The sequence below is a fragment of the Emydura macquarii genome, unplaced genomic scaffold (assembly GCF_026122565.2).
Source record: "Emydura macquarii macquarii isolate MOO-44397 ecotype Brisbane River unplaced genomic scaffold, CSIRO-AGI_Emac_v2 contig_3485, whole genome shotgun sequence".
Classification (NCBI taxonomy): Eukaryota; Metazoa; Chordata; order Testudines; family Chelidae; genus Emydura; species Emydura macquarii.
The window spans coordinates 627,846-698,184 of NW_027133622.1; the positions used below are offsets into that span (position 1 = coordinate 627,846).

General features: G+C 48.4%; 4 protein-coding genes and 1 pseudogene across 4 annotated transcripts; 3 read left to right on the forward strand and 2 right to left on the reverse strand.

Annotated features, from left to right (window-relative positions):
• Positions 1 to 694: 694 nt before the first annotated feature.
• Positions 695 to 31,082, reverse strand: LOC137144803 (transmembrane protease serine 9-like). Its single transcript, XM_067535290.1, is given in 12 exon segments — positions 695 to 1,196; positions 1,493 to 1,608; positions 1,611 to 1,661; positions 3,898 to 4,169; positions 4,250 to 4,412; positions 4,685 to 4,717; positions 26,586 to 26,799; positions 26,994 to 27,151; positions 27,464 to 27,735; positions 27,900 to 28,062; positions 29,826 to 29,852; positions 31,028 to 31,082. Coding segments are annotated over 12 exon segments (1,788 nt in total). The 3' UTR covers positions 695 to 932.
• On the forward strand, positions 22,469 to 25,334 carry LOC137144793 (serine protease 27-like). The gene is made up of 5 exons (XM_067535282.1): positions 22,469 to 22,601; positions 23,873 to 24,035; positions 24,125 to 24,396; positions 24,734 to 24,891; positions 25,023 to 25,334. The coding sequence occupies exons 1-5, from the start codon at positions 22,469 to 22,471 to the stop codon at positions 25,332 to 25,334; spliced, it is 1,038 nt and encodes a 345-aa protein (XP_067391383.1).
• Positions 31,083 to 32,431: 1,349 nt separating the features above from the next.
• LOC137144804 (serine protease 33-like) lies at positions 32,432 to 37,323 on the reverse strand. Its single transcript, XM_067535291.1, has 5 exons — positions 37,266 to 37,323; positions 35,988 to 36,150; positions 34,587 to 34,858; positions 33,972 to 34,141; positions 32,432 to 32,734 (listed from the first exon to the last, which is right to left on the reverse strand). The coding sequence occupies exons 1-5, from the start codon at positions 37,321 to 37,323 to the stop codon at positions 32,432 to 32,434; spliced, it is 966 nt and encodes a 321-aa protein (XP_067391392.1).
• Positions 37,324 to 37,976: 653 nt separating this feature from the next.
• Positions 37,977 to 45,568, forward strand: LOC137144805 (serine protease 33-like). The gene is made up of 6 exons (XM_067535292.1): positions 37,977 to 37,983; positions 38,158 to 38,274; positions 38,664 to 38,826; positions 39,183 to 39,448; positions 44,884 to 45,059; positions 45,323 to 45,568. Exons 1-6 carry the CDS (start codon positions 37,977 to 37,979, stop codon positions 45,566 to 45,568), a joined length of 975 nt encoding a protein of 324 aa, XP_067391393.1.
• A 12,503-nt stretch (positions 45,569 to 58,071) lies between these two features.
• LOC137144792 (serine protease 27-like) lies at positions 58,072 to 63,464 on the forward strand (annotated as a pseudogene).
• Positions 63,465 to 70,339: the final 6,875 nt, after the last annotated feature.

A 70,339-nucleotide genomic window follows, 5' to 3' on the forward strand; every position in this document is an offset into this window, starting at 1 on the left:
ATAAAAAATTGAAATGCTTTGCCTTTTTATTTTGAAATGAAATTTCCTTGAAATTGACCTGTCCTGACAGAATATTTTGATTTCAATGTATCAACATTTCCCAACAGAATAACATCCCATCAGAAAATTTTCCCTGTAGTTGCAGTGGATCTCAGTTCTCATCCAATGCAACTGTCCCATGGACTGACAAGTGTTTCCAATTCTACTTTACTCCACCGAGTCTCAGCAGACTGATTGGCTCTTACTGTGGTGTAGTGTGAATCAGCCACTGATTTCAAATTCTCCAAGGCAGTTATTTTCATTTACCACAATGAGTCGTTATGAAGGGGAAATAAAAAATTACCCACCCATTCCACAAATAAAAAATATGGAATCTCATCTACACTGGGTTTATATTTTCAGATCTCTGGCTTGGCAGGGGAGATAGATAGATAGACAGATAGATAGATAGATGCGGTGTGTGGGATGGATGGATCAATAGATGGATGGATAGATAGATAGGTAGATAGAGGGGGTCTATGGAGATTAGGGGTGTCTGGGTGGCTGACTGGACAGGTGTGCATGGGGATAGGCAGACAGATAGACCAGGGGTAGAGATGCCAACAGACAGAACATCAGTGGCACTGGTGCCCAGGCCTGGAGACAGACCGATCAATAAATAGGGTTTGGATCAGCTAGATGAGAAACTCGGGCTATCGATGGATGCAGATGGCCAGGAAGACAGACGCTGAGTTTGCTCACACTGCCCCGTCCCCCTGGGGGTGTGAGCGAGCGAGATGGGGGTGCCTGTCCACCCCTGGGGGAGTACGCATGCGGTGGTGTCCCCTATAGGGCTGCACAGACAGGGTCGGTGGCACTGATAGATCCCACCCCCTTTCAGCCAGGGGACAGGAGGGAAGATGGCACAGCCCTCCCTCCCCCACTAGCCCTTTCTAGACCTCCATGAGGATTAGCCCCATGAGTAGCAGCATAGTGGTCGTGCCGGTCCTCATAGCCCCGTCAGCCCCAGCATTCCTGGTCTCGGCTGGCACAAACTCTATGTTGGGAATGTGGCTGCGGATCCAGTCCTTGTAGGAGGTGAGGCGGCTGTAGACCCCGGGGCGGTTCCTGATGGCGCAGCCTTCACCCCAGCTGACGATCCCGGCCAGGAGCCATTCCTGCGACACCTTGCAGACCAATGGGCCACCAGAGTCCCCCTGCAGGGTAGAGGCAGAGACGGGGGTGTTGGAAGGGGCATGAGAGCGGCGCTGGGGATCGGGGCCGTGTATGCCTGTGTATAGGCAGCACTGCCTCCTGCTGGAGGGACTCGGGCTACATGGACCAATGGGCTAGATGGGCTGGTCCAGGGTAGCAGAGAAGGGGTGAGATACCAGGCTAGATGGGCCTGTGGATCTGATTTGGGGTGAGAAGCAAGATACCGGGCTAGATGAGCCCATGGGTCTAATCCAGGGAGGGCAACAGGACTGTCTGTCTGTGGCTGCGGGGCTCTCACCTTGCACGTATCTTTCATGCCCTCGGCATACCCGGCACAAATCATGTCATCCCGGATGGGCTTGTATGAGAACTTTCCCTCCATCACTGTGTTGTAGAGATTCCTGCAGGCCTCTGGTCTATAATGGGCACCTGAAGCTTCTGGAGGATCTGTGGAGCTGGCAGGTCCTCTGGGAAGGAGAGCCAGAGACAGTGGTGAGGGGCACAGACGGCTTTGAAGCAGAGCCATCGATTCCAGATTGTGTGTGTGTGTGTGTGTGTGGAATCAGAGAATTCTTCCCCCTTATCCAGAGCAATTGTCCGTGTGGGGTGACATCAGTCCCTGTGAGCACATCTGTGTACCTGTGACAGGCCTCGTTCAGTCACAGGGGATCTCTCTGAACTCAACAATGGGCTTTCATCAATTGGGCTGGCTTGAGTTGTTGTTCAACAGGTTTAAGTTTTCATCGATCGCGGTTTGTTTAACCATTTTTTATGTGTGTGTGGAGGGGTCAGTTTCAATGATCAGGCTCTGTTTTTACGGGTTTGGTTTTCGTCGACTGATTTTTGGTTGTTGGGTTTCGTTTATGGGCTATCGTTTCTTTTGTTGGGTTTTGTTTACCGGCTTTGCGGTTTGCCTGCATTGATTTTCCTTTCTCAGGTGGTGGGTTGCCTTTACTGCATTTCTGGTTTCATTGATCGGTTTTTGTGTTTTGCTTATCAAGTTAGCTTTGTTGGGGGTTTGAGTTTCATTTCTCACATTTCATTTAAGGGATTTTATCTCTCGGGTTTTGAGGTTCATTTATTAGGTGTTGTCAGGTTGCATGTTGCGTTTATCGGGTATTGTTTATAAGGTTTCGCATTTCCATTATTGGGTATTGTTTATAGATTTCCGTTATCAATATTATTTATCAGGTGTCACACTGCATTTATCAGGTATTCCTTATCAGCTTTTGTGTTGCCCTTATTGGATATTGTTCATTGAGTCTCACGTTTCCATTATTGGTATTGTTTGTTAGGTTTCATGTTACCATTATCAGTAGCCTTGGAAAGATTAGATTTTTATCAGTAAATGTTGGTAAACAACAGTTTCGTTACACACTCACACACAAATCAAGGAAAAAAATATTTCCATTGATCATAACAGAAATTTACAGATGGCCAATGTAAGAAAAATGCTGCTTTGGAACTTACAATAGTTTGATTTAAGAATATTTACTTTGTATATTTTGAGATGTGATTTTGGCAATTTGTGTTTTAGCTGTTATAAAGTTTTGACTTTTTGATATCTATATCCACAGTCATTAAATAATTATTGTCCAACTCACCTGTTGTCTGACAGGCTCCCATAATTTCCAACAATTTGAAAATTTAAACTGATAAAAATAAAAAAATGCTTACATCCCATAATTTTGTGAAACTGAGAAAATTTACATGGATAAAAATAGGAAAAAATGGTTAAAAACAAATATGGATATCTGTTGAAATAATAAGAAAATAAAAATCAAATTCTACCGATGATAGTTCTTAGGTATTGTTTATCGAATTTTGTTTTTCATTTATCAGTTTTCATGTTTCATATATTGGGCATTGTTTCTTGGTTTTGATGTTTTGTTTATCAGGTTTCATTTATTGGCTTTGCATTTTCATTTCTTTGTTCATTGTGTTTCATGTATTGTTGAGCATGTTCCATGTATTGTATTTCATTTGTGATTTATCTTGTTTCATTTGTAGTTTGCCATGTTTCGTTTATCTTGTTTCATTTATTGTTTATTGTATTTCACTTATTGTTGTTTGTTTCTCATTTATCACATTTCATTTATCATTAACTGGGTTTTGCTTATCGCGTTTCCTTTTATCACCTTCCATTTTTTTATCTTGTTTCATTTGTTGTTGATCAGGTATTATTTGATGAGTTTCTTTTATCATGTTTTATTTATCACTGATCAGGTTGTTTATTGTATTCCTTTTTTCATTTATCAGGTTTGTTTATCAGTTTCATTTATAGTGTTCTTTTTATTGTTTATCGCATTTTGTTTATCTGTTTTTTTTTTCATGCTCCTTTTATCATTTATCGGGATTTGTTTCTAGGTTTCATTGCTCATTTATTGGGTTTCGTGTTTCGTTGTTAGGATTTAAGTTTTGCACCTTGGGTTTTGTTTATCAATTTCATTTACCGTTCTATGCATTTTGTTTCTCGGGATCCCATTTTGTTTACTAATTTCCCGCTTTCCCCCTTTCAAATCCCCCACAAAGTTCTTCTTTGTAGACCATTTCCCATCATGAAGCATCTTGGGAAAATAAATTCTGAATTCCAATCCAGCTATATAACTAACCCTTCCTCTGCATCCCACCCACCCCTCGGGCCCACTGCTTTCCTAGTCTCTCTGCCTCAATGCTGTGTTCCCGGCTCGCAGAGAAACCTACCACCTTCCCGGATGTGGCCCCAGCCAGTCACCCAGCATCTCATGCCTGCTGGGAACTTGACAGAGGCAGCTGGGAGGCAGATGGGGAGGATATAATTGGTAAACTGAATAGACTTCTCCAGCTCCACCAAAGCTATGTCCCCACTGGAGGCTTCCCCTGAGTATTTCGGGTGGCTAATGATGCGTTTCACGCCCAAGGACAGCTTGTGAGGTTGACTGTTGGCCAACTTGTTGACTCCCAACAGCACCATGTAGTCGGAGGCATCCATACTCCTGAAGGCAGAGAGAGGAGTCAGAAAAGGGGGCTGGGATGGGGGGCTGCAGGTCGGGAGTGAGGGTGTTGTGATACTCACCGTTGGAAGCAATGAGCCGCTGTCACCACCCACTGGTTGGAGATGAGGGATCCCCCACACAGGTGTTTGTTGTAGCGGAGCAGACTCACCTGCCAGGGCCACTCACCCTCCATCGAATCCTCGCCCCCCACGTTCCGGTTCAGAGCTCTGGGGCGGCCACATACTGGGGAGATGGAGGAGGGGACCCTCAGCTGGGCTGGGGGGGATGCTAAAACCAGCAAGGCCCCGGAGAAAACAGCTGGCTATATCCAGGGCTCATCCCCACTCCACCCGCACTGGCCAGGTCTTGAACCAAGCACACGCTGGGTCCTAGATGGATTGATCCCCCCACAGTGGAATCAGACACAGCCCCACTCCGATTGGCTGCCGAGAGCCAGTTGCCCGGGTAAGCCCAGGTGTGTATTACCAGTGGGGAGGGAAGGAGCAGAAACTCACCTCTATTGGACCGGCTCATGTAGGAGCTGGGAACTGAAAGAGATCAGAGAGAAGCAAAGAGAGATCAGATCCATGGGCCCATCTAGTCCAGCATCCCTCCTTCTCCCTGCCAGTTGGGATCAGACCCTGGGCGTAATTTCTCCCCAGACTTGACACTGGTATCTCCTCTGCGTCATGAAGGTTGCAGTTCAATCTCTACGTTGGTCCTAGACCCTCTAATTGTGGAGGACATTTTTCTCCTTCCTCCAACTATTCTGCACTTCAGCTAGAACTGAGGGGAAAACTTTTGACCCCTGTCGTGTCCTGCGGCAGGGTGATACACAGGCCAATTCTGTTCTACATTACGCTCTACATTGCTGTCGGTCAGTCCCACCCATGCTCACACTGCCTCACTCTCTGATTTTAGCTGCCGTGCGGCATGTGAAATCGGTGCGCCTCTCTAGTGGAGGTTTGTACAATAAATTAGCCTCATGGTAGCCATGAGATCAGGGCCCCATCATGCCAGGCACTGCATGGACACACAGTAAGAGACCGTCCCCACCCCAAAGAACTTCCGGTCTGAATAAACCAGAGAGACAAAGGGTGGGAGGGGAAACTGAGGCACGGAGCAGCCTGAATTGTACGAGATCCCTAACCAGAAACCATTAAGAACAGAAAGAACATCTGCCTTCTTAAGGTCGGGCATGACACAACCATTGGCTAATGAGGGTGTGAAGCAAACTCCCCTATGCAGTGGGGTGACCCACAACTACCTCTGGCTGAGACATAAGCACCTTCCAGCAGGGATGACATGATCTTCAGACAGAAGACTGGAATAGAAGGGCCTGTGGGGCTGATTCGGGGTGGCAAGATACTGGACTAGATGTGCCCATGGGTCTGATCTACCATAGACCATCCCGTGGTGGCAGGACCAGCATTTCTCAATCAGGACCTAAGTTGAAGCAGAGGTTTCCTGCCCTGGATCCCTAGGGTCTGAATTTCCAAAGGAGCTAATTCTTCAGGTGGGGCGGCTCATGGGGGTGGCATGACAGCTGGAAAAGGCCGAGTCCCTGCATACCCAATTACCTCCTCCCCCCGGTCCTAAATGGGGATGAGTGGGGTGGCAGACCCCTTTGGGGGCCCCTTGGCTTTCCCAGCCCCACACACGTTCCCCTTGGATGGAGCTGACGCCCAGGCCCTGGGTTGGAGAGGCGACAGGCACACATCCACACGGTGATGAGTCACTGTCAGGGCCAGGAATACAGCACTGGAGTGCTGCTCCGATCACAAGACCCCACTCTGCTGCCAGAGCCTGGGAGAGAACCCGGGAGTCCTGGCACCCAGCCCCACCACAGCCCATTAGACACCCCCTTCCCCTCCTCCCGCATCCAGGAGTGCTGGCTCTCACCTCTGGAGAGTGATTCCGTGTGGTTGCAGCCACTCAAGAAGAAATCCTGCCTGCTGGCAGTCAGGCCTGTCAGTGCAGCCAGGAAGAGGAGCTGCAGCCCCTCCCAGCCCATCATCCATCCCCTCTGGGCGGCTCCTTGCCCTGCCCCCATACCACTCCTTAAGATACAAACAGACCCTCTCCCGTGAGGGAGCAGACGAGCAGCTGCAGGGTTCCCTGAGACTCGGGGTTCCTTTATAGCCAGCCCAGCAGGGCGGGGACCAAAGTGGCCTAACTAGTTCAGCTGTGGATCCCAAGCGTTGTTGTAACCTGTATGTGGTGGAATCCAGGAGTCCTGGCTGCTAGCACCACCTCACCCTGCTCTAACCCACGGATCCAGAGCCAGGGATAGAACCCAGCCCCCGCTGCTCTAAGCCACCAGACCCCACTCCCCTCCCAGAGCTGGACAGTGAAGGTTTGTTCTTGTTTAAACAATCATGCCACCTTCCCCTAAAGCAGCTGGGATACCAGACTAGATGGGCTCAAGGGTCTGATGTAGGGGGAAAAAATTCTCTGCATATTTGTTATTTTTAACCTGATTGTTTAAATCTCTCCTTGGTGGTTTTGAAGCTAAGGTCTTTGGTTCATTGATTGTAACATGTTTTGTAAAACACTGAACTCCACAGATGATCCATGCTACAGATGGTCCCGGTATTATTAATGATTTGTTATTGACCTATCATTATTGTAAATACTCTTAGTTAACTCAAACAACCAAAATACACGTAGGAGGGACACATTTTGGGTTAAATTTCAGCAGCTCTGTCTTTCCTTTATTACTCTCTGTATTGTGTCTCATCTTCAATGCCTAGTGATGGACTGTTACTCCCTGGAGCAAGACCCTGGACAACATCCTTTCATTCTGAAAAATCTTCTCTCTTGCTCTTCCAAGGAGACCTCCAGCTGCTATGAGAGAAGCATAGACTATGTTTAGTCTGCAGAAGAGAAGAGTGAGGGGGGATTTGATAGCAGCCTTTAACTACCTGAAGGGGGTTTCAGGGAGGATGGAGCTAGGCTGTTCTCAATAGTAGTAGATGACAGAACAAGGAGCAATGGTCTCAAGTTGCAGTGGGGGAGGTCTAGGTTGGGTATTAAGAAAAAGTTTTTCCCTAGGCGGGTGGTGAAGCACTGGAATGGGTTCCCAAGGGAGGTGGTGGGATCTCCATCCTTAGAGGTTTTTAAGGTGCGGCTTGACAAAGCCCTGGGTGGGATGATTTAGCTGGGGTTGGTCCTGCTTTGAGCAGGGGGTGGGACTAGACACCTCCTGAGGTCCCTTCCAACCCTCATCTTCTATGATTCTAAGAGGAGGGAGGGCTGGAAATAGTATGGTCCCATTTGATCTTTGAGTCTCAGTTTCCCCATGGCTCTGGCAGTGCCTGGATCGGGCCCAGCTCCTGTTGTCTCTCCACCCATTTGCCCACCCATGCTCGGCACTCCACCCTGACAATTAGCCGAGTTCCTCCTCCCGCCCACGCTGGTTTGTGGGCCTGCTCTGAGATGCCCTGGCTGTCTGAGGATGGCAACTCAAGCCTCCCCAGGGGAGTTCTGTGTCAGAGACAATGGTTTCTGGTGACCCACCACCACCACTCTGCCTGCAAATTTAATCTGTGTGTCCCAATCTATGTGCCCTTCACTCTGCCAGTCTAATCTGTCTCTCCTAATTCTGATATTTTTCTATCTTTGTCCCTCCTAATCCGAATGTTCTAATCCAAAACTCTCTCTTAATCTAATTTAATTTACTGTATAGTTTAATCTAATTTACTCTAATAAAATATATATTCTATTTTGAGCCTCTCCTAATCTAATGTAATGTAATCTAATCTAATCTATGAAAATCTAATCTATGAAAATCTAATCTAATCTAATCTATGAAAATCTAATCAATTATGATACTTACTTACTTATAATCTAATCTGACTCTTTCCTAACATAATCTGACCATTTGATAATCTAATCTACATTCTCCAAATCTAATCTCATCTGATTATCTCCTGGTATAATCTCTATCTATCCAACTATCACGCTGCTTTATTCACCTAGCCCCTGTCCTATTAGAATCTCTATCCAAATTGTCCATCTATTTCTCTTCTGATTTTATTTAATCTAATTTCTAACTAAAATAATCTTCCACTTGACACTTCTGTCTTAAACTCTGTCTCCTCTTTGGTCTCTCCTGATCTAATCTGTATCCTACCATTTCTACCGCCATGATCTAATTTTATCTATTCTAAACTACCCCAATTTAACCTCATCTCCTCTAATCTAGAATATTTATGTTCTAATCCAATCCAATTTAATCTATTAATCCATAATTTTACATAATCTAATGATATCTGTTGATACTAGTGTGACCCGTCCTTGCCTAGGGCAGCCACCTGAAAATGCCAAAGGCAGGGCAGGCTGTAAAAGGAGAGTAGATTCTCTCTGCATTGGTGGGTGGCACTGAAGTCAGGCTTCCCAACCAGCCACAAACTGTGCTTCTGATTCCCCACACTGGTTATGAAGAAGCCAAAATAAAAATACACACAGCCCCCTTTACTGCATTTAAGTTTCTGACTCCCAGTCAGCCACTAGGTCCAGTAAAGAGACCAGTTATTTAAAACGCTGTGCTCTTTACCAAAAAGGTTTCTCCTGACCCCAAAGGGTCAGCCACAGTACCAGATCAATATAAATTCGGATCTTACCTAAAATACCACGCTGCCAGCTAATCCTTTAGTAACTAAAACTAAAGGTTTATTATAAAAGAAAGAAACAAACCATAAGAGAAATGTTAAAGGATTAAAGCAATCAGACACATACAATTGATTTGAAAGTCCATCTGTATCAGGTTTCTAATAGAATTGTGGAGTTTGCAGGCTGGTATACATCCAATACCTGGATGGGTCTCAATCCTTTGTTTCACAGCTTAAGTTCAGTTCAGTTGTAGATGAGTTGATCCAAAGGTAGGTGAAGACTGACTGAAGACCGAAGACCTGAAGACAAAATGGATGTCGTGCAGCTGCCTTTTATGTCTTTTGGCCTTTGCCATTCTGCTTGTGGAAATTTACAGGAATAAGATGGAGTCCAAGGTCACATGAGTGACTAGTGACTCATCAGGTATATCCTTGGCTTCTCACCCTGGGCCATTGTACCTGCGAATTTCCTTAATGGCCCATTAAGCAGGCTAGTGCTGCAGCCATCCTGTCTGGGGTGTTGCCCAGACACAGCACAATTTAAAATATAGATATATCAACCATATCCATAACTTCCATTACACACATAACACATGAACATAAACATTATCATCTTACTCAGCACATTACAGCCTTTCTAACAGTACCTGACATGGCATATCGCACATGAATTATTATGATTTTGACATATTGATGTTAAATAATATAACAAATGCCCCCTCCCCCCCAATCCAGCCAGCATGACAACTAGCATCTCTGTACCTCATAAAATAATCTAAGATCTCTATTGATCTAGGGCCTGTTTTTAAAGTTAATTATTGTAATCTCCTGGGTCTGTAATCCACTGACTGCAATGATTTATTCCCAGCTGGGGGAGGGGAGTAGGGTAGGGTTTAGTGGGTTAGAGTGAGGTGTCTGGGAGACAGGACTCCGGGGTTCTATCCCCAGCTCTAGCAATGGAGCGGGGTCTGGTGGGTTGGAGCAGGGGGCTGGGAATCAGGACACCTGGGTTCTTTCACAGCCAGAGAGTGTCTCTTGCAATCCCAACCAGGTGCCTGTATTCCAGGCCACACCCTACCACTCACTCCCCATCTGACCCTGGCAAGGCAGCCTTCTCCCAGTGCCTTAGTTTCCCCATGAGGCTCCATTCGTGGGGTGTAGTGAGTCTGGCTGGGTTCCTGTCTCTCCCACACCTTTTGGGTGTCAAGCGACATGCTTCAATCCATAAAAGTCTCACTTCCAGGTCAGCTCTGTTCAAACGTTGTAGAAACTGTTGGAAAAGCAACTCAGTTCCACCACTTTGAATTTCATGATGTCAACAGATTTTAAAATACACAGGCAGTCCCGAGAGGGCTTCTACTGAGGACCCTGAGGGGTTCAGGAATAATCCTGGCTCTGGGAGGGGCCTGGGATCCTCTGGGTCCCGCAGGACCTGCTGCCACAATAGCCACTGCCAACCATCCGTATATTTATGGACAGTCAGTAAAAAAATGTACAATTTTAACACTGCCCATAAGCCCATAAATAAATGAAAAAGTCAGTGAAATTGGGTAGAAATAAAATATTGTATTGATTGTCGTCTTTCAGAATCACTTCTTGTATCATAAAATGACACTGACCATGACTTTGTTAATTTCCTGTTTTCTATTATTGTGGATGCCCAAAGAACCTGATTGATTAATTAACTGCAGCTAAAACAATTGCGTAATTGCGAATTCCTGTGTACAGAATATCATGAGTGAGTACCCACTATTGTGACATTATTGTATGGTTTATGGTATTTTTAGTGACATCAGTAAAAAGTTTACCGTGTCAGTAAAGAAAATCAAATTCAGATTTTCATGTCAGCAAAAACTAAAATGCAAGGTTGGCAACCCTGCAATAGCAGAAGTGGGTAAAATGTACTTTGCTGCAGGCCAGATTGGGTAGGCAAAAAAAACAGACTGTGGGGATTTGCGGGGAAAGTCTCTTGTCAGTTTGTCATGAATAGAATTTCAGTAGTGTAAAGCAAGTTTTTCTTTGCTTTGCTTTTTAAAAATAAGTTTTCTTTTTTAAAATAAAGGTTTTAATACTTAGCGATGGAAAGAGATTTGAAATCTATTATAACAGGAGTTAAAGTATTTTTTACATGATTTAAGAAAGATTTGTTTTAGTTTTTTAGTAGTAAAATTGTGTCTGAATGCTGTTTATAAGCATAATATATTAATCAACTTTTTTTTTTTTTTTAGCAGCATGGGGGAATCTGTCTCTGTCGTGGGACTTGCAGGATCGAAGGTTTTTGCGAGTGGAAGTAGGACAAAAATGCAAGGAACAATGTGGGAACGGGTGGAGTGCGTATTGTGGGGCAGGACCCAAGCGGGATTAAAAAAATAATCTTGTGCAGGACTCTAGGTTCTGGTGGGAGGTTTAGGAGCCAGGACTCCTGGGTTCTATACACAGTTTAGGAAGGAGAGTGTGATCCAGTGGGTTGGAGGGGGGTGCGGTGGGAATGGGAGACAGGAATACAAACTTTGCTGATTTAACAGTGAAATTTGGCAGCTGACTAGAACCCAAGAGTCCTGACTCCCAGCACTTACCACCCCCACCGTAACCTTATTAAAGCCTCAGATGAAGGGAAACACACAATTTGTCTCTAAGGTGCTTCCACTTAGTTTCTGTTGCTGATTTTTTTATTACTGATGTTTTATGTCTGTGCCTTTGGGCAGGCATGCAGGTTTAGACACACATGTGTATAACTCCATAAATGCATTTTGATAGCCTTAATTGTGTGGGACAAAAGCCATTTAAGGTTAGGGAGTGAACCCAGAAGTCCTAGCCAGAATCCAGATTGGAATGTAGAGGCGGCCGCTTGTCAGTGCCAGGCAAGCCATCCCTATGCAATGTTTCTGTGAAGCTCTGATCCAGCTGTCCCACACTAGAGGCAACTGCATCTTATCTCCAGTGACCACCCCTGTGTGGTGTTATGTGAGGCTGTTCCCCAGCTGCTCTGTCCCAGAAGCAGCTGCACCTCAGTGCCAGGGGAGCCATACCTATGCAGCATTATATGTGGCTGTTCCTCAGCTGCTCCACCCCAGAGACAGATGCATCTCAGCACCAGGGGAGCCCTGCCTGTGCGGGCTCATAAAGGGACAGATTCAGCCTCAGCCCCTACCCTACCAGTGTTGGGGACTGGTCCCCAGCCCAGCTCACAAGGGGAGGGGTTCGTGGAGGACACTAAGGTTCAAGGGAGTGCATCCAGCTCTGCGCACGATGGTGGCCACTTGCTCCCATTGCTGTGCCTTGGCTGCCCCCGTGAGGCTCAGGAGCTGCAGTGCAATGGCTGGGGATAGCTCTGGCTCTGGGGGACAGAGAAAATCAACCTTAATGCCAGTCCCCACTGCCAGGAGCGCTAACTGTCCAGATCTCTCTCCCTCCCTCCCAGAGCCAGAATAGAATCTAGGAGTCCTGGCTCCCAGTCCCCCCTGCTCTAACCACTAGACTCCACTTCCCTCCCAGAGCTGGGGGTAGTTCTGTCTCCCTTTCACACCCTGCAGCTGGTACCTCAGGAGTCCCGTCAGTCAGAGCGTCTGTGTGGCACCCATTGGTGTGGTCGCTAAGCAGTCCTCTAATGAATGTGAATATGGTTTATTATATTAATCCCCAGGAGAATTTTAAGGCTGTGTTGGATGAGTCAGCCAGGGCGGCCGGGATTGGAGGGGTTGAGTCACTGGGGTAGAAACAGGGTTGGACATTTTTAATATACCTTATTTTTCATTGTTGCTATTCATTATTTATTATTACTTTTCTTTCTGGTTGAAACGCATCACCTGTGACCCTGATCTCGACACTGAGTCTGCTGGGGTGAGGGTATGAATGGACTGGCTGAGGTCAAGCAGTCACAGCAAGTGGTTAGAGATGGGAGCCAGGACTCCTGGGTTCTCTTCCCAGCTCTGGGAGGGGAGTGGGGTCTAGTGGATAGAGCAGGGGCAGCTGGGAGCCAGAACTCCTGGGTTTGCTGTAGGCCAGCAGGGGGCAGTGCTGCTCACACTGCTTTAAACCCATCAACAGTCAGAGAAGGAAAAAGCGCATCTGTTCATAACTCCCAGAGTCCAATTGTACAACCATCGTCGCCCTTTGTGCCTCAGCTCGCTCCCCGCTCGGTGTCTGGCTGGTGCCAGTCTGCCCCCGTTACACCACCCTCCCAGTGGTGTTATCTGGGCACAGAGTCCTGTCAGCACTCAACTTCCCTCTAATTATTCCTCTGACGGTGCCGTGAGCTGGCCAGACCAGTCAGCCCTCTGGCAGGAAGCTGTCACAAAGCTGACATGCCTGGGAGGTGAAATCAGGAAGGGCCTTGCCACAGGCCGGCTGGATGGATTCCCCACCCCTCCAGCCATCTGGAACCAGGACTCAGGCCCTACTCGGGTACCCGGCCTCTATGAACTCCCCTGCAGCAGCTTATGTGAATCATCCATCCAAAGCTCACCTCAGCGGGTGATTCCTGGTGGATAACAAGGGGACCTGACCCTTTCTCTCCAGTAGGGGTGCTGTGAGGACTGGGGATTGGGATACCCCTTTGGAGGGCACCAGCTCCAATCTGGCCCCAAGGCAGGGGACTGCCTCACTCGGGGGGTAGGGAATGGGACCTGGAGCCAATCGAGAGCCAGCGCGAGGGGATTGGCTGTCTCAGGAGGGTGGAGAATGGGACACGAGTCCACGTACACCCACATCCAGCAATACAATTACTATTTAACTTTGTATTCATGTTTTTGCTGCTGCTAGTTGGTTTGTGTTTCCATTGCAATGTCATTGATTTTTTTTAACATCGAATGATCCTTATTTGTTCACTTATTTCTGTTTTATTTATCCTTTTCCCATGTGGCGGGCTACCTTTTTTATCTTGTTTATAATTTCTTATTATACTTTATACACTTTATAATAAATAGTTTATTTATTATAAAGTTTTATAATATTATTATAAAAGTTTCTAACTTTATATAGTTTATAATAATAATAGTTTATACTATAAACTATAGTACAGTCCAGCTCATTGTTATGTGTTACATATGTAGATTGTATTCCTTTTCATTCATTATTAATTGGTATAATGTAGTATTATAACTTTAACACAGATACACTTGATGATAAATTATAACCCCCATCCCCGTTCTTTGTTGTGTTTTACTTATTTGTTGTGTTTCCCTTTGTGCATTATTTATTTTTTAATAATTTATTATTATATCTTAAACCTATATCTGCACTATTCAAATAACTTATACCTTGATGAAAGCTTTACATTTTTCATGTGTTTCTTACCATGTACCATTTCTTTGTTACAATTAATGTGTGATCTCTTCTTTGCTTCTGTCTCTTCGTAACAATGAAGCGAAAATAGAGCATATGTTCATTGTAACGAATAACTAATGAATGGTAAGAAACGCATGAAAAATAATTGATTTATTATTAGTGGTTCATTACCTGTTCTGTTAATTGCCTTTGATTTGGTCATTGCTGGTGACTTTGTTTGAATTGTTGGTAGCCTGGTTGGATATATATGGTTTATTCATTTGTATCTAAACAAATATTCACTCTATTCCGTGCAAAACATAGTGGCTACAGCCCTGTCTTCCATCTTTGCCGACCTCCTGTTGCAGTCTTAGCTTCTCCCCAAAGAATTGCTGGAGCTCCCAGAAACATCAGCAAAGCTGCCTCAAAATCCGCCTTCAAATTCCTCCTCAAAACTCCCATTTGCATGATGCCGACAAAAAGCTGGATGACGGCAAGGCTGCTGGTGTGCAGAAATCACTGCCGATCCTGCTGGTCCACATCATCTCACTGTTTCCTTCTGTCTACTGTCTCCATCTGGTGTCTCTTGTCGTATACTCAGACTGGGGCAGGGACTGTGAGTTTGTACAGCGCCTGGCGCAGTAGGGTTGTGGTCCATGACTGATGCTCTGAGGTGCTACCATAGGCACCTAATAAATACTGTGCAGTGCCTGGCACAATGGGGTCGTGATCTGTGACTAGCAACCTGAGTTGTTACTATAATACACCTAATAATAAATAAGATTGTTCTAGATTATTATGTACAATATGGTGATTATCTGTACCTCTCCAATAAAGTCATCTCTAGTGGCCTCAGTTGTTGATGTTTATGTGCTATGTTTATTTGTTTAGTGCTGCTACCTCTCTAGCTGTTATACGTAAATTCTATATATTTTATTTAATAAAATGTGCTTTGCGATCTTCTGATGAATACTTAACTCTTACCTACAAGATAAGAACTAAACGTTTATTATTATTATTAGCTAATTATTTAGTTATTGAATAGTTTGCCATTTATTTTTACTTCTTAGGTGTTTATGAGCTTGCTACTAAAATATTTTTTATTAGTTTTTTTGTTTCTAGTAATTTATTAATTGATTTTTTATCTATTATTGCTCTTTATAGATATTTTTGTTATTTATTTGTTAGTCCTTCTTCATTAGTTCTATTTTTTGTAATTTATTATTGTGAAAAGTAATTTAATAGTCAATAGTTATTTGTATTTTCTAGGTTTTGTTTTAGTTTTCGCTATTTATTGCTTGTATTTTTATCTATTTTTGCCATTAAGCATTTAAAATTTAATTTATTCATTAGATTGCCGTTCTTTATTAGGAAAACCTATTATTTTTGTTATGATATACTCTTGTGCAATTTATTTATTAGTCAATAGCTTGATAGATGTATTTTCTATTCTTTGTTATTAACTTGTTTATTTTTGTGACACTTATGTATTAGCTATCATTCTGTAAATGTATTGGTTTACTTTTGGGACATTCATACATTAGCTATTGTTTTGTATACTTATACACTTGTACTAAGTTATAAGTAATACTAAGTTAGTAATAAGTAATAGTAATACTTAGCTATAACTTATTAATAAGTTATTAACTTGTACACTTCTTGTTTAACTTACATTTAGTTATTATTTGTTCTTTGCTACACTTTTTATTATTTTGTATTTGTATTCATTATTATTTCTTTTTGACAGTTTCTTTTAGTTTCTAGTTAACTAGTTGTTATTTATCTATATTTTCTATTTGATGGTGATTTCTTTTTATTTGTTATCTTATCTTTATTAGCACTATCTATGGCATTTGTTATTCGATAGTTATTTATTTTTCTTTATTAGCTATTCATTCTTTATTAGCCCTATCGATTGTGTTTGTTATGTGATGGTTATTTTAGTTTACTTGTTAGCTGTTCGTTCTTTATAAGCACTTGATTTCTTAGCTGATCTTTCTTCAGTAGAAATAGCCATTGATTTTCCTATTTTGTTGTTATTTCTTAGTGCTACTAAAGTCAGACAAGCTATCTATTGGTTTTACTATTTGATAGCTATGTCTTAGCTGATCTGTCTTCAGTAGCACTGTCCATTGGTTTTGCTACTCCAGGCTCCCACCTCTCATAGTTCTGATTGGAAATTGCTCCGAGTCCAGTTTTCTGTTCACCATAGTTAGATTGTTTACCTGGCTCCGCACCTTCATTTAACATTTTTTAGAGGTCCACAAATGAAAAAAGGTTGAAAACCACCCTATTAGATATAGCTCTTGATTAGTATTATCTCATATTTTTGTTTGTTATTTCATACTGTGAAATGTGTTTCTTAGTAAATAGCTAGTTATCAGTTTGTAATTTATTCATCAGTTGTCATTTATTAGTTTATATTAGTCTGTTATTTGCATTGATTATTTCCTAGCTATTTATTGTTTTGTAATATATATATTAGTTGTCATTTATTAGTTTATATTTATCTATTTGTTTTTCTTATTTACTAGCTATTTATTGTTTTAATATATATATATTAGTTGTCTTTTACTAGTTAATATTTATTATTTATTTTCTAGTTATTTATTACTTTGTTATTTTCTAGTTATTTATTGTTTTGTAACATGTTTATTAGCTATCATTTATTAGTTTACATTTACTTATTATTTGCACTGATAATTTCCTAGTTATTTAATTTTAGACAGATTTTAGCTGTAATTTATTGGTTTATATTTATCTGTCATTTGTATTTCCAATTTCCTAGCTATTTATTGTTTTTAATATATTTATTAGTTGTCAGTTATAATTTTATATTTATCTGATATTCATATTTATTATTTTGTAGTTATTTATTGGTTTGTAATATGTTTATCTGATCTCACATATTGGTTTATATTTATCTATAATTTGTATTGGTTATTTCCTAACTCTTCATTGTTTTATAATTTATTTATTAACTGCAATTTATTAGTTAGTTAGTATTTATCTATTGCTTGTATGGGTTATTTCCTAATTATTTATTGCATTCATATTAATTAGTCGTCAGTTATTAGTGTATTTTTGTCTACGATGTGTACTGGTTATTTTCTAGTTAATTATTGGGTTGTAAGCTTGTCAGAGACCATTGGAAAGAGTTTCTTGCAACATCAGAAATTCTAAGTAGAATCTAAAGCATCATATTAAGTGAGAAGAAGATGCTGGGTATATTTAAGATCAGCAACACAACTTCCCCGGCAAGTACTAATATCGACACCCCTTGGAGAGAGAAAAAGAGGGCGACCTAGAGAAACATGACACTGAACAACAGAGAAAGAAGCCAAATCCATCTGCATGATGCTTGAGCAGGGCAGCACAAGACTGGAATAAATGGTGGAAACTGGTGGATGCCCACCTGCAGCTGTGGAAACATAAAGAAAAAGAATATATTTATTAATCGTCAGTTATTGGTTTCTATTGTTCTGGTATTTGTATTGGTTATTTCCCAGTTACTTATTGATTTGTAGTTTATTTGTCATCATTTATCATCTTATATTTATCTTGCATTTTCTATTGATTGTTATAATTCTCGTAACATTTCTTAAAAAGTCAAAATGGGAACAAAACATTTTGACTGACCTGAAACAGACCCTATCAACCGCATTTCAAAATGAAAGTTTATTTCAAAATGAAAAAAAAAAAAAAAAAAAACCACACCAAAAACTTCACTCCCATAATCTGTCCACAGGAAAGATTTTAATCTTATCAGCCTCCTGCCTTTTGATTTGCTGTTCAAAACAAAATGCTATTGAAATGGACATATTGCCATGGTCGGTTGCGCTTGCAACAAAATGGCATTCTTCCAACAGAAAACGAAAACGTGCTGTTGGAAGATTTCCTGCCAGGTCTGTTAATTCCTAGTTTGCTGTTGTTCATTCATTCATTCATTCATTCATTCATTCATTTCTGCTTGTTAAAATGGGGATAATGATTCCAGCCTCCTTAGTAAAGTACTTTGAGATCTACTGATGGAAAGTGCTAGACAAGAGAAACGGAAATTATTATTAATAGTTATATTAATTGCTCTATATCCATTATGTTTGTTATGTGCTAGTGATTTGTGAGATGTGATAATAAATGTTTAACCATTTATACCCTTGCTGGTTAAAATTTCCTCTGGGCTAACGCCTACATTATTTAGCTTTTTTGTTGCTGTTGTTTCTTGTTCTCTGCAGCAAATTGTCTTCGCTGCTCTGTGGAATCTTATATTTGCACTGGTGGATGATTCATAGATTCTAAGGGCATTAGACCATCTAGTTTGACCTCCTGTGGAAACCCAGCTCATTATATTTCACTCATTTCCTCCTGTGTTTAGTCCCATAACTTGTGCTTGGCTAATGCAGCTTCCAGGAAGGCAACCTGTCTTGACTGGAAGTGAACCAGAGATGCTGAAACCGTCACTTCCCTTATGAGTGTGTCCCAATTATTATATCACCTGAACTGTTAACAAGCAGTGATGGGAATTTGGCTGGCTTTAACTTCCAGCCGTTGGTTCTTCCTCTGTCTCATTCAAGAGCCCGTTAGTGCCCGGGATTTTCTCGTATCAACTGGCCTCTGGGCAGCATTGGGAGGAAGTCACCCAAAGATGGAGACTCCAGCTGGGGAATGTGTTGTCTTTCTTTCATAGAATCATAGAACCATAGAAGATGAAGGTTAGAAGAGACCTCAGGAGGTATCTAGTCCAACCCCCTGCTCAAAGCAGGACCAACCCTGACTAAATCATCCCAGCCAGGGCTTTGTCAAGCTGCAGCTTAAAAACCTCTCAGGATGGAGATTCCACCACCTCCCTTGGGAACCATTTCAGTGCTTCACCACCATCCTAGTGAAAAACGTTTTCCTGATATTCAACCTAGACCTCCCCCACTGCAACTTGAGACCATTGCTCCTTGTTCTGTCACTTGCCACCACTGAGAACAGCCTAGCTCCATCCTCCCTGAAACCCCCTTCAGGTACTTGAAGGCTGCTATCAAATTCCCCCTTTCCCCATGCCCAGATTCTTCCCGGCTCCTCCCTGGCTTGATGTAGGGGGATCAAAATCAGGATGAGGCTCGTTAAGGCTGCCGGCCAGTCAGTTTTTAAACAGCCTGGCTGGTTTGTTTGTTTTTTTGAAGTGCCCCATCATAAGATGGCGGAATCTCCATCCTTAGAGATTTTCAAGGCCCGGCTTGACAAAGCCCTGGCTGGGATGGTTTAGCTGGGGTTGGTCCTGCTTGGAGCAGGGGGTGGGACTAGATGACTCCTGAGGTCCCTTCCAACCCTCATCTTCTGTGATTCTATGATCACAGGGTGTCCCAGATCCATGGGATCATGCTACACTCCAGCTTTGAAACAGCCCCTCGGAGGAACCTCTTTGGTGTGTCAAACCTCTTCTTCCCCCCTGGCCTCAAAGCCTCTGGGAAAAGCTCCACTAGGCTCCAGCCTACCTGCTTCAGCCAATGAGCTCTGCTCAATGAATCCAGATGAGACAGAGATGTGCCTGCATGGCAGGGCCCGTGGAACAGAGCAGGGTAGATTTGTTTGCCGGGCTCTGGCATGGGAAGCCCTTAGGTTAGCCCAGAGAAGCAAAGGTGACGACAGCCTCCACTCAGCCTAGCTGCAATGGAATGCACTTCTCGCTCTGCCTCGCCACCTTTCCGCCCGTCCCAGCTTAGATCGACTTCGTCTCGTCAACAGCCAGCTCTTCTCCCCGCACTGAGCTCTGTCGTCTTGATCTCAAGGGCCTGAAGAGTTCCAGGTGTTACTCTTCCCAAGTCATGGCCCATCAACGAGCAGTGTTGAACAAGGTCCAGGAATTGGCACCCAGAGACCTCTGCTGTCTTCGCCCTCGGGTCAACACCCCAGGGAAAATCCTTTCATTCAAGGTACAGAAAAGAAAGCAAACCAGATAAAGCCTGGGAAATGCAAGGTAATAAACACGGCTTTCATTTCATCCACAGCTTTTGGTCTCTGCCCCTTTAGCTGGAGAGAGGTTTCAGAAGGAAAAGCCTCCACCTTTGACCGTCTCGTTGATACTATCAGAGATGGTAATAAGTGGCCCTTTTGGGGACCAGAGGAGAAGGCAGAGGAGATGGGCAGGAGCCGCAGTTGTTTGTGTCCGATCCCATTTCATCGCCGGTGGTGGATGGAATTCAGCTGGCACCGGTGGCGTTGGTGTCTGGGTCCCTCTCTCTGGGCCGGTCTGACCAGGAAGGTTCTCAGGAGCAGGACCGAGAGGGCCTGAGATTCCCAGGAGATGCTGGGGGTGGCACCAGGATGGTGAAGTCAATTCCCCCCTCAAGCTCTCTTTCTTTATGTCTCCCCGAAAGGGAGCAGCGGGGGGAGCAGCCCACCCCCTCGTTATTGTGTCCACCAGTGAGGCCTAATTTCTGACTCACCCGTTTTGGCTCATTGGTGTTTGATCGCTTGTTTCCTGGGTGTGATCTCATTTGGGTGAAGTGAGGCTTACCGGCACATGTTATTAGGATGTCTCAGGGGGGGTCATGGGCGTCTTAGGGTTGAGAGCACAATTCGGATCAGTCTGTTGGCCCAACTATTGAACAGCTCCCAGGCTCTGCCTGCTGGAGATCCTTGTGTTGCAGGGTTGGTTAAAGAAAAATTGAGCCGGGTGGAGTGATAAGGAACGTTTATTTGGTTACAGCCTCTAGTCCACTCTAGTCCACTCTTCGCCTCGCGACCCACGAAGTGAGCCCCGAGTTCACTACTTTACAACTTCTTATCTAAAATAAAATGTAAACACACACTCTTCTACAACGCCCCATAAAACCCTATTTGGTGATATAAATCTTTATAAAATGAATATTAATGGATAGGGGAGGCATACAATTATACGCGCCCCTGTTTGTTATTTACCACTTAACCTGCATGGCATATGCATTTTTGCTGTGAATTTGGCTATCTTGACAGCAGGAATGACCATAAATTTTCTTACCGAACCAACTGCAAGGGAAGAAAAAGGACTTTCTTTAACACACTTCTTATCACCTTCTTTGTCCAGGTGGTGAGGGGAGGAATAGGAGGGGGGACATGGCCTGCCCGTATTACAACCCCGTTACCATGCTACCTATTGGTCAGGTCATTTTGCCCTGCTTCAGTGTTTGCTTCCCCCTCACCCCCCCCCCCAACTCCAAGGCCAGGAAGCTGCTGTGTAAACAGCACATGATTATTGCTGGTGTAGGACATGGCCTTTTTAGCCCAAGCCAGGGGTCCTGCGGAGGACAGTTCACGCCCAAAGCCTGGGCCCAATTCCCAGCCCCCCACGAATGTGGCCCAGCGCTGACATCCTTTGTCCCTGTGCCCACACCCTGTCCACTTTTCAGACCTTGGAGCTCCTGTGGGCTTGGCCAACTCTCCATGGACAGGGCTTGGTTCAGCCAGTCACCCCACCGTAGGCTGTTATGTGACCCACCCACCTCATGTTTCCTGCTATGCCCCAAAAGCAGCTTTGTTAATCCTTTCACACCCGCTGGGTAGCAACACACACATGGCAGAGGGGAAACCGAGACAGGCTGCGGCATCACAAAAATATGACAGAAAACTCCCGCTTTGTCACATCAGGGGTGGCAGGTGCAATGGCCAGTCTTTCTGCCTCTCGGAGGTGGCAGCCGGAGGCGATTTCCAGCCAGGCTGGGGCCAGCATCACCACTGTGGGAATTCCTAGCCAAGGGAAATTTGGCAGACGGTTTCAATGCAGAGAGGCTCTCCCCAAATTCCCCTTCTTGCCGTTAGTCATCCAGGGGCCAGGAACCAAAACACCTCAGGTGAACCTTTCTGCCCTGGGCTTCGGCCTAGGATCGTGACTCATCATGTGTGAGCCGGGCTGGGGTGATCAGCCTGAGTCACCCAGAACCCTGTTTCCTTGAGTGTCTTCATCCGCTGGTCTTTCCTAACAGACGTCTCCTTCAAGTCTTTTGCAAGTCTGCCCCCCCGGGCCCAACCGGGCCTCTCCCCTGTTTCCCAATGGGCTGGGTGCGGGGGGTCTCTCTCGCCAGCAGAGCAGGGTCGGGACGGGGCGGTTGGTGGAGGGGAGCCCATGGGGACGGGGCTGAAATTTGGGAAGGGGAGGGAGGTGGGCAGAGTGGGGGGATCCCGGCAGTAGGTGGCGTGGGGGGCACAGGCTGAGAGGCGGATTGAGGGCGAGACAGGCGGTGGGAGCAGGGTAGGCTGGGATTGTGTGGGTGGGGGCAGCTGCCGAGTGGGTCATGCCCCAGGAAGGCAGGCTGCTAGGAAGGAAGGAAGCAGAGAGGCGTTTGCCAACATCAGCCTGACAAGTCGGGCAACATTCCCAGCCCCACGCCCTGCCAGGGCTGGTATATAGGAATCACAATCCCACAAGGCACCCTCAGCTTCCACTTGTATCCCAGGATGAGCGGCATGTGGGAGCGGCCACAGGCAGCTCAGAGGAGATGGGTGATGGGCAGAGGGACCCTGCTGGCACTGCTGACCCTGGCAGTCCTGGGGGCTGGACCCCATTCGGGGCATTGCCTGGCACAGTCTGGTGAGGAAAATTGGTCAGCTGGGTGAGTGGGTGGGTGAGGGAAGGCTGATATCCAATGGGACTGGAGCTGGGATCTTTCTCCATCCTCATAATTGAATCTATGCATCTGTCCCTCCAGCCTTATACACCCGCCACTCCGTATCTTTCTTTCTTATGCATCCTCCTAATTATCTATCTATCTATCTATCTATCTATCTATCTATCTATCTATCTATCTATCTATCCCTTAATGATTTTAGTGCTTTTAATATTATTGCTATCATTCCAGTAACTTTGTTATTATTACAGACTCTTCAGTGGTGAGATTCTATTAATTATGCTTAGAAGCTGTAATAAAGTTGTTAGTTAATTAGCAACGAATCATTTGAACAAGAATCTTATGTGTGATATCCCTGTGTGATTACGAGTAGCACATATGACATGCTAAGTGCTATGAGTAGTAGAATGACATTATTAACTGATAAGCAGCGGAGTATTAATATATTTCATAGCAGTGGTGGAATTGATTGTACAGCTGATTATCAGTGAATTATTATTAATAAAACCACCTTTCTTTCCATCAGTCACTCTCTAACTGCTTTAGAAGGGGAGACAGGATCCTTAGCCTCCTTAGGAAACCGAGGCACAGGGACTTGCCCAAGCCACCCTCTCTGAACCCACCAGATCCCAGAGCTGGCTCCCAGGACCTGCTGCTCTAACCATTAGACCTCACTTCCCTCCCAGGACTAGGGATAGAACCGAGGAGTCCTGGTTCCCAGCCTCCCTGCTCTAACCACTAGGCTTGATTAATAGAATTGCTGTGTTAGGTGATTAACAGTGAATTTTCAGTTATTGTTTTATTAGTGTCATGTTGCACATACCTGGAATTCTCAGTAGAATCGACACTATTATAATTCTCCTGCCTAATTATAATTCCGGGTTTTTCATTTGACTGTTAGATTAGCTTGGGTAATTAGTCTTAATTGTTATGATGAAGTTTATGGAGTGAGGGCTGGGTTCTGATCTTGAGGATCCGGTGTAAATCCGGAGTAACGCTCATCGACGGCAAAGGGGCCAGGGCTGGGTTCTGATCTTGAGGATCCGGTGTAAATCCGAAGTGACCTCACTGACTGCAGAGGGGCCAGGGCTGGGTTCTGAGCTCTCTGTCTCTGAGCCCCAGCACAGGGCTGTTGCTAGAGGTGAGCGACCGGTCCATACAGCCCATATCAACTTCTCTCCCGCTCCCCCTCCCGCCCCTGGCCAGCCCCGACTCACACCTGCTCTCTCCGCAGTGTGTGGACGCCAGGGCCCTACGAAGCGAATTGTGGGGGGCACGGACGCGCAGGACGGGGAGTGGCCTTGGCAGGTCAGCCTGAGACTCAACGGCACCCACCGCTGCGGGGGGTCCCTCATCTCCTCACAGTGGGTGCTGACAGCAGCTCATTGCTTCAGAAAGTGAGTATCGGGGGGTGCCCCTCACGGCTGACCCACTGCCCCTGCTCGCCTAGTCCTGGGCTCCTCTAACCGTTGTTCTCTGTGTCTAGGTCCAAGGACCCCTCCCAGTTCTCAGTGCTACTCGGGACCCACAAGCAGCTGCACCCCAACCCCCATGCCATCATAGCCCCCGTGGGGCAGATTGTCCCCAACCCACGCTATGGGGGCAAGGTCTCCAGTGGGGACGTTGCACTGGTCCAGCTAGAAAAGCCCGTGACCTTCACCAACCGCCTCGTCCCCATCTGCCTCCCGGACACTGGGGTCCAATTCCTGCCAGGGACCAAGTGCTGGGTGACAGGCTGGGGGGATGTCAAAGATGGAGGTGAGTGAAGTGTGTGTTGGGGGGCGAGAGGCAGGCTGGGCTCCGATTCTGAGAAAGCTGAAGCGGGGAGGGAGGGCATAGAGAATTTGGGGCACAGCTGTATTGGAAGGGCAATGGGGAAGGAAAGAAAGAAAGAAAGAGGATGGAAGTGAAAAGAAGGAGGGAAGGCAGCTTGCAGGACAGAAAGGAGCCGGAAGATACACGTTGGTGTGGGGCGTGGGATCCTGCCCCCATCAGCCTCTCCCCTTGTTTGTGGTGGCCCCTCAGACCCCTGGGGAGGGGGTTGGGAGATGGGGGGCAGCTCCCAGCCCGGATCTCACGCTGCCGCCTCCCACAGCAGCGGAGGTCAAAGCCCAGGAGATCCTGCAGAAGCTGGAGGTGCCCATCATCGCCCAGGAGACGTGCAACACCTTCTACCGCCGAGGCAAAGGGCAAGACATCCGCGAGGATATGCTGTGCGCTGGGTACACTGAAGGAGGCCGGGACGCCTGCCAGGTTAGAGCCCTGCCCCAGAGGTGGCTTCATCTCAGTGCCAGGCGAGGGGGTCCTTGTACACACAGCCCCCACGCCCCACCCCAGAGGTGGCTGCATGTCAGTAACCCATTGTCTGTCTCTTTGACCCCCAGGGTGATTCTGGTGGTCCCTTGGTGTGTAAAGTGGGGCAGAGCTGGGTCCAGGCTGGCGTGGTGAGCTGGGGAGATGGCTGTGCTCAGAGGAAGCGCCCCGGTGTCTATGTCCGAGTCACCAGTTATCATGGCTGGATCCAAGAGAATGTCCCTGACCTGGCATTTGTCCAGGGAACCACAAATGGAACCAGCCACAGTTCCGGGGCTAACAGGAGCCGCCAGAAGAGAGTCCAGCCCAACAGCTTCAACCACGCGCCCACGTTGCTAGCCAACATCCTGCTTCTTGTGGCCTGTGCCCTACACCTCATCTGAGAGCCAGGACTCCTAGGTTCCCTCCTAGCTCTGGGGGGAAGTGGAGTCTAGTGGTTAGATTGGGGGAAAGCCGGGGGGGGAGAAGAGGAGCCTGGGCATCAGGATTCCTGGGTTCTTCACTATCTCAGGGAGGGGTTCTCTAGTGGTTAGAGCAGGGGGGCCAGGAGTCAGGACTCCTGGGTTCTATACCCATCTCTGCTCTTTCCTCGCTTGGTGCCTCAGTTTCCCCATGTATCATAGCAGCCCCTTACTGGAATTATTGTAAGGTTTCATTTACTCCTGTTTGTGAAGCACTTTTGTAGCCTACATTCAGACTCTGAAGAACAGTAAATTATTTATTTATTATGATTTCATTATTTCATTTCATTTCATTTAAATTAAGTTAAATTAAATTAAATTAAATTAAATTAAAACAGTGCACAAGGGACCTGGCTGGATCCAACCCACGGGTCCATCTAGCCCGGTATCCCGTCCCCTCCCTGTTGGCCCAGATCTGACCCATCGAGCCCATTATCCTGACTGACACTTGGCGCCATGGCAGAGAATGTGTCCGAGAGGCTGGGACGTGGCGGCTAGCTCCGAGCCTAGTGTGGAGGATTTTGGGGAACCAGGGGGTGGGGGTGTTTCGTGTCGTGTGGGGCTCCAAGGTTTGGGGTCCCTGCTGCAGACCTGGCAGGTGTGGGAAGCCCGGGAGAGGCAAATGCACCCATCAGCCCCAGGCAAGCAGCCGGGTGTCACATGCTGCTTGGCTGTGGTCCACCCATGTTATGGGGGGGAGGCTCATGGCTGGGTGGGTGTGGCTGGAAAGGGGAGGAATCACTTGACATGAGGCAGGTGAGACCCATCCATTGGCCACGGGGGGTGATTTTGGGGTACATTCCACCAGGGGATGTAGCATGTCATGGCCCGGTGGGTGTGTCTGGAAGGGGGCGGAGTTGCTTGACATGAGGCAGGCAGGACCACTGGCCACGAAGGAGAGTCCACAGGGGAAGGGGGGGTGATTGTGTAGTACAGTCCATTGATGGGCGTGGCTGGAAGGGGCGGAGTCACTTGGGTGGTGGCAGGCAGGGCTCATAGACAGCCCATGAGGAAGGGACCATAGTTCACTGGAGGGGAGGTGGGGAACATTCAGCAGCAGTCTTCTCAGGGGGTGTGGCCTATGTGGGTGGGCAAGGCTTAAGACTCCAGGGGGTGGGGCTCAGAGAATGCTGAGCAGACAGGTGGCTAGAAGCAGGGCTGCAGGGACAGGACTGGGGGCGCTGCCCCTGGGCAGGCTGTATGTGGTTATATTGACCACCCCGAAGGTGGCGTTGGGCACATGATGTCCGATCCATCCCAGGTAGGCGCTGACGCGGATGTAGACCCCTGGGCGGTTGGGAAGTGCGCAGCCCTCACCCCAGCTGACAACGCCGGCCACGACCCACAGCCCAGCCTTCTGGCAGACCAGGGGCCCCCCCGAGTCACCCTGGGGAGAGAGAATTGGTGACACCAGTGCCCCTGTCTCCTGACCCGCAGCCCCCTGCCAGCCCAGCCCTGGCTTCCCCTCCCCCAGCTCTGCTGGTGCCCCTCACTCCTGACCGACAGCCCCCTGCCAGACCAGACCTGCCCCCCAGCTCTGCCGGTGCCCCTCACTCCCGACCTGCAGCCCCCTGCTCTCACCTGGCAGGTGTCTCTCTGCCCCTCGGCATAGCCGGCGCACACCATGTCATCCTGGATCTCCCTCATTGAGCTCCGGTGCCGATAGAGGGCATCGCAGGGCAGCGGGTCGATCAGGGGTACTTGCAGCTGCTGCAGAGTCATGGGGGCCGGCAGCTGGTCTAGAGGGGGGAGGAAAGGTTAACACTGGTGGGGGGAGAGGGGATTGTGGGGGAAGAGGAGGACACAACACCCCTCCCTGCCCCCCATTCTTCCCTATGCTCCCCCCTCCAATGCCCCTTCCTTGCCCCTTCCTCTCTGCGTCCCCCTCCCTTTCTTCTCCCCTTCCTGGCCCCTCAGTGCTCCCCGTCACTCCCCTTTCCTCATGGCCCCTCCCACCACCACTCCCCCCTCTACTTCCCCTATTCTACCCCTCCATTCCCCTCCCCTTCCCTTCTCCCCACCCTCCCGCTGCCTCCTCCCTTTCTCCTCACCTCCCTCTCGTGGGGACCCCCAGCCAGTCACCCAGCAGAGGGTCCCGGCAGGGAAGTGGATCCCAGCATCCGGGAGGCAGGCGGGCAGCACCTGTGGGGTGAATGTGATGGGGCGGCCCAGCTGGGCCAGGGCGATGTCTCCGCTGGAGCCCTCCCCAGAGTAGAGTGCATGGCCCAAGGCGCGGGACAGCGGCAGCCGCAGGGAGCCGGGCTCTGGGATGGACAACTGGTGGGAGCCCAGGACAGCTTGGTACCGAGACAGCTCCGCGTGCCTGGGGCAAGAGAAGGGTCAGCGCCCACAGACCAACAGTGGTGCCCCTCACTCCCGACCTGCAGCCCCCTGCTGTCCCAGCCCTGGGCTCCCCCCACTCCAGCTCCGCTGGTGCCCCTCATTCCCGACCCACAGCCCCCCGCTGTTCCAGCCCTGGTCACCCACCTGGGAAAGCAGTGCGCAGCGCTGAGCACCCACTCCGAGTTGATGAGGGTCCCCCCGCAGACGTGGCGGTTATCATACTGCAGACTGACCTGCCAGGGCCAGGCCCCCAGCGGGGCGTCTTCCCCACCCACGATCCGAGCCTGGGGCCCCGCTTGGCCACACACTGCGGGCGGAGGGTGAGAACAATGGGGAAGCGGCGGCAACATTTTGCTCCCTGGTGGAGCTGCGCTGAGCTGCAATGCAGCGTCCTGGGTGCCGCGTGCTGGGTGCTGCACGGCACCCCCGTGAACCACCCCAAGGCATGGGAGTCAGCCTTCATTGCCTGGGTAGGGCACCCCCTACTGAGCCCTGCCACACTCCCTGGAGCACAGCACCCCCTAGTGCTGCCCTGGGGCCCTGTGATTCATACATAAGAATGGCCAGACTGGGTCAGACCAATGGTCCATTTAGCCCAGTGTCGTGTCAGCTGACAGTGGCCAATGCCAGGTGCCTCAGAGGGAATGAACAGGGCAATCATCGAGTGATCTATCCCCTGTCGTCCAATCCCAGCTTCTGGTAGTGGGAGCTTTAGGGGCACCCAGAGCACGATGGATGTATCCTCCATCAACTTATCTAGTTCTGTTTTGAACCAAGTTATACTTTTGGCCTTCGCAACATCCTCTGGCAAGGAGTTCCATAGGTTGACTGTGCATTGTGTAAAGAAATACTTCCTTATGTTTTAAAGCTGCTATTTATTAATTTAATTGGATAACCCCTGGTTTTTGTATTATGTGATGGAGTAAATAACACTTCCCTATTCACTCTCTCTGCACCATTCGTGATTTTATAGACCTCTGTCATCTCCTCCCTTAGTTGTCTCTTTTCTAAGATGAACAATCCCAGTCCTTTTAATTTCTCCTCATATGGAAGCTGTTCCATACTCTTAATCATTTTTGTGGCCCTTCACTGTATTTTTTCCAATTCTAATGTATCTTTTTTGAGCTGCGGTGACCAAAACTGTGCACAGTATTCAAGGTATGGGCTGACCATGGATTCATATAGTGGCACTATGATATTTTCCATCTTATTATCTATCCCTTTCCTAATTGTTCCTAACATTCAGGTAGCTTTTTTGACTGCTGCTGCAAACTCTTTCTTGGATGGTAACAGCAAACTTAAACCCCAACATTTTGTATGTGTAATTGGGATTATGTTTTCCAGTGTGCATTACTTTACGTTTCTCAATATTGAATTTCATCTGCAAATTGTTGTCCAGTCACACAGTATCATGAGCTCTCTTTGTAACAATTTGCAGTCTGCTTTGGACTTAACTATCTTGAATAATTTTGTATCATCTGCAAATTTTGTCCTCTCACTGTTTACCCCCTTTTCCAAACCATTTATGAACCTGTTGAACAGTGCTGGACCCAGTACAGATCTCTGGGGAACACCAGTATTTATCTCTCCCCATTATGAAAACTGACCATTGATTCCTACCCTTTGTTTCCTATCTTTTAACCAGTTACTGAGCCAGGAGAGGGCCTTCCCTCTTATCCCATCCCAACTTAAGAGCCTTTGGTGAGGGACTCTGTCAAAGGCTTTCTGAAGGTCCAAGTTCACAGTATCCACTGAATCACTCACAACCACATATTTGCTGACCCCCTCAATGAATTCTAATAGATTGGTGAGGCATGATTTCCCTTGACAAAAGAAATCTTGACTATTCCCCAATATACTGTGTTCATCTCTGTGTCTGATCATTCTGTTCCTTCCTGTTGTTTCAACCACTTTGTCTGCTACTGAAGTCAGGCTTACCAGCCTGTAACTGCCGGGATCACCTCTGGAAACTCTCTTAAAAATCGGCATCATGTTAGCTATCCTCCAGTCATCTATTGAAGAGGCTGATTGAAGCGATAGGTCACATGATTTAAGTGAGACGTTACATACCTGTCTGGATTCCATATTCTGGTGCAGCTGCAGGAGATAGGAGGAGGCGTCACAGATGGCGCAAAGCCGAGGAACCGGTTTCAGAAATGAACAGGAATCACAAAGAAAGAAAGAAAGAAAGAAAGAAAGAAAGAAAGAAAGAAAGAAAGAAAAAGAAAAAGAAAGAAACCCTTACTAAATGTAAACAGGGCAAAATAATGCACAGCTTTCAGGATGCCTGGGTTCTTTCCCACGCTAGAGGAGCGGGAGGGTGGTCTAGTGGTTAGAGCCATGGGGGCTGGGAGCCAGGAGTCCTGGTTTCCTCTCTGGCTCTGGGACAATGGCTGAGTCTTTCACTCCCTGGCCAGCCCAGGGGACATAGCTGGGGAATCCAGGAGACAGGGATTTCCCACTGCGTTTCATATTGGTGTCTTGTTAACTGCTGCACACTCATCCCTGGGTTATTACCATGTGTGGAGCATTTCAAGAACTGTAAGGTAGATTTTCAGTGCTGGCTCAGAGGGTGGGGATGAGAGAGGGGGTCGTTGGCTGAGAATTGAATCCTGGAGTCCTGGCTCCCAGTGTCCGCCGCTTCAACAGACCAGCCCCCACTTTCCTCCCACAGGACCTGGCAGTCCTGGCTCCCAGCCTCCCACACCTCTAGACACTCAGACCTCATTGATTCAGGAGCCAAATTAGAGATCAACATCACCCAGAAGGGCCATGGTCATCTGAATTCATTGTTTCATTTACTATAGTTCTGTATGTATATTACTCACAGCAAAACGACTGACCAAGGGTTATTACCTTATCAGCAATAATTGGTTACTAACACAGTAAAACCCTCCTGACTGGTTAATAACTCAGATTGGTCAATAATTAAATCACACTGTGCTTTAATATCATGTGCTGCAAGAGACACATTAAAGAGCCACATGCGACTCCCAAGCCTCAGTATCGCTGCACTAACCACATAGATCCGACCCCACTTGAAAGGGAACCCAGCCCCCCGGTTCTAACGCACCAGTCCCCACTCCCCTCCCATAGTCAGCGAACAAACCTGGATAGTCCTGGCTCCAAGCAATAACCACCAGTCCCCATTCCCTTCTCAGAGCCAGGGATAGAACCCAGGAGTCCTGGCTCCCAGCCCCCCCTGCTCTAACCCACTAGACCCACTCCCCTTCCATATGACTCAGGTGTCCTGGCTCCCAGCCCTGACTTACCCTGCAGTGTAGGCAGCAGGAGAAGGATGGTTATTGGGGCGCAGGGGGCTCCCATGGCACAGCAGCTCCCAGCTCAGCTTCCACAGGGGACAAGGAGGTCGGTGAGCTGCCCCAGTGACCCCACTCCCTGGTGTCAGCTGTCTGCCCAGTCTGGGAATGTCACCCAGCCAGTCCTCCCAACTCCTGTCTCATCTCACCCCTCAAGGGAAGCCACTTCTTGCCTCCACTCCACTATGTTCACCCTCCCCACACCCAGCCTCCTCCCCGCACTCCATTGGCCCCTCTCTCCTTCCCCATGTCCCGTGCGGCTGAGAACTCCCCCACTCGTGATTCTGAGACATGGGGCTGCTGGACTAGGTGGGATGAGGGGATGTGTCCTGAAATGCCCCAGCTGCCTTCCCTAGGGGGCTCACCGGGGTCTGCTGTGTGCGCGTCTGTGTGTGCACATTTGTGTGTGTGTAGTTCAACTTTGGGGTGTGCATGTGTTTATAGCTAGGCTCCCGGGTGTGTGTGCATCTGTGTGTGTGTGGTGATACTCCAGTGTGTGTGTGTGTGACCTTCAGGGGTGTGTGGGTTCCTTGTGTTGTCTAAATGGCCAAAGACAGACGAGCCCAAGGAAAGTCACAGTATTCTTGGGGTTATTTAGTTTGTATCATTCTGGGTAACGGGTGATGGACACACCCTGGACAGACAGACACAATATGGATAGACAGTGACAGTCCTCCCATCCCCTGCCTCGTCTCACCCTTCCAGGAAAACCACTTCTTGGCCTCCAATCTCCTATCTCCCAGTTTTCACTCTACTCCTTCCCAGCCTGCTTCTCCCCCCAGCCCCATTGGCCCCTCGCTCCTTCCCCGTGTCCTGTGTGGCTGAGAACTCCCCCACTCATGATTCTGCAACATGGGGCCACTGGCCTAGGTGGGATGGGGGATGTGTTCTGGACTGGCCTGGGAACCTTCCCAAGGGGGTTCACCAGGTTCTGCCGGGTGCGCATCTGTGTGTGGGTGTGTAGGTGCTGCACAGATTCCAACCGATATCAGGGCCCCATTGCTCCAGGTGATGCACAGACCCAGGGTGAGAACCAGTCTCTGCCTGAAGGTCTCACAGACAAAGGCAGGTTTATTCTACTCCTTTTACATTTTACATCAGAGACCCAGGACTAGTTCAGGATCACAAAGGGATCCTATGTCAGAGTCAGGGAGAGAACCCAGGAGTCCAGGCTCCCAGCTTCCCCCTGCTCTAACTATTAGATCCACTCCCCTCCCCGTGCTGGAGATAGAACCCAGGAGTCCTGACTCCCAGCCCTGTGCTAACCCATTAGGTTTCACTACCCTACCAGCCCCATAATCCTGGATTGTCGTTCTCATAGCTTTAATTTTTCCAAAGCCAGGGCTGGTTGTTTTATTAGCAGCTCAGAAACAAAGTGGTGGCACCATTCCCCAGGGCAGCGCCGGCCAGGAGGGAGGCAATGAGTAGCAGCGAGGTGGGAGCTGGTGTGTACCCGGCATTGGGCTGATTGCTAATGGTGATATTCACCACCCCAAGTTCCACACTGGGGACCTGCTGCTGGATCCAGTCGGAATAGGCGGAGACCCGGGTATAGACTCCGGGACGGTAGGGGAGGCCGCAGCCGAACCCCCAGCTCACGATGCCGATCAGGAACCAGGAGCCATTCTGGGAACAAACCAGGGGTCCTCCAGAGTCACCCTAGACAGAGAAGGAGAACCAGTGAGACCTGGGCCCCCGAAACACCGACCCACACGCCCCAGAGACTACAGACCCTATTTAGGGCAAAAGAATCCCATGCACAGCTACAGACTGGGGACCGATGGGCTGACAGCAATTCTGCAGAAAAGGACCTGGGAGTAACAGTGGATAAGAAGCTGGATATGAGTCAGCAGTGTGCCCTAGTTGCCAAGAAGGCTAATAGCATATTGGGCTGCATTAGTAGGAGCATTGCCAGCAGATGGAGGGAAGTGATTATTCCCCTCTATTCGGCATTGGTGAGGCTGCATCTGGAGTATTGTGTCCAGTTTTGGGCCCCCCACTACAAAAAGGATGTGGAGAAGTTAGAGAGAGTCCAGTGGAGGGCAACAAAAATAATTAGGGGGCTGGAGCACAAGACTTAAGAGGAGAGGCTGAGGAACTGGGCTTGTTTAGTCCACAGAAGAGAAGAATGAGGGAGGATTTGATAGCAGCCTTTAACTACCTGAAAGTGGGTTCCAGGGAGGATGAAGCTAGGCTGTTCTCAGTGGTAGTAGATGACAGAACAAGGAGCAATGGTCTCAAGTTGCAGTGGGGGAGGTCTAGGTTGGATATTAGGAAAAAGTTTTCCCCTAGGCGGGTGGTGAAGCACTGGAATGGGTTACCTAGGGAGGTGGTGGAATCTCCATCCTTAGAGGTTTTTAAGGTGCGGCTTGACAAAGCCCTGGCTGGAATGGTTTAGCTGGAGTTAGTCTGATTGTGGGGCCTATTTCCGTTCCTCTGTCCATTCACGTATCAGGGTGGAGTTCCTCTGGGCAGCGTCCGCTGGCTCCCTTGACACCTCCCAGGAGCAGTGGGTGCTGTCCGGGGTTCTCTGCTCTGTGTCCCCTTCCGGTTCCCTCCGTTTGGCCCTTTGACCCTCACACCCCTTCCTGTTTTTTCATTTGTTTTTCCCATGGAATCAGTTGAGTCCTGGGTCTGGTGGCTCCTCCCCGTAGGCTGGGGGAGCGGCCTGTAGTGGTTGGCAGGCTTCCGCCCGCCCACCCACCCTGGTACTCAAATAGTTGAGCAGGGGGTGGGACTAGATGACTCCTGAGGTCCCTGCCAACCCACATCTTCTATGATTCTATGACCCACTCCCCACCCCCAGCTCTGCCACTGTCCTTCAATCCTGCCCCACAGCCCCCTTCTATTGCTGCCCTGAGATCCTGAATCCTGGGACCCCTCTGAATTCATTCACCTGACAGGAATCCCTTCCTCCTTCGGTATAGCCAGCACAGACCATGTCCTCTTTGATGGGGCGCGACCCCGGGGACCCTGTGATGGGTTCACTGTAGAGCTCATTGCACATCTGGGCATCCATGAGTGAGACCTGAACCTCTTGCAGAGTTTGGGGAGGAGGGAGATTTTCTGTGGAGAAAAAATACACCTCTTCAGGGCCCTTCTCACTCATTCCCCCTCCTCCCAAGTCAGGATCATTCCCAACTGTCTGTTTCCCAGGAGAGATGGAGACACCACATCCAGTTAGATTATATGAGAATGAGCATTTTAAGTACAAAAGGAGCCCTGTTTCCCAGCCCCCCCCCCCGCTCTAACCCACAAAACCCACTCTCCTCCCAGAGCTGGGGATAGAACCCAGGAGTCCTAGGGCCCAGCCCCCCCACTCTAACCCACTAGGCCCTACCCCGCTCCCTGCACCTCATCCTTTCTCCCGTTGAAAGATCTCTGCTCTTCAGCAGCTGTTGGGTGTTGCTTTGCCTGTTTGGGCTGCAGCCACTAGATGGCGACAGGACTCACACAGCAGATGCAGCCCTGGCTCTATTGTTCTCCCATGATGGCCCTCCATGGCCCTTACCAGTCATATGAACATTCCCCCAGCCGGTGACGGAGCACAGGGTGCCAGAGGCAGTGGAGTCCCTACGGTCGGGAAGGCAGATGGGGAGGATGTAGGTGGTGTATTGAAGGGGCCTTTTTAGGAGAACCAGGGCTATATCTGAGCCAAAGGTGTAGGGGTTGTAGTCGCCATGGATTATGAACTGAGACACATCAGAGGTGAAGGCGTTCACACTCGGGATAGACAGCTGGAATTCCCCAAGGGAAACAGAATAATCAGAGGGTGGCAGACTCCTAGGAGAGGGAGAGACATTGGGCAGGAGTTTGTTATTATACTCGCTACTGCAGAGCAGAAATGTGGCCACTTCTGGGGTGGGGCAGCTGGGCAATAGTTTGTAGGAAAATGGGAATTTTCTGTAATATTTTTATGAAGCCGCTATGTGCCTCAGTTTCCCCATTGGGTGTAAAAGCATTAAATCTATCCTTGGGGTAGCACAGGAGACACAAAAGTGTGTGTGGGGGTCAAGTTGCTGTCTGGTGAAGACTGAACAGTTCATTACAGGACTGGCCAAGGGCAACCCCATATTAATGGGGAATCTGAGAAGAGAATTAAAACCACATGCCATAACTGTGAGACCTAGCAACCAAAGGCCCAGAGGAAGGAGGATTCTCCCTGTGTTTCCACAGGGAAGCTGAGCAGAAACTCGCTGGAGAACAAAGGACCGAGAGCTGATGGCCAGAGGATAAAGGGTTGGCCAAGGTTTGGGAGAAGCTCAACTGCTCACACCTGGGAGACCCCGGCTACATCTACACTGCACTAAAGAAACCTGCAACGTCGAGTCTCCGAGCCAGGGTAGCTGCCCCGGGCCAGCCGTGGCCATGCCAGTGGTCTCTCGTTGCAGTGTGGATGTACCAGAAGAGACAGAACTGGAAATGGAGTCCAAAGCAGGCTGGGGAAGAACTGTCTTGGCCAGATGCACTCTATTTTCACCTTGGTTTCTCTGGGCTAACCAAGGATTTCATGGGGCTGTGGCCAGGTTGATAAATATACCAGACAGCAGTATGGCAATGCTGCCTGGTGTCACTGCAAATTCTGGCTGCTGCACATTGGTCCCTGCAGTGTGGGGCAAGCCTCAACCAGGGGTCAGTCTCAAGTGGACTCACTGGGCAGAGTGCACGGCATGAAGCAGGAGGGATGGAGCACAGAAGGTCAGTCTGGGAGGCGTTGAGGCTGCAGGGCCAACCATGAAGGGGAGTGGATCCCCTTGGGGGTCTGGCGCACTCAAAGCTTTTTCCAAGGGACTGTTTGAAAGCTGGATCATGGCACCGATCCTGTGGGGCTGTGACATCGCCACACAGTGATGGTGCTGAGATGCAGCCACCTCTGGGGTGGGGCAGCTGGGGCACAGCCTGGGGTACTCACCGATTGAAGCAATGAGCTGCAGACACCACCCATTGCTCCGTGATGAGGGACCCTCCACAGATGTGGAATCCTTTGTATCGGATGCTGGCCTGCCAGGGCCAAGCCCCATCCTGGGCATTCTGCCCCCCTACAATACGGCTGGAGGCCACAGGTTGCCCACAGGCTGGGGAGAAAGGTGGGGAGGGGTGTGAATAGAACCCAGGTGTCCTGGCTTCCAGCCCCACACCACTCTAACCACCAGACCCCACTCCCCTCCCAGAGTTGGGGATAGAAAGTATCCAGAATCCTTACTTGAGTGAAATACCATAGCACCTAGAAAAGAAAGAGAGGGCTGAGTGAGGTGAAAAAAACACACACAGCCCCGATTCCCTCCTGCAGGGGGCAGCGCAACGCCCATACGCACAGGCGTGTGAGCACAGACACACACATTTCCACAGGCAGAGACCAGAAATTCCTCCTCTCACAATCCCACCAGCCCCTCTTAACGAAAACCCCACCCCCCCATGCCTGGTCTTCTCCCATGGGGTGGGGTGATTTTCTGGTCTGGGGTGTGCCCCCTAGGAAGTGGGGCATGTGGGGGACATAGTCTGATACAGGCTTTTCCCTTCTGGCTGAGATTCCTCCCAGACCTGCATCCAAGGTCTCTGCCCCATAACTGCTCCCCATGGGTGATGGGAAAAGGAACCATTCTCTTAGCCATGGGGTGTGCATCTCCCTCACAACCTCCCTGCCCCACACATCCACCCCAGCTCCACATATCCATCCCTTCTTCTGTCCCCGAACCCTACATATCTCTCCCTTTCCTTTGCCACCGACACCCTACCCTTCCCCCAGGTCCTCGCCCTGACCCCCCCAAACCCATTTCCCCCTTTTCCTACTCCTCCCCTCTGCTCCTGACTGGTGTAAGTTCTGAGAACTCAACCCATGGACCTTTCCTCTTTAAACACACACAGGGCAGAGTCCTCCAGCCAGTAATGCCACGAGTTATTGGGACAGGGAGCACTTTCTCATGGACAGCTCCAGGCCACTGGGGCTTGAGGGTGTGAGAAGCAGAAATCCATCCCCTGCTACAGCTGGGAAGAGAACCCAGGAGTCTGGGTTTGTAGCCTCCCCTGCTCTAACCCACTAGACCCCACTCTTCTCCCAGAGCCAGAATAGAACCCAGGAGTCCTGACACCCAGCTCTCACCCCCACAGTCCCTGTTCTGTCCCTTTCCAATCCTCACCCCTCATCCCAGCAGACTCCCCAGGTCAGGACCCCAGCAGACCCCTCACTCACACTCCAGCAGGGGTAGCACCAGCAGCAGTGAGGCCAGTGGGCAGCAGAGAACGCCCATGGTACCAGCTCCCCCAGCTCCACCTGGCTCCTCTAAGGGCTGGGAGCAAATCCCAGACTGGGAGGGCAAAGTCACTGGCTGCAATTTGAAGGTTACACGTCACACTCATAAACAGCGCTATAAAACCACAAGGCAGGTAAGTTGTGAGAGGTGTCAGTGGGAACTTTCCTCTCCTAGAGCTGGGATAGAACCCAGGAAACCTCGTTCTCAATGCCCCCCTGCTCAACCTACTAGCCCCCACTCCTCTCACAAAGGACCCAGGAGTCCAGGCTCCCAACCCCCCATATCTAACCCACCAGACCCCACTTACCTTCCAGTGGTGGGAATAGAACCAGCCCTCCTGCATTAATGGTATTGAACAGGTGGGCAGATACCTAGTAGGTGGCTTTCTGGCTTTGGCAAAAGAACTAACAGAAGTGAGGAGACCAGAAGCAGCAAAGGGTCATTGAATATATCTACCTAGAAATCGCAAGGGGCTGCGGGTCCGGGCTGAAGGGCTCCCGGCAGAGCTTGTGGCTACCGCAGAAGTTCAACTACACCTGTGTTTAAATATTAAACCTTTTATGTGCTTTGAACATGAGATAGTTTCAGGTATGATGCAGTGAGAATGAAAGCAGGAAATAACACAATGATTGACCTCTGGGAGAGGGGTGATGACAGGTGAGTGAGAGTAGGTGGGGCTAGAAGGCAGGACTCCTGAGTTTCTCCCCAGTTCTGGGAGGTGGCGTTCCCTTTGGCAGCGTTCACTTGCCCTTGGGTTTTATAGCTCTGTTTATGAAACTGATATGGCATATGTAAATCCCTCCCCTTAACTTTTGCTTTCCCCCCTTCAAGGTTCTGTCCAGGCACCAGTGAAGCCAGGCGACTCTGGTGGAACCTGTTCCTGGGTCATGAGGACTCTTAGCTGTCTGCTGGCTGTTTTGCTGCTACTGGAGCTACCCTTGCTGGAGGGTGAGTGTTTAGCTGGGGACCTGGGAACCAAACCTGTGAAGTGAGACCTCATGGGTGGGGAGACAGAGGTTGGGGAGAGAAGACAGGAGAGAGGTTACGTGCTCGGCAACTGGGAGCCAGGATTCCTGGGTTCTATCCTGTGCTCTGGAAGGGGAGTGGGATCTAGCGGTTAGAGCAGGGGGGATCTGGGGGCCAGGACTCCTGGGTTCTATCCCCAGCTCTGGGGGGTGGAGTGAGGTCTGGAGGGTTAGAGCAGGGGATGCTGATAGCCAGGACTCCTGGATTCTATCACCAGCTCTGAGAGGGGAGTGGGATCTAAGGGTTAGAGTAGATGCTGGGAGCTAGGACTCCTGGGTTCTATTCACTCTGTTCCCCACCTTTCTCCTCAGTTTGTGGGCAGCCAGTGATCTCTCCACGCATTGTGGGAGGTAGCGATGCCAAGAATGGGTCCTGGCCCTGGCAGGTCAGCATCCTTGAAGGCAGCATCCATATCTGTGGAGGGTCCCTCATCACTGAGAGCTGGGTGCTGTCAGCAGCTCATTGCTTCAATAAGTGAGTAACCCGGGCAGAAGCCATCACTGTGCAACTCTTTCCCAACTGCTCTGCTCCAGAGGCAGTTGCTTCTCAGAGCCAGGTGAAGCATCCCTGTGCAGCGTCACTGTTTGGCCATTACCCACCTGCCCCAACCCAGAGGTGGCTGCATCTCATAAGCAGATCAGCTATCCCTTTGTGGCATTATGTGCTGCTGTTCCCCATCTGCCCTGTCCGAGAGGCAGCTACATCTCAGCCCCAAGCTAGTCATCCTCATCTGTTGTCATTATGCAGCTAGTACCCAGCTGCCCTGCTCCAAAAGTGGTTGCATCTAATTGGTTGTCTATCAATTTTTATGTTCATCTTGTGTCTTGCAGAAGCAAGTCTGACTATAGTGTGAACCTAGGCGAATATCAGCTCCTGAACCCCTCTGGAAATGTGATATCTTTTCCCATCAAGGAGATTCACCCCCATCCCAACTACACAGATATTGGGTCCAGCGGTGACATCGCCTTGGTTGAACTGGAGACCCCCGTGACCTTCAACACGGTTATCCTCCCCGTTTCCCTTCCGGCCTCCTCTGTGGAATTCCCTACAGGCATGGAGTGCTGGGTGACCGGCTGGGGTAACACTCAGTATGACGGTGAGAGGGTGAATGGGGGGTTGTGGTGAAGTGGGGGGACTTTTGGGTTTAATGGGGAGGAGGTTCTAGGGTGATTGGAAAACAGCTTTGGGGATAATTCCACCATAACCTTTACCCCTAACTCTACCCTTCATTCCTAACACTCACCTGAATCCTAACCCGACTTTGAACTGTAACGATAACCCTCAATCAAAATTGAGCACTATGCTCCAGATACAACCTTAACCCTAACCAGAGACCTAACCTCAACCCCCAACCCTAAAACTTAACCCTACATTTAATTTCAACGGTCACCTTACCGCTAAAACTAAAACTGTACACTAACCCTAACCTTTAACCCGAACCCTATTTCTATCCCTTAACCTACCCCTAAATCTTAACCCCCACCCTTAACACTGCCCCCAACACTAAACCTCCCTCTTCCCCCTACCAATACCCCTCATCCTTAATATTCAGGTTAACAGCTATACTCACCTTACACTGTAAGATAACACTATACTCTAATTCCCACCCTCACCCTGATCTTGATGGTCCCTGATCTAACCTTTAAATTTAACCCTAACTCTTAATTCTAAACCTCAAACAACTTTAACTCCAACCCTAAACCTTAAACCTAACCATCAGTCCTTAGCTATTAACCATAAAGCTTAACTCTTAACCTTAACCCTAAGCCCTAAATCAAAATCTATCACTGTACCCCTGCTATACCCTTAACCTAACCAAAACCATACTCTTGACTTCAATGCTAACACTAAATCAAAATCTAGCATTGTCCCATAGCTACACCTTTAACCCTAACCTTAACCCTACTGTTAACTGCAATGCTAACCCTAAATCAAAATCTAGCATTATACTTCCAACTATACCCTTAACCTTAACCCTACTGTTAACTACAATGCTAACCTTAAGTCAAAATCTGGCATTATACCCCTGTTATACCCTTAATCCTAACCATAACCCTAACCTTATTTCTAAGTGCAACAGTAACCCTAAATAAAAATCTAGCATTATACTCCCACTACACCCTTAATGCTAAGCACAACCCTACTTTAACTGCAATGCTAATCTAAATGAAAATCTAGTGCTATACCCCTGATATAACCCCTGCTTAACCCTAAGCATAACCCTGACCCCCAAACCCCACCCTAAAAGTTAACCCTAAATTTAATTTAAATGCTCACCCTACTGCTAAAGCTAAAACTATACACTAACTTTTAACCCTAACCTTTAATCTTAAGCCTAACCCTATCTTTAGCCCCTAAATTTAACCCTCTCACTAACCACTAAATATAACCCTTAAACTCAACCCTGCCCCTGAACTCTTAATCCTAGCCTTTACCCTAACTTTACACCCTACCAATAACCCTCATTTTAAAACTTCAGCTTAACAGTTATATTCACCCTACACCTAAAGACAACACTGTATCCTAACCCTCACCTCAGTCCTAATCTTTATGGTCTCTGATCACATTTAGGCTTGGCAGAATTTGATTTTTATTTTTTAAATATAATTTAGATTGATATCAATGTTTATTTTTAAAGAATTATTTCCCCGTTTTTAACAATTTAAATTTTTACAGTTGTGGGAAATAATGGGGAGAGATTCAGATAATAATTATTTAATTCCAGCTGATGATGAGATTCAAAAAGCGACAGCTTTATGACTGCTGCATAATTATCTGCAGCTTGCATGCCAGTAATGCCAGCACCAGCTGTTTCAGCAGAAATGTGAATACCTGCTTTATGTAGCATCTGTTACAAACTGGTTTATAGACATTAAGGTATAAAATAAGAACACAATATAGTATAAAATTAAAAACACAATAAGTTCTCAAGCAGCACTTTTTTACGTTGCTTATATATACATTTCAATTAATATCAATGGAAATATTTTGTCTTCAATTTGTGCGTGTATGGTGAAATTGACATTTACCAATCAAAATTGAATCCTCCCAAACCTATCTAAATCTAACCTTTACATTTAACCCTAACCCTTAATTCTAAACCCAACACAACCTTAACACCAACACTTAGCTCTTAAACATTAACCCTTAACTATTAACCATAAAACTTAACTCACCTTAACCCTAACACAAACAGCCAATATAACCCTTCTGCCAGGCAGAGCCGGCAGCAGCAAAGGGCCAGGTTCTATATCTAGGGGTTCCTGTCAATGATACAACACCAAACTGGCTTGAGTCTCCACCCAGTCACCTGGGAAATCCCACACTATCCCCTGAGCGCTCCCAAAGAGCAATACTTCCCCTCTCACAAGCACAGACTCTGAGGGTAGAAAGTAAACCTTTTAATAACAGGAGGGAAGTAACACAGCACTGGTTTGGGCAAACAGTGCAAACAGAATTCATGAACACAGTGAGCCGAACCCACCCCACCCCAGAGAATGTGGGGTGTGTCCTTCACCTCTCCCTTCTCGCTTTCCCCCTGCCCCACTGACCATCATTGTTGCAGTGTCCACCTCTCAGCTGGGGGGCTCAGCCAGCCCCCTTCTGGTGGCTCCTGCTGGACATGAGTTTGACTGACCCCCTCTGCTGCTCCCTCTATCTGCAGGTGCCAACTGCTGCTGGCTTCCACCACTTCGGGACTCTCCAGGTCTCCTCTGCTGGCTCCCACTACCTCTACGTCTCACCAGGTCCCCTCTGCTGGTGGTCAGTCTGTCGAGTTTCCCAGTTCCTTTAGTGATTTCAGCTCTTAGCAAGTTTCAGCTGCCAGTCACAGGAAAAGCTTTTACTGACACAGGAGCAATGTCCCTATTTTTTAACACAACAAAAGACTCCAAAAGGAATAATTAATAGTATCTTTTAACAGTGGGAGAAAATAGTCACCCAGTGCCTGAAAGTAATCCTTTATCAGCCCCAACCCTTCCCTGCTGCCCTTATAATGCTCAAGCATCCGTATACCACCCTTGTTGAGTTCTGTTTAAATGAGAGTGAATTTTTTATCAGCACAGGCTAAGCACAATTCTGCTGCCATCTGTTCATACAATCGAAGGACAACATTTCATTACCCTGCAGTTAACACAAAAGTGATTTGTAACCCAAAACCAGCCAGACTGACCATTTCCCATCATGCTCAGCACGTAGGGGTGCTTATGCAGATACAGTGCACTCATGCTGAGCACCTAGTTGTACTCATGCAAATACAAAGCCCATGCAGATAAAGTGCCCCCACTTCAGCTGGCTGACCAAGGGGAGTGTCGCTCAGACACTCAGACCTTGCTTACACCAATAACCCTCATCTTCCACGAGATCTCTCCAAGCTGCCAGTCTTCTATCAGCACCTTCTCTGGACCTGGAGGCTGGTCTCCACAACCTGGTCCGTGGTGGCCGCTGAGGTGGGCGGATCTCCTCGCACAGCCCCTGCTATGCAACCCCCATTTTCGTGTGCAGATGGTGGAGTCCTACTTGGTGCACCACAGGCTTATTCTGGCACGTGTCACAAAGATTAGAAATCTCCTGGACTATGACCAGGGAGACAGTGTGGATCCCCTAGTACTGGGGTGGTGTATGGGACTCTCCACCCTTTGAACCCCCTTGGCCTGTATTCCAGGAACTGAGGGCAGCCTTGCTTCTGGCTGCTTGGGCCTACCTTGAGTGGGTCCTGAGAGAAGGCACTCCCTGCACACCCCTCAGGACCTCTTTATTGAGCCCCCACCCCATGAGCCCCACCACCCACCTCCCTTACACATCCTGAGGCAGCTGCTGGACCTGCAGTTGGTGTGCTTCTGAACTGTGCCATGGACACATCTCTACATGCTCGTGCTCCATACTCTCCATTTCATCGTCTTCATGTCCCACTCTGAAACTGAGTGGTGGGACCTCTTACCACCTGTCAAGGGCGAGAGACCCCAGTGGGCCAACCTGTATTCCACCTTGATTCCATGGCCCGCTGGGGAATATCGCTGGTGGCTCCTTTATGGAGCCGTGAGCATGGGCGTGTACCTGGCGCAGTTCATCTCCCGTCCCAAAGCGCATAGCTACTTGGAGCGTGCCAGGTTGCAACCTCTATTCCAGCTCCTCTGGAACCTGTTCCTGAGGTTCTGGCTGCACTTCTCCCCACACCTCCTCATCTACGCACACCCCGTCCATGGCCTCGCAAAGTTGAGGGACCTCCTCGTCAACCTGCTCCACGCCTTGGCCAAGACGGCCATCTACAACACCAGGGAGAGGAGGTTGGCTGAAGAGGTGCTCTGCGACTCCTTCCGTTTCTCCATCTGCTCACATCTCTGAGCAGAGTTCCTCTGGGCCGGTTTTCACCATCATTCCTCCCTGGGCTTTGGACCCTCCTTTCATCCTTCCAGTTCCCACCCCTGCTTTACCTCATCATGCATTAATTCAGTGTGACCCTGCGGTATCTTGGCACATCCTACTGTGGTGATACTATCATGATCGTTGTATGCATGGATTTGCAGCCATCTAGTGTGCTTCTGGCTTGAGTCTCCCATATTTCCACCTCTTGGATACTACCCCCACTGATTCTGCCTTTGGAGAAAGTCCGCTTTTGCTTTGCAAATTTCACTTTGCATGCATGCCCAGTTGCTTTGTAAAGATCTGTCTTTCCCTTCCTGTCTGGCTTTGGACAGCGCTTAATTTCATCTCTAGATCACATCCCTTGATCTTACACTAAGCATGGTCAGGCTTTAGTTCCCCACAGCAGCAAAGGAAAGTGCTAGTGCTAGTGCTATAGCTCTGTGCCTGGAGCTGTAGCAGTCTAGCCAGTTGCTAGTTTCATCTCCACTGTTATCCCTCTTTGTTTTTGCACCCTCCAATTTCCACTTCTAGTTTACAGTCCCTGATTTTGCATTGGGTGACAGTCTGTGGTAGCTTTGCCTATCCCATTGCAGTGAGGGATTCTTCTGGTGCTAGAGCTCTGTGCATGGAACTACAGTGATCTCAACACCCAGTGGTTTCATGCCCGAAGCAGGTCCTTCTGCTGGTGAGGAGGTGGGAGCAATTGATTCTGGGAATGGCCGGGGCTTCAATCCTTTAGTAATAATAATCTCTGGCTCATACCTAGTTCTGTCCATCCCATAGGTCTCCAAGTGGTTTACAAAGGAGGTTGGGATCATTGTCCCCATTTTACAGATGTGGAAACTGAGGCATGGAGAGACCTTTTCCATTCCATGATAGCTCCAAAGGAAAGTGTTGGGGAGAGGGGTGCTACTCAGCCAGGGGTTGGGCTGACCCACATCTTGTGGGTAACAGTAGCAGTGTTTGGGGGGCAAGATTCTAGTGTCCCGCAGGGACCTGTGCAAGTGGGAGGGTCAAGGGCTCCCCCTGATGGGCAGCACTGAGCGATGCTGGTGCCGGAGTCCCATCAGTTGTGGGGCATAAGCTGTCCATCGAATGAGCTCTGCAGCTGTGGAAGGGCCTGGCTCTGTGGGGGTGACTCAGTCCTATCCATTTGTCTGTCCTCAGAGAGCCTGGCAGCCCCCAAAACGCTGCAAGAGGTACAAGTGCCCCTGATAGACAGAGATGCCTGCAACAGCCTCTTTCACACCGGCTCATACACGGACGACCCTCAGGAGACCGATCCCATCAAGGAGGACATGATCTGTGCAGGGTACCCGCAAGGGGGGAAAGATGCATGTCAGGTGAGACCCTGTATCCTGTTCCCTGGCTCCCTGCAGTTAGTCCCAGACCAGAGCCAGCACCTTCTGGAGGGGAAAGGCCCCATGTACCATTTCCCAACCCCCCAAGCCAGCCAGTCCCCCGCCCTGGAGTCGGATCGGAGCCAGCACCACCTAGAGGGGAAACACCCCATGTACCATTCTCTGTCCCCCCCTGAGCCAGCCAGTCTCTGCCCTGGGGTTGGAGGACATACCAGGAATTGACTCTGTGGTTCTGCTCTCTGCAGGGTGACTCTGGGGGACCCCTGGTCTGTGAGTGGGACGGCGTGTGGCTCTTGGCCGGGGTGGTGAGCTGGGGTGTGGAGTGTGCACTCCCCGACCGCCCGGGGGTCTACACCCTGTTGCCCCCTTACGCTGACTGGATCCAGAGTTACATACCCACCATATCCTTCACTGTGCCCGTCAGCTCCGCCACACGGCTTATCAGCCCCGCCGTGCTTTTCCTTGCTGCGGTTGTCCCCATTGTCCTGTAAGATGCACCCTCCCACCACCAGCACATCCCTCCTAGCCCCCATCGAGGCCCCCTCCAAATGGGGGTTCAATGTGCGTCGCCGCCTCAGATGGGTGTGCAGTCCAGATTCCTGCTGGGCCTGTGCAAAGGCCACTAATGCTAATAAGCATGCAAAGGGTCCTGATTTCTTCCAGCCAGGGGCACACACACACACAGAGCAGGGCCCATCCCTCCAGCAGGTGACAGCAGGGACACACAAACACACACACATACACACACCCATGCACAAGCAGTCACTCCATAGCCTCCCTCTCCCATCTGCTTTAATGCCCTCTTTCCCTTCTGTTCTCCATCCCTCTCTTGGGCTCTTTGCCAGCCACTCCAGGGGCTCTTTACCCACCTCTTTTGGGTGCCAAAATATATCCCTGCTTTCAGCAGGGAGGAGGTGGCTGTTATTTCCCTTTCCCTTTGCTCTCCTTAATTATCTTTCCCTGCCTGTTTCCCCCGCAGCCCCACCTCCCTGGCCTCTTTTTCCCATCTCACATTCTCTGCCTCAGTTTCCCCACCCTTCACCCGGACACCCTCCAAGACACTGTCACTTGAATTGGCTTCTGGGGGACCCCATCCTGGTAGCCTCACTACCACGTGTGATGCTGCATCAGCTCCCATCCCCATTACCCGATCAGACCTCTTATGCAAGGGAGCTGTGCCTGGGAGGATGGGGGGGTGTCTTGGACAGACCTCAGGCCAGTCCATGGGGATAGGGTGACAAGGCGACTTAGCCCTGCAGTGCCCCCATCTGACTGTGCTGAGAATTGCAGAGAGTGACCCACCCATGCTCCACATAATCTAAGTCCCTCTCCATCCCTTAGGGATCTGGGAGGATTTTAACCCATGGCAGAGATGGTGCTAAGAGCACAAGGGATCATTGTGATCCTCCAGTCTAGCCACATGAACAGCCCAGCTCAGCCTGGCCGGGGGGGTAGGGGGGAGGAGCGGGGGAGTGGGGGTCTCTTTCCAGCCCATATCGGATAGCTGAGCTGGCACATATTTCCTAGAAAGGGAATCCTCCATCCAACACATTCCTGCTGGCTGAGCTAGTGTGTGTCTGTTGCAAAGGGAACATACCACCCCATATCTGAGAACTGTCAGGCCATGAAGGTCTTGAACCCAAGTCTGCAGAGGATGTGGAAACAGTCATACTCCAATCCTTCACCAGGCAGAGGGCAGCTGAAGGCAGAGGACAGCTCGCACTGGGGTCCATGAACCTCAACTGGGGCACAAGCTCCACCCCTGCGCTCTGTCAGAGAGAACTCTAAGGCTTCTGATTCAGCCACAGCCCCAATTTAAGTCAGAGGAAGGTGTCTGTACAGGTGCGGGCTCCATGCTGCAGTGGTCATCTTACCTGGTGTTTCCCTGGTCCTGTCCTCTGAACCAGACCTCCTGGTCTCCTGAGCCTTGATCCCTGCTGTGTCCCAATGTGCCTAGGGTAGCCCACACTGAAAATACCAGGATGAGGGCAAGCTGCAAAAAAGGAGAGCTGATTCTCCCAAAATGGGTGACTAACACATTAGTTAGATCCACCAACCAGTCACCAACTAGGCTCCTGATCCCCCTCCACTGGTTATCAAGAATCCCCAAAAATAAATCATACAGCCCCCTTTATTGCATTTCAGTTTCAGGCTCTCATCAGCAAATAGGTCCAGTAAAATGAGAAGTTATTTAGAATTCTGCTCACCGTATAAACTCTAATGCTCTTTACCAAAAATGTTCTCCTGATCCCCAAAGGACCAGCCACAGTACCAGATCAACACTAGTATGGATCTTACCCAAAATACCACACCGCCAGCCAGTTCTTTAGGGTCTAAAACAAAACGCTTACTCTAAAAGAAAAGAAAGAAATGAGAAGAGAATTGTTAAGTGGTCAAAGCAATCAGATACATACAAAGGTGTGACACTGTACCCCAAAGCAGCACCCTGTACATTCCATAATAATCATTTCAGTTCATGCTAAGCATCCCATATAAAATGGCTAATAAAAGGTCATAATCTGCTAAAACCCATTGTGCTGTCCTAATGTGTATTGTTGGTGTGCATCATGTTATAAGACTTTTCCTGTATAGTTGTGAGAAACTATGCTGCAAGTTTAAGAACTTTTTCTACAAGGGTGGTGGCCCATGGGTGTGTTAAAAGACTATTATCCTGCAAAGGAGTTGTAATTGTAATCAGAGGTTCCACAATTCAATGACTGTTGTGCAAGCACCACATGGGGGAGGGGTTGGTATTGGGCAACATTGTGACTCAGCAGAGCCCACCTGGACATGCCTGGACTAATGTCTATTAAACACATGGTCAAAAGATATAAAATAAGGAACTGGGGCTGCATGCCTTGGCTTTCTCCTCCCCGTCCCACACTGAAAGCAACAGAGTCGCTGGAAGTCAAAGACTGGAACTGAAAGAGACTGGCCCCCAAGTTTCAAGAAGAAGCTTGTGCATTGAAAATTAAAACATCTAGTGGGGTGAGAAAACTGCCTAGTGTTAAAGGTTTAAGATTTAGATTGCGTGTTTAGCTTTGTTTGCTTTGATACCTATCTCTGATCTCTGCTGCCTACCACTTATACTCATTTAAAATCCTTCTTTCTGTAGTTAATAAATCTTTTTTTATATTTTGGCTGAAGTGTTTGGAAAATCTCAGCTCAGTTAACAACAGCTGGTGTATATCCGCCCCAGACTGGAGGGGGAGGTAGGGCAGACTAGGTAATAAACTTATGCTGGTCAGGATCCTGATCAGGGCAGGGCAGGGCAACTTCGGGGTACAGTGCAGGGAGCTGGCATGAATTGGCTGGTGCCTTTCTCGGTGAGATTCGTGAGTGACTCTGAGAGCAGTAATGCAATCTAGCTGAGTGTGGGACGTCACATGCTGTTGGGCTGAATGTTAACGGCATAGGGAGGGGTTTTCTGCTTGTCACTAGCAAAGCATTGTGAGGGACAGCCCTGGCTGGAGAGTTCAGGGGGTGCAGCGTTACCCCTGTCCCAGGTTGCACCCTGGGGGAAACAATCACAATCTGACTTCAGGTTCTCAGCAGTACTGGTGAGTTTGCTGGCTTGTACAGTTCCTCTGGAGCATGCGCAGTACCTGTCCTGGAAGGGTCTGTCAGTCCTTTGTTCAATGCTTCAGTTGTAGAGAAGTTAATCCAGAGGTGAGAAGCAGGACTGAAGACAAGATGGAGATGTAGCAGCCGCCTTTTATATCCTTTGCCTTGTGGCTTGTTCCAGACACAAGTTCATAGCACATGGGCAGGGAAAAGCACTTGGAATCCCCTCTTCACAGGAACGTCCCTACATGTCCTGCTGACTCAACAGACTGGCCACCCCTGGGTGCACTGAATAGCTGATTGCCCTTGATGGACCATCAAACAGGCTGGGCAGTGCTAATGCTAATCTGTCTGGGGGTGTCACCCAGTAACACAGCACAAGTTTGAGATAGAGATATATCCCACATATTCCTAACCTATGATGCATACATCTAGATAAGCTTATCGTATTTAGCCAAGCATAACTTTTCCATTGAGGAGGATGGCACTTGTGAACCCCACGGTGTGCTGCAGCCAGACCAGGGTGATGTTGGTGCTGAACCTGGGGCCTCCTGCATTGTTGGGGTGGATGATGACTCGTCTCTACAGGGCATGAGACCTTGTCAGGGGGCGGGTGGAAAAGCTCATGTCCCCCCCCTACATGCACCCAGAATTCAGAGACCTTGATGGTCCTGGGGTGGAAACGAGAACCAGGACCATTTCCTGTGGCACAGTGCAACCCCTCAGAGCCCCCCCACACCACACAACACCCCCCTACCTTGCCCCATGTAGCACGGCATCCCCTGACAGGCCTGCCCCGTGCTCCTGGCAGCACAGCACCCCCTACTGAGTTTTCTGCCTGCTCCCCGCAGCACACCGTCCCCTAGCTTCAGCACTCACCCATCCAAACAGAGAGCCGCTGTCACCACCCACCGCTCAGCAATGAGGGACTCTCCAAGCTGTGTTCTGACACAGGCTGATCTGCCAGGGACACTTGCCCTTCTGGGAACTTTGATCCCCTCACCCCCTTACGACCCAGAAGGGTGCAATGGAAAGGACATAGACTCAGGGCAACTGAGATAGCCTCTGGGCTTCCCTGGCTACATTCAGCCATCCATCCCAACCCACATCCTATCTATCTATCTATCTATCTATCTATCTATGGTGACATTCCCACACCACTCCACTGCCACTACCTGGGACCTACCTGTCAGTTGCAGCTTCCTGGGTACCTGGGGAAAGAGAAGAACCCAGGTGAGGAGAAGGTGTGGGGGACAGAAAAGGAGTGGGGGCTACACCCCTCAGAAATTTCCACCGTCTGTGCAGTGACCCCCATCTGGCACCAAAATGCAGCCACCTCTGGGGCAGGGCAGATGTAGAACAGCCACACAGTGAAATTGCATGAGGATGACTCACCCAACACTGAGAGGGAACCAGAGAGTCAAAACAGGGTTGACTGAGTCATGATTTGACCTGGATGCCGGGGCTCAAGCCCTGGCTCCTGGGAAAAGTACCAGGGGATTTACAGCTGTTTTGTATCTTGAGAACAGGTTTAAAAAAAACCAAGGAATAAAAAGGAAAGACAATGCAGAAGGAAGGAAGATAGCTGTATTATATATAGATTTTGCACAGATTCAGCAACGTTGGTTCAGAAACAGAGCTGGTTAAATTGGTAGAGTCCCCCTGAAAGTGTTTATATGCCATAATGGTGTTCTGGAAGTGGGATCTACTGGTTAGCGTGTGAGAGGCTGGGAACCAGCACTCCTGGGTTCTATCCCCAGCTCTGGCAGGGGAGCACGGTCTAGTGGTTAGAGCAGTGGGGCTGGGAGCCAGAACTCCTGGATTCTATCCCCAGCTCAGGGAAGGGAAGTTTCCCAGCATGTTTGGAAGAGAAACTGAAAAAGAGACCCTTGCGTCCCATCGAAATCAGAAAGCAAATTCTGGATGTGGAATGCAATGATATCAGGATGCTTGGGTTCCCTTTGCAATGGATAAGCACCCCCAGGGCATTTAAAATAAATGAGCCCACAAGCCAGCTTATAGAACAGTTCTGCCACTATGAAAGAAAGAAAGAAAGAAAAGAGGAGCAGCACTACGTTTGCTATCAAGATGGCCAGTGATGGAACAGTGGTGATGACCAGCAATGGACATGCCATTTTCCTTTTTCTGCCTGAAGCCCGAAGAGATTTCCTGTGCATGTTGGTGGCTGTGTTGGTGTAAAAGCTTCTTGGATTGGGGGGAAAATTGATAAGGCAAGCTAAGGGACACAAGGAGAACTCTATGGGTAGCAGAATTAAGGCCAATAAGGAGTTTTTAACATATATTAGGAACAATAAGAATCCTGACATTGGTATTGGTCCATTACTAGATGAAAATGGTAGAATTATCAATAATGCAGAAAAGTCTGAAGTATGCAATCAATATTTTTATTCTGTATTTGGGTGGGAAAACCGCTGATATAGTCTCAACATATGGCAATTATAACCACTCTTTCCATTCCTCTCTTATCTCTGGAGGATGTTAAAAAGAAACTACAAAAATTAGAACATTTTAAAATCAACAGATCTAGAGAACTTGCATCCAAGAGTTTTAAAAGAGCTGGATGAGGAGCTTGCTGGACCATTAATGTTAATTTTCAATAAATCTTGGTGTCCTGGGGAAGTTCCAGGAGACTGGAAGAAAGCTAATGTGGTGCCAGTTTTTAAAAAGGGTACATGGGATGACCCTGATAATTATAGGCCTGTCAGTCCTGGGCAAAATAATAGAGTGGATGATATGTGACTTGATTAAAAAGAACTAAAGGAGAGTAACATAATTAATACAAATCAACATGCGTTTATTGAAAACAAATCCTGTAAAATTAACTTGTTACTTTTTAAAAATGAGATTACAAGTTTGGTTGATAAAGATAATAGTGTTGAAGTAATATACGTAAACTTCTGCAAGGTGTTTGACTTGCTACCACAAAACATTTTGATGAAAAGACTAGAAAGATTTAAAATTAACATGGCATATGTTAAATGTATTAAAAATTGGCTAAGTGATAGGTCTCAAAATGGAATTGTAAACGGAGAATTGTCATTGCATGGGACTGTTTCACGTGGGATCCCACAGGGATGGGTTCTTGGTTCTGTGCTATTTAAGATTTTTACCAGTGATCTGGAAGAAAACATAAAATTATCATTGAGAAAGTTTGCAGGTGCCACAAAAATTGGGGGACTGGTAAATAATGAAGAGGATGGGACACTGATACATAGTGATGTGGCTCACTTGGTAAACTGGGTGCAAGCAAACAATATGAGTTTTAATACAGCTAAATATAAATGTATAATCTAGGAACAACGAATGGCGGCCATGCTCACAAGATGGGGGACTCTATCCTGGGAAGCTGTGACTCTGGAAAAGATTTGTGGTTCATGGTGGATAATCAGCCAAACATGAGCTCCTAGTGTGAAGCTGTGGCCAAAACAACTATTGCGATTCTGGGATGAATAAAGAGGAGAATCTGTAGTAGAAGCAGAGAGCTTATTTTACCTCTGTATTTGGCACTTGGGTGACAGCTGCCAAAACCTTGTGTCAAATAAACTTGTTTGTTTGCTTACCTAAAGCAGTGCATTTGGTTTGAAGTGTGTTGGAGACTCCACCTCGAGTAACCAGGCTGGTGCATATCAATTTCTTTGTTATCTGAGTTTATCTGAGATATCTTTGTTATCTGAGTTTACATTGTTCAGTGGGCATAACTGAACATTGTAAAATGGAGGTGCCTAGGGTTGCATCTAGGAATGGGGGGTATGGCTGAAGTCATTCTGTTGTATAATCCAAACAGTGGCTGGCTAGAATCACTCCCTCACTTAGCTGGGAGCAGTTTACGTGCTGGAAGTTGCGCATGAACATCCCAGGAGCGGGGGTTCTCACAGCAGAGCAGAGTAAAATGGGCTCCAGGTGTGGGGGATTGGGGCGACAGTAATACACCAATCCAGATTGCACAAGGGGAACAAGAGGAATGAGAACTTCAAACCAAACACACCGCTTTAGGTAAAACAAACAAACAAACAAACAAACAAAAATTTGTTAACTACAGAAGGATTTTAAGAGATTATATATCAAAGCTCAACAAGTCAGATTTGTAACAAGAGCAACAAAACCAAAACAGATTCTAAACTAAGCTTAACACTTTCAGCAGCCTTACAAGCTTAGGGAATTCTTACCACAGGCTGGCTGGTTTGCCTTCAGCCAGGCTCTCCCCTTTGGTCAGCACTTCAGTTGCTTGGTGGTGTTTGTAGATGGAGCTTGAAGAGAGAGAGCATGGCAAATGTCCCCCCTTTTTATAACGTCCTTCTCTCCTCTGGGGCTCTGCCCCCTCAGAGTCAGGTGACAAACAATGTCCCTACATGGATTTATCCATGTCCTGAGTCAGTGATACTCATCATGGTTCCAAGCTGGCCAAGGGAAGGGAGATGACTCACTTGAGTCCAAATGATCCTCTGTCCTTTGTTCCTGGAAAGCTGAGCTGGATATGTTATATATAAGCTTTGATGAGGTGTGAATTACAGCTCTGCTCCTGGAGCGTTTTTCCTGGGGATGTTTCAAGCCATGAGGACTCATCTTTTGGGCATATCACAATAATGCTCAGTACCTCGTGAGCATTCCAAAGACATCTAACGTAACATACTTTGCATTAGACAATACACCATTAAATATAATACACATTCTAAGGGTGACCATGGGGGTGCAGGGCATCACACCCCCACTTTAACCTTAATTTTGCCGGGGCACTGTCCTTGCCTATCTGTTCTTGACACGTTCAATTGCTAACAAAACAGGGAAGTGAAAATCACCATGGGCCTCCCCACTGTAACCTTGACCTTTTCACTTTTTTGTTTGGTTTTCCAGGATTCCTGTCATGGGGCAATTCCAGGCACAGCAGAATGAGGACAGCCATACCCTGCTCATGTGCTGAATTTGGCAGCAGAGCTGTACCTAGGCTTTTTAGCACCTGGGACAAGCAAGTGTATTTGTGCCCCCTAGAGGTGATGCGTGGGGGAGGCACATGGGGTCACATGTTCCCCCAGATTTCTGCCTTCCATTTAGCACAGAGGTTTTCAAACTGTTGCCTCCTGCCAGAAGCCGGAAGATTGGAAGCAGGTGGGACCACCCAACACACTTGGACTCTCTGCCTGGCAGCCCTCCCTGCCCTACTCAGCAAGTTGGGCCACCTCTGCATGGCTGGGCACTCCCCAGGCAGAGTGGATGGCACAGCTCTGAGCTGCACCCCAATGCACTCTTGAGTCCTCCTTGAAGGAACCTGACACCAGCTGGTTGCACTCCGTGGAGCCGGCCCCTGCTCATGGAGCCTGGCTGCCAAGAGATGCTCCCCAATGTGTTTCCTGCAGTCCTTACCCCCCTTGTTTGACAGCACTTGTTCCCTTGAGTGGCTCATTGGGGGATTGGTCACACCAGTTCTCCCTAGATCTGAGAAGGGAGGAGGTTGGGAGGCCATGTCTCTAAATGCCTGCCCCGGTGTGTTCACTCTCCAGTCAGGATTCGGTCGGAGCAATGGAGACAGCTGGTTTGGCCAAGACAGAATGAAGTGAGGCTGGATCATGGGGTGTTTTCACTACCCACTGGCCCTAGCATTTCTTGCAATGACTTTCATGCAGAGTGAGTCTGGAGTGGGGACATGGGAACCAGTCCTTACCTCCCATGGGGAGGGGAGAGAGATACGGGCTTGTGGGAGAGGGAACTGAGATAGTGAATAACAGGGGGATCCAACCCCTTCGCCTTTCATAGACCCCCCCTCCACCCATCTAGTTCAGATTTCTGCATTCAGTCCTGAGCCACCCCATTCAGATCAATGGAGACTGTTAACTCTGGAACCTACAGAGGGTGAGTTGAATAGCAACACTGCTAATATTTTTAACTATTGCTGAGGGTAGCAGAGCTGTTTCAGGAGAGTGAGTGCAGATAGGCAAAGGAAGAAAAATGCTGTTTGAGAATTTAATAGAATTTGATTGAAGGATATTTACTTTGCATTTTTTAACATGGGATATTCACAATGTGGGTTTTAATGGTTTATAAATCTTAAATTCTTTGAATCTCAACCTCTACGGTCATTAAATAATTATTGTCAACCCCCCCCAATCTTCCACAGCTGTGAAAATTTAAATTAATAAAAATGGAAGGAAAAAAAAAGATTAAAACTCATAATTTGATCATATGCCCCCAAGTGTCTATCATAAGATTTTGGCTCCTAAATCAGTTTGGGGCTGCAAAACTGAGCAGAGCTACACCTAAAATAGCTTTAAAAATCTGGGTTGTTGCCTTTAGCATGTGTTAAACTGATGAACTCCACCCCACTGTGCCCCCCAAACTCCAACCCACTAGACCCCCATTCCCTCCCAGAGCTGTGAACTTCTTTATAGATCCTTAATGTGACAGCTTTTTATGTGACTTCCACGCACACTGCATGAGTCACCCTGTCCTCATGCCTTTCATTTCAGAGAATTTTTCGCTATCAGAGATGCTGCAGGAGCTGCAGGTCCTCACTGTAGACTTCACAGTCTGCAATGATTTCTTCCGGAAAGGTTTACAAAACCTTCAGGTTGCAACCCCATCAAAGATGACATGATGTGCGCTGGGCATTTGGAAAGCTATAATGGGACTGCCTGGGTGAGATTCTCTGACCAAGATTGTGAGACCTCCCCTTTGTGCTGGAGAACACAGACGCCAACAAAATTCAGTTCCCCTTTGGGCTGGGTGCTGCACAGACCCCAACCAATAGTGCAGACCCTACCTTTTCTAGTCCATTGTTCCTGTTAACTAGGTGGATATAAACTGGCCATCAGGAAGTTTATACTTGAAATTAGATGAAGGTTTCTAACCATCAGAGGAGTGAAGTTCTGGAACAGCCTCCCAAGGGGAGCAGTGGGGGCAAGAAACCTAACTAGCTTCAAGACTGAGCTTGATAAGTTTATGGAGGGGATGGTATGATGGGACAGCCTAGTTTGGCTATTGACTGATCTTTGACTACTGGCTGTAAATATGCCCAATGGCCTGTGATGGGATGTTAGATGAGGAAGGTTCCCAGTTACTACAGAGAATTCTTTCTTGTTGCCTGGAGGCTGAGTCTTGCCCACCTGTAGTGACCAGAACTGCATGCAGTATTCCACGTATTGGTAGACAATCGATTTATTTGGTGGCATTATGATATTTTATAGTTTATTATCTATCCATTTCCTAATGGTTCCTCACATTCTGTTACCTATTTTCACTGCCCCTGTACACAGAGCGGATGTTTTCAGAGAACTATCCACAATAACGCCAAAATCTCTTTCTTGAATTGTAACAGCTAATTTAGACCCCATCATTTTATATGTGTAGTTGGGATATGTTTTCCAATGTGCATTACTTTGCATTTATCACCATTTCACTAACATTTTTAGCAATGGCCTGGAAGAAAATATAAAATCATTGTGGATAAAGTTTGCAGATGACACAAAAATTCAGGGCAGGGAGTAAACAACAAAGAGGACGTGTCATTGATCCAGAGTGATTGGGATCACATGGTAAATTGAGCACAAGCAAACACTATGAGTTTTAATACAGCTAAATGTAAATGTATCTTTCTCAAAACAAAGAACGCAGGCCATACTTACAGGATGGGAGACTTTATCCAGGAAAGCAGGGATTCTCAAAAAGACTTGGAGGTTTTTGTGGATAATCAGCTCAACATGAGCTCCCAGTGTGACGCGGTGGCCAAAAGAGCTAATGTGATCATGAGATGAACCAAAATGGAATCTCAAGTAGGAGCAGAGAGGTTATTTTACCTCCCTACTTGGCCCTGGGTGCGACCGCGGCTGGGATCCCGTGTCCAGTTCTGGTGCCCACCACTCAAGAAGGACATTGATCAATCGGAGAGGGGTCAGAGAAGAGCCATGGCAATGATTGAAGGCTTAGAAAACCTGCCTTAGAGCGATAGACTCAAAGAGCTCATTCTATTTATCTTAAGAAAGGGAAGGTAAAGAGGTGACTTGTTCCCAGTCTTTAAATACCTGCATGGGGAACTGTCACGGGGCTCCCTCCTTGCAGAAGGTGCCTCTTCCCGGCCATTCTGGAGATTAGCTCTGGCCAGGCCTTCCACCCTCCCCAGGCCATGTCTCTCGTGTCATCTCCTCGCCCTGCTAAGCCCTCTTGCTCCAGGAACTGCAGCCTCCCCTTTATGGCTCAGCCCTCCATCCGGATCACCATTTAAGTCCCCCCACTTTTCAGGGTATCAAGTTCCTCTTGACAAATGGGCTCAGGCAGGCTTCCTGCCCACTGCCATGCCTGTGCCACTTCGGCAGCGGCTGGTAGGGGGACCCGGAGCTGCCCTTACTCCGTATCCGGGCTCAGGGGCCCTCTCATAGGCAGCCCAGGTTTCACCTACCCAACACCTTGCTGCTTTCCCCCTGATCCTTGTCTACCTCTCTGACTCTCCCCCTTCTCTGGGCTTGCCAAGCCATACTACCTCCTCCCAGGGAGTGACTGGAGAGAGCTTGTCTGTAGCCCCAGGTACACCTCCCTTCTCCCAGGAGTCACTGCAGACTCCTTGCCTCCCACCCCTTCTCTTGCAAGCTTCCTGGCTCATATAGGCCCTGGCTGTTCCTGCCCAGCTGAGCCTGTTCTACTAATTCCCTGATTCCTGTCTCCTTCCCCAGGTGCAGTCTGGGAAGTTAATTGGTCCCCTTATCCATCTTGCCCTTCCAGGCTCATCACGGGAGCAAATATGTAATAACAGGCTCTTCAATCTAGCAGACAAAGGTCTAACATGATCCAATGGCTGTAAGCTGAAGCTAGACAAATTCAGTCTGGAAATAGGGTGTAAATTTTTAACAGTGAAAGTAATTAACCACTGTGAGAATTTATCAAGGGTCATGGTGGATTCTCCACCACTGACAGTTTTTACATCAAGATTGGCAGCTTTTCTAAAAGACCTTCTCTAGGAGCTATTCGGGGGCAGGTCTCTGGCCTGTGTTATACAAGAGTTCAGACTAGGTGACCACAGTGGTGCCTTCTCCACTTACAATCGATGAACTGATATGATAACTTTACACCCATTACAACCGTAGCTTTGCTGGGGCACTGTCCTTGGCCGTCTGCTCTTGGCACATTCAGTTGTTAATAAAACAGGGAAGAGAAAAACATCACGGGCCCCCCAGGATAACCTTGGCCATTGCCGATTTTTGTTTTGTTTTCCAGGAAACACGCAGAGCAGCAATTTCAGGCAGAGCAGAGTGAGAACGGTCACGCCCTGCTCGCGTGCTGAACTTGGCAGCACTTGTTTCCTTGAGTGGCTTATTGTGGGGTTGGTAGCCTCTGTTCTCCCTCATTCTGGCAAGGGTGGAGGCAGGAACCATGTCTATAAAAACCTGCCCCAGCACGTTCGTTCCCCAGCTTGGCTTTGTTTGAAGTGATGGAGGCAGCTGGTTTTAGCTAACACAGGACCAGGCGAGGCTGGATCATGAGGCATCTCTGCTCCCCTGTGGCCATGGCACTGCTGGTGATGAGCTTGGTACAGGGTGAGTGTGGGGGTGGGGATGGAAGACTGGACTCTACTTTCTATGGGGAGGGGCGAGAGATACGGGATTGTGAGGGAGGGAAATGGGCTAGTGAATAACAGGGAGATCCAACCCCTTGGCCCTTCATAGACCCTCCTCCTGTGCATTTAGCCCGGATTTCTGCATTCAGTCCTGAGCCACCCCATTTAGATCTGTGGGGACTGTTAATTCTGGAGCCTACAGATGGTGAGTTGAATAGCGACACTACTAACAATTTTAACTGTTGCTGAGGGTAGCAGAGCTGTTTCAGGAGAGTGGGTGGAGCCTGGGAAGGTGGATTAGGTAGGATAGGTGGAGCTACTGGCCCCCATTCCCTCAGACACTTCATGCAGACTGCGTACACCCCCCCACATGTACACACATTAATTTATTTGCTGTCTTTGCTCCCTAGATGCTCAGGGGAGATGGAATCTGGCAGGTAAGAGAACCACAGCAAAACACAAGCCGTACTTGCCCTGGACACCTGAAATGAGAATGGGGGGTGGCAGTCAGGACTCCTGTGTCCTGTCCCAGCTGTTCGATGGCAGTAGGGTCTAATGGGATTGAGCAAGGTTGCTAAGGTGGTATTATCGTAGTTAGAGACATGGGTGAAGGTTATCTTGGGGTTAAGGTTACCATTGGGTTAGGTTTCATTTAGGTATCATTGGGTGATGGTTATCATTAGGGTTACAACAAAGATTATCATGGGGGTTACGATAAGGGTTGCAATATAGGGCTTCTTTCTTTCTTTCTTTCTTTCTTTCTTTCTTTCTTTCTTTCTTTCTCACATAATGGCTGCAGCAGTGTGAGTTAAAGTTACTTGTGTGAATTCAATTGCTTATGTAACTAATGCTGTGACCTTTAAATGCACTGGAGCTGTGCCCATGAATCGCAAGGGAACCCAGGTGTTTCCAGCCTCGATGTATTCCACCTCCCAGAATCAGCCCTGTGATTTCTCTTTTTTCAGTTTCTGGTCCCCCTTGATACAACTTCAGCCCTAACCCTGATGATAACCCTATACCCATGAGAACCTTAACCCCATGATAACCTTAATCTTAATCGCACAATAACCTTAAATGCATGATAACCATCTCCCTAGTCCCATGATAACCTTAACCTAACCTTCATTATAGCCTTAACCCCATAATAATCTTAGCCTTGACTTCTCTTTCTTCTCTTCCTAAGAGCTTGTGACACAGATGTGCCCCAACTCTCCCAGTCCCGGGCTGGCAGGGCTATTATATCTGTGTCCGACCATTTACTTTAAAGGGATTCTGTGAGGTATCTGCTAAAAGCAAAGGTCGAGCAGATCATTCTGGTGACTGCGAGATGTTTGTGCGGAAAACGATTTAAGAGCTAGGTAACGTAGGATGGTGTGTTCCAAATCTGGTGGGGAGTCTGAAAACTGGACACCCATGGAGACAGCCTCTGTGTAGTGTCTGGACGAGATGTAGAAGGGAGTGGGGTCTAGTGGGTTACAACAGGCGGGTTGGGAGCCAGGACTTCTGGGTTGTTTCCCTGGCTCTTTCATTGTCAGATAATACTAAAAGTTATTTACACTTTAACTCCCTTGTCCAGGGATAATGCAGTTCCCTCTTTTTTTCCCAGTCTGTGGCCAGCGTTTACTCTCAGGGCGCATCTTGAATGGTCAAGATGCGAAGGACGGGACCTGGCCCTGGCAGGTCAGCGTGCAGAGATACGGCTCCCATATCTGCGGAGGTTCGCTCATCTCTGAGAGCTGGGTGGTGTCAGCTGCTCACTGCTTCGATCAGTGAGTAGCCCAGGCAAGGCAGAGAGTCACTGAAGCTGTTCTGGAAAGACTCCCTCTCCCTTTCCATTGGCTTCCCATTTGGCAGCATCGCTGTCTGGCTGCTTCTCAGATGCTCCACCCCAGAGCCATCCCTATGAGGCATTCATTGCTGTGTAGCTGTTCCCTTATCAGATTTTTTAATTTATTTTTTGCATCCAGGCTTGTTCCCAATTCAGCGTATCAGGTTCACATGGGTGAAAAACGGATTGTCAGTGAGATGCCCAACCAAACATTGTCATCGGTGAAGCAGGTCATCCTCCATCCCAGTTACAACAATGACACTTTCCTTGCTGACATCGCCCTGGTGGAGCTGAAGAATCCAATTTCATTCACAGCAACCATGAGCCCCGTGTGTCTGCTTGACGCCTCTGTCCGTGTGCCTGCTGACGACACCTGTTGGGTGACTGGCTGGGGGAACATTCGCCCACAAGGTGAGGCAGACTTGTAGCTGTTAGAAAGGGGAAGGGCAGGAAAAGGACTCAGCTCCAGATGTAGTTTACAGGCTCGGTGATGGCAGCCTCATATGTACACAGTTGGACTGGGAGTGACACGGTTCCATGGTTACACAGTCATGGTTGCACAGTTATATGGTTATAGAGCCACAGTAGTATGGTTACACAACAGAAGGTATGGATTTGTTAGATATCTATAAAATCACAAACGGTGTGGAGAAAGTGAACCAGGAAGTGTTATTTACTCCTTCACATAAGACACGAACCAGGGGTCACCAGATGACATTAATAGGCAGCAGATTAAAGACAAACAAAAGGAAGTGCTTCTTCACACAATGCACAGTCAACCTGTGGAACTCATTGCCAAGGGATGTCATGAAGACCAAAAGTATAACTGGGTTCAACAAAGAATCAGATAATTTCCTGGAGGAGAGGGGTGGTGCTATGTAACCTAGTATCAGTAGCCACGGCAACAGGGTTGCCCATAAAATCCCAGTAATGATACGCACAGCTGTGTTCAGCTCTACGCCAACCAGCCTCATGTGAGACGAGCGACACCAGACTGTTGTAGTCGATGACGCCTGTAACTGAGTGTTTCTAAGACGGTTTTTAGTGCGTTCTAGCTGCATAACGCAAGGGCAAGCCACGAGTGAAACGTTTTCCTTGACGGCCAATGCCTGCAGCATGAGCCAAACCCGATTTACCTCGGTGTAACATTGGATCAGTCATTCACACACTGCAACCTCTTGAGGCAGACGGCAGGTAAAGTGAGCTCTCGGAACAACCTGCTCCAAAAACTTGCTGATTCAAACCTCGGGTGTGAGTGTCTGGATGCTTAGAACATCAGCCCTTCTTCTCTGCTATTCGAAAGCGAGTACTGTGCTTTATATGGTTAGAGAGTGAACTAGCCACGGCTCTATAGTGATTATCACACAATGGTGCCCCCTTTTTAGGTCTGATGGTAAGATGTGGTCTAGTCACTGAAGGACCTCACGCCACAGGAATGTTTTTATTTTGCTTTGAACCCATTTTATCTTAATTCATTTTATAGCAGATTTAAGCAAAACTAAAACTAGCCCCTCTCGGGACTAGTCTACGCGATGAAGTTGCACCAGTTTGGCTTCAATCTGCTTCAGGGTGTGTGCATGCACGTGTGTGAGCATGTGTATGCCCGAATATGTGTTTCAGACCACTCCTGTTGGTGTAGTTTGCACCTGTCTATGTACCGATGCCGGCCCTAGACAGTACGAATAGGAAACAATGTCAGAAGTGGCCACCAGCTGGCACCAAGCAGTATAAAATCACACACCTCGTTATATCCTCACAGCCATGTGTCTGGCGCCCTGGCCTGGAACTGAGCAGTGTCTGCTCAAAGATTTAAACCCATGGAACCAAACCAAGGCAAACCGGTGTGTAGACAAGGCTCAACATTTTCAAACGTGCCCTACAGGCCCATGTGTCAAAGGGATTTAGGCACTTAAAAATGCAGCTAGGTTCCTAACGGGGTATTCAAATGTAGCCATGCTGGTTAGGTCCATTACTCCCATTGACACTCCATTTGACTTCGATTCCAAAGCACCAGCTTTTGTACCTCTCTAGGAGCTTTTCAAAATCCCACTAGCACCTTCCTGTGCCTATAGGTGTCCGAACCCCTTTGACAATCTGGCGCCAAGTGTCTATAATAAAATGTGGTCTCCTAAATCAGTTTGGAGCTGCACAGCTGAGAGCAACACCTAAAATACCTTTACAATGTGGGCTGTTGCTTTTTTGCTTTTGTTGTATGGTCAACTGCCCCCCTCCCTCGCCATACACTCCAACCCACTCGACCCCACTCCCCTTCCAGAACCAGGGATAGAACCCAGGAGATCTTCCACCCCCCACCCCCCAGCTGTAACCCATTAGACTCCATTTCCCCCCCCCCCCCCACTTAGTCACCCCCACAGCTGGAAACTTCTTATAGATCCTTAATGTGACAGCTTTTCATGTGACTTCCACTCACACCACATGAGTCACCCTGCCCTTGGGTCTTTCCTTCCAGTGGCTCCTTCCACTCCAGAGATGCTGCAGGAGCTGGAGGTGCTCACCATAGACTCCATGATCTGCAACGATCGCATCCGGGAAGCACTGAAAGAGCCTTCGGGTTACAACCCTGTCAAAGATGACATGCTGTGTGCCGGCTACATGGAAGGCTATAAAGGGACTTCCCCGGTGAGATGCTCTAACCGAGATTAGGGCCCCTTTGTGCTGGGAGATGCCCAGACCCCAGCTGAGATGAGGGCCCCCGTTGCGCCGTGTGCTGCCCGTGTGTTGCCCCGTTGTTCCTGGCACGTTCTCCCTGTAGACTTGGTGTTGTGTGTCGGGGGAACCCACCCAACAGTGGGCCTGGATGGAGGCTCTGAGCCCTGAGATCCTGCCCCAATGTTTAGACAAGACACCTTTTGGCTTGAGGATGTGTCCATAGACTGTAAAGACAGCAAGGTCCATTGAATCATCCAGCCTGGCTTACTGTATAACCCAGCCCACAACAGCACCCGGGTACCCCTTCACTGAGTCCAGAGACTTGAGTCTGGATAGGGCATCTCCCAGAAAGGCAGCCAGGGGGAATATGAGGCCATCCAGAGATGGAGAATCCACCACTGTCTTTGGGGTTGCTGGAGACTGGTCCCTCTCAAACCCCATTTCTTTCTGTCTCTAGGGTGACTCCGGGGGACCCCTGGTATGCAAAGAGAATGGGACCTGGTACCTCGCTGGGATTGTGAGCTGGTTACTGATGACAACATTGAATGGGGTAACCAGTGTGGCCGATGGTTACCCTGGGGTCTACAACCGCCCAAATGCCCACAACCCGTGGATCCAGGAGAACGTGCCTGGTGTGACTTTCAAGATGGTGAACTTCACTCTCAACAGTGTCAATCCCTCTATCACTGTCACTCCGAACAATGTCGGTCCCTCTGCCATCATCCCCAGGGTCCTTCTCCTTGCTGTGCTTCTGTGGCTGGCCATCTGACTCCCCTCCTAGATTGGTTTCCCATCCCACACCAGCCCTTCTTCACATTTCGTACAGATAGACCATGTCACCTGTGACACTACACCCCTCGTATTCGCATCTTACACAGAATTATAACAATCTTTGTGCAAAATACTCCTTGTGAGGTATCATTTAGAAACAAATAACTAGATGATTATTCACATCCTTGTGTGTTGGGTGTACACAAGGGGTATTAAGATTTATGGATATGCTTGAATGGTAGCTAAAATGTGTTCTGGTCTATCCCAAAGAAAAGAATGTGAGTTTAGCTCCATTTCCATACAAGCAGCACACAGACCCATCAAACTAACAAGGGTTGGAGGCAAACCTCACACTGCCAAGCAGGGCAGAAGACAGACTAGGGTCTACACCCACCAGGAGAGAGGAGCTCAGTCTGGGTTTTATTTTCCAGAAGAATCCATTGCCAAGATTTACTGGGCTATGAAGACAGGGGGGCTAAGCCTCAAGTGAGAAGCAACTGAATCAATGACTATATCTGATATTCCTGCATCAGAAGAATGTTCGGAGTGAGGTCTTTATTGAAAGCTAATGACGTGCTGGTGATTAACATCACTGTGGAATGTCGGTAGTAACACTAATGGGGGAATTATGGAAACTCATTGATATTAGGTTTTAAAGTGTGCGGACAAACAAAGGAAGGAGCAATTCACACCCAGGCGGGGAGGGCGGGGGGGGGCGGAGGGAGAGGGGGATGAAGAGGGGGAAGGGGGTTGGAAGAGATATTTCCCTGTCTCCTAGGTAAATTAAGCCATGTGGAATGAAAACAATGGACCCGGGAGATGGGAAGCACCAGGAAGGAAGAACAGTCTGTGGCCGTCCTGCCTCCTGAAACAAGCTATTGAACGTTAGGAGATACAAGCAGGGAGAGAAGCCGTCTCTGGCGTCCATCCCTGCAGGCTGAGGCAGGCACCTCCTCCGTTGCCCGGCCCAGCTCTTCGCCCGCTGGCGGAGGCGGGGCCTACGGTCTATCAGCCCCACTTAGGACTGTGTTTGTTGCCCCCTACCCCCACCCCCCGGGGGTTATTGGTCAATGGTCTCTAGGCAGGTCTCGGGCAGGCCCAAGAAGGATCCTCTCCCAAACCACAGGAACAAATTCACATGCATAAAATGAAGGGGGGCACCTTTCCCTGCCCCCTCGCTGGGGGGTGTTGTTCTGTTGGTGCCAGACTTTCCTCTAAACAGGCACTCTGTGGGGACTGGGGGGCTGTAGACAGACTGCTGGAGACAGAGCTGCTGATCCAGGGCTGTCCAGGACACAGAAACTCGGGATGTGTCCTGCATGCTGCTAGGTTGGCTGTGAGTGGCCCACATTGGGAGCTACAGCAGCAGAGCATGGTGAGGCACCCGAGGTTACAGGGCAGGTGGTGACACAACCCTTCACCGGTCTGGCTCCTCTCCTAGCCTGGGTTCCCATCCCACAACCACCCTTCCTCGCCCTTTGTGAAGATAGTCCTTGTCCTTGCATTTGTGGGCTGCAATTTCCAGAACACCCTCGGAATGGGTGAAAATCTGAGCTAAAATCCCCGGTAACCTCCTGCGACCGATGCTGCAGTATCTTGCGGGCTTCTTGCTTCAACTTCAAACAGGTTTCCCCAGCATGAAAACTCCAAAGACCATTATGCTGAGATGGGCCAGATGAAATGAGCCAGTAGAATAGTCACCGCCCTCTGCCTCAGTGCAAGTTCTGTGCACGTGGGGTGTGACGCTGGCTGGATTAGGGGTGATTTTTTAGACTATGATTTAACTTCAATACTGCAAAATTACAATAATTCATATGAAATAGGCCATGTCAGGTGCTGTTGGAAAGGTTATAATTTGCTAAGTATGATGATATTATTTATGTGCATGTGTCATATGTGTATTGGAAGTTATGGATATGTTTCATGTATCTGTATTTCAACTTGTGCACAGGATGGCAGCAGCAATAAGCTGCCTAATGGCCTATTAAGGGAACTCAAAGGTGCAATGAACCCAGGGAAAGAACCCAGGCGCTACCCCTGATGAGTCACAGGTCTTGCCCAGGTGACCTTGGACTCCATCTTGTTTCTGTGAATTTTCACAAGCAGCATGGGAAAGGGATATAAAAGGCAGCTGCACCACATCCATATTGTCTTCTGTCCTGCTTCCTACCTCTGGATCAACTCATCTGCAACTGAAGCTGTGAAACAAAGGACTGAGACTCATTCAGATACTGGAAGTACACCCAGAGGGACTATATGAGCCTGCAAACTCTACAATTCTACTGGAAACCTTATATATATGGACTTTCCAATCATTTGTATGTATATGATTGCTTTAACACTTCTCTTATCATTTATTTCCTTTTATAATAAACCTTTAGTTTTAGTTACTAAGGGATTGGCTGGGTGAGATCCAAACTTATACTGATCTGATGCTATGGCTGACCCTTTGGGGTCAAGAGAACTTTTTGGTAAAGAGCATAGAGTTGTAATAACTGGTCTCTTTACTGGACCTACTGGCTGATTGGGAGCCAGAGACTGAAATGCAGTAAAGGGGGGCAGTGTAGTTTTTGTTTTATCTTCTTGATAACCAGTGTGGGGGGAATCAGAAGCTCTGTTTGTGGATGGTTAGGAAGTCTCATTTCAGTGTCACCCACCAGTGCTGGGAGAATTTGCTCTCCTTTTGCAGCCTTCCCTGACCTTGGTATTTTCAGGTGGTCTACCCTAGGAACAGTGGGCCTCTTGCTTCAATTTCAGAAAGGTTTCTCTGGCCGTGAGAGCCAGCATGAACACTCCAAAGACTCTTATGCTGAGGCGGGCCAGACAATATGAGTCTGTCTTAGTTGAGTTCTGTGCATGTGGGTGTTCCTGGCTCACCTGGGGTGGCATCTGGAATTGGTTGGAGGTAATTCATGGCAATATCCCAGCACTGGTTATGCAAACCCTCTGCCTTTTAGTATGTCTACACTGCACACTTAGGCCTAGGTTCTGACTCAGCTTTGAGCCCAAGCCTCCCTATTGTACACACACAAATCAACCTGACTTCAGTCAGCAAGGACTCATGACTCATGTTGTAGGACCCTGCTGGGGGGTAAGTTAGAGTCGGGCCCCTGTCATTTAGAGGAATGGACACAGCTCACGCTGCAAGGGCAGTGCAGTGTTTTATGGACATGTTAACACACCTGGGACATGGAATCCAGCCACTGCAAACAGGTTTGCAGTGCTGTCTGGACGTTCAAGCCTGGCTTGGAAACACCAAGGTGACAAGTCTGGGTCCCACAGACACCGACTTCATGCACAGTGTAGACATGGAAGGGCTGGAACTGGAGGACTGGCAAACCCTCTACATGCGTTAAGACCCTTTTTCTTTGTCCTCTTTTTGTTCTTAAAGAAATGCCCTCTGCTTTGGAGGAGCTGTGGGGTTATTAGTAACTGCTGACATTCCCTGGTGGCATGCGCTGGAAAGAAGGCGTTGGGCATTTACTCAAGCATGCTGGGAGAAATACAGTGACATGCAAGGGGACTGCCATTCAGGCGGAAGTGGCACATGGGCCCCTGCCCAGAAAGCAGTGATGGCTGGGCATTCCTTTAGTAGACCACAGAGTGGGTCACCACGAAATGGTGCCCTGGTTTGTTGAATGAGCCCAGAGCCATGTGGGGCTCAGGTCACCTAATGTCTATTGCCCCTGGAGTTGGCTCCCCCTCTCCAGAGATAGGGGCCAGCACAGGTGGTGCTTGTGAGGGGGAATGAGAAGTGCTCCCTTGCTTTACAGTGCTCCCTGTGTGGCTGACTATTGTGGTGTGTTGAAAACAGTATTAAAACTGATCAATCACTTTAAATTCTCAGAGGGTTTCCTGGGCTTGTAGAGAAGCCTGCAGTTCTCTACAAGAGTCTGTTCTGCAGAGAGACAGCTTAGAGCCAAGGTGCATTGAGTTGTGCCTCTCTGTTTTTTTAGGGAGCAGCCTGTTTTCTCTCTCTGTGTTTTGGGGTTCTTGGGTGTTATCGTTCTGGATTCTAAGCAATAAAGTCGTGTTATGTTAAAACCTTCCAGCCAGGGTATTTATGTTTTTATTTACCTTCTCTGTGTGTTTGCCATGAAGCATAACAGCTATTGTAAGGCACCTGTGAGAAGATCAGAGGGGAAATTATACTGGAGTCTCTTCAATCCTGCTGCTTCTTTTCAGAAAAATATCAGTGAAATAAAATAGAAGCATCTGTTCACGGAGGGTGGCTTTTCTTTTCTTTTCTTTTCTTTTCTTTTCTTTTCTTTTCTTTTCTTTTCTTTGAAAACCAAAACCTCAAGAAATTGTAGGTTTTATGCCAAAAATGTTGCTTTTACTTTTCTGAAAGAAAAAAAGAACACTTTTCATGGACTAATGGGTGTTACAGTCTTGGCACGTGAGGAGCGTGGTTTCTGATCCAAGTGGCTGTGGGAGATTTCTTATAAACAGATGTTTTATTAATCAAAGTAGAAATGAAAGCGCAGAAGCAACTGAGGTCAGGAGGGGGAGGATCATTGTGACAGAAGCTGAACAGAACCTGGCCGAGATCTGGGCACCATCCTGCCGGGTGCGGCACAAACTCCAGCCAAGCTTAGGATCCCTGTTGTGAAAGATGCTGCACAGACCTCACTCGAGATCAGCTCCCAGCTGTTCTGGGCAACACATGGACCCCAGCTGAGATCAGGGCCCCCTTGTGCTGGGCATTGCGCAGACTCTAACTGAGCACTTGCAATCTAAGTAGACAGAGGAAAGTTTTTTGCCGAGCCTGCAAATTCCCTGACATTCAACTGTTCAGTTGAACGGCTCTATTTGGATGTTTGTCTCTCTGTCTGTAACATCGTAGCTTTTGAACACCACATCTAATCTATCCTCATCTCAGGGAGGGGCGTTCTACACTCTACTGATAACACAGAGCTAATTTTCTCAGGCAGATTGCAGTGTGTCAAATTGGGATGCTGCCAACGTGCCTGGCTTCATTTAGCAATTCACAGGCACAGCACCAAGTCACTTTAAAGAAAAAATAACATAGTTATTTACCATTGTTAATGCCAAGGCAAATTAAACAGCAGCAGCTGGCTTTTGAAGATGAAGAGCTGATCCCTTCTTGATACTGACAACATTCTGGGGAGAAGTTACAAAGGAAATGTGGCTCCATTGCCCCAGAGGTTTTGCTAACATTTGGGGCCTTGCCAGATTCTTTCTGCAAGAAGACAAGGAAGATGCTATGAGTCAGGTCTGTTCTTTGGGGCAATCCTGTTTGTTCACAAAGAATGGACAGAAATCCCTACTTCCCTGCAGTCAGTAGGAACAAACCACAGCAGGCTGCTCTGTTGCTCAGAAATTACTAAGGCTGCATCTCCAGCCAGTCCTGTTCTGGAAGGAGCTCTGTCTCTCTTTTCCCTCGTCCTCTCCATGGCTTCTCTCGCTGACCCTTGCCTCTCACACACTGATTGCCCCTGCCTTTACAACCTGTCCCCCAGACTACACAGCTTCACTCAGGCTTCACCATGTGTCTGGTTGCCTTGGGAGGTGCCTTCTACTGTGGCCAGCTCTCTCACATCACAAAGGGGCTTCCTTGCTTCTTGCATTAAGCTTGAATAAAAGGTGCTTAGCACACCCATCGCTTAAACCATGTCTGTGATTGTCCAGTTTTCATTAAGTTTCATTTCTGGTTCTTTCTTTCTTTCTTTCTGTAACCCTTCTGCCAGACCGAGTCGGCAGCAGCAAGGGCTGGGTTCTATATCTAGGGGTCCCTCTCAATGATACACCACCAAACTGGCTCGAGCCCCCACCCAGTCACCTGGGAAATTACACACTATTCCCTGGGCACCCCCCAAAGGGCAATACTTCCCCTCTCACAAGCACAGAGTCTGAGTGTAGAAAGAAACCTTTTAATAGCAAAAGAGAGGTAACAGCACTGGTTTGGGAAAACAGTGCAAACAGAGTTCATGAACTCAATGAGCCAAACCCAACCCAGAGTACAGGGCGTGTCTTTCGCCTCTCCCTTCCTTCTTCCCCCTGTATTGGCCGTCGTAGTTGCAATGTCCAGCTCTTGGGTGTGGCTCCACCCCTCATGCCGCTCCTGTCCGACACAGGCTTGACCAGGCCCCCTCTGCTGCTGTCTCCTACCGCCTTCGGGCCTTGCTGAGTCCCCGACCGCTGGCAGCAACCACGCCTGTTTCCCACCAACCAGTGGCACCAACCGCACTTGGCTCCTGCTGACTGCACCGGGCTGGCACCAACTGTGTCAGCCTCTCTGCCAACCGCTGACTGCACCAAGCTGGTACTGACTGTGCCAGCCTCTCCACCGACTGCACCAGCACCAACTGTGCCAGTCTCCCCCCAGAGTTGCCTGGTGCGCACTCAGCTCTGTGAGTTGTCAGGCAAGGTTTTCCAGATCCTCTACTGGTTCAGCTCTTAGTGATTTTAGCTCATGGGTAAACTTTCTGCTGACATACAGGCAATATCCCTGCTTTCAAGAAACAAAAGACTCTAAGATGAGTCATTAATTCTACCTTTTAACAACAGGAAGAGAAAATCACTCCATGCCGGGGGACAAGGCAGGGCAGCCTTTTGCCAGAGCTGGTGCACCCCCAATAAGAGACTGCTTCACCTCTCTTTTTACCAGGCTGAAATATCTATCTGCCACCCTTGTGGAGCTCTGTTTAGTTTAGGGTGCAGATTCTATCATAACAGACTAAGCACAGTTTTGCTGACATCTGTTCATACAATTGAAGGACAACATTTCATTACCCCAGCAGTAAACACAAAAGTGGTTTGTAGCCCAAAACCAGCCCTGCTAACCATTTCCCATTATGCTCAGCACCTAGGTAAGTTATGCTAAATACTTAATTGTACTCATGCAGATAC

Coding starts and splice junctions, on each gene's coding strand:
- LOC137144793 (XM_067535282.1), top strand. CDS start 22,469: ATGAGCGGCATGTGGGAGCGGCCACAGGCAGCTCAGAGGAGATGGGTG. Junction 22,602..23,872: donor GCATTGCCTGGCACAGTCTG/GTGAGGAAAATT, acceptor CTCTCTCCGCAG/TGTGTGGACGCCAGGGCCCT. Junction 24,036..24,124: donor GCAGCTCATTGCTTCAGAAA/GTGAGTATCGGG, acceptor CTCTGTGTCTAG/GTCCAAGGACCCCTCCCAGT.
- LOC137144804 (XM_067535291.1), bottom strand. CDS start 37,323: ATGGGCGTTCTCTGCTGCCCACTGGCCTCACTGCTGCTGGTGCTACCC. Junction 34,859..35,987: donor GCAGCTCATTGCTTCAATCG/GTGAGTACCCCA, acceptor TCCCTCTCCTAG/GAGTCTGCCACCCTCTGATT. Junction 32,735..33,971: donor GAGGAAGGGATTCCTGTCAG/GTGAATGAATTC, acceptor TTCTCTGTCTAG/GGTGACTCTGGAGGACCCCT.
- LOC137144805 (XM_067535292.1), top strand. Junction 38,275..38,663: donor GGAGCTACCCTTGCTGGAGG/GTGAGTGTTTAG, acceptor CTTTCTCCTCAG/TTTGTGGGCAGCCAGTGATC. Junction 45,060..45,322: donor GGGGGAAAGATGCATGTCAG/GTGAGACCCTGT, acceptor TGCTCTCTGCAG/GGTGACTCTGGGGGACCCCT.